The sequence below is a fragment of the Cryptomeria japonica genome, chromosome 2, assembly GCF_030272615.1.
Source record: "Cryptomeria japonica chromosome 2, Sugi_1.0, whole genome shotgun sequence".
Classification (NCBI taxonomy): Eukaryota; Viridiplantae; Streptophyta; class Pinopsida; order Cupressales; family Cupressaceae; genus Cryptomeria; species Cryptomeria japonica.
Window position 1 is genome coordinate 405,196,786 of NC_081406.1, and position 72,089 is coordinate 405,268,874.

The following is a 72,089-nucleotide window of genomic DNA, read 5'->3' on the forward strand; positions in this document are numbered from 1 at the left end:
AGAGAACGATATGCATCAAAATTGAATTTTGATGCTACTAGCACGGGAATCGGGACTTGCATCTTGAAACCTTGTTGTGCCTCCAAACATTGTTTTTGATGATCCAAAATCAGGGCTTTCAAGGCACAAGCTCCGAAATGAGGTTCTAAGAGCACGATGTACATCAAAATTGCGTTTTGAGGCTACCAACTCTAGAATCGGGACTTGTGTCTTGAAACCTTGTTGTGCCTCCAAACACTAACTTTTATGCTCCAAAAATGAGGCTTTTGAGGCACAACCTCCAAAATGAGGTTTTAAGAACACCATGTTTGTCAAAATCATGTTTTGATGCTATCAGCTTGAGAATTGGGACTTGTGTCTTGAAACCTTGTTGTGCCTTTAAACATTGATTTTGATGTTTTCAAACTAGAGTTTTTGAGCCACACGCTCTGAAATGAGGTTCTAAGAGCACGATGTGCATCAAAATCACATTTTGACACTACAGGCTGCAGAATAGGGACTTGCGTCTTGAAAGCTTGTTGTGCCTCCAAACACCAATTTTGATGCTCCAAAATCGAGGCTTTTGATGCACAAGTTCTGAAACGAGATTCTAAGAGAATGATATTTCTCTGAATCAAATTTTGACAGTACCGACTCTTGAATTGGAAGTTGCATCTTCAAAGCTTGTTGTGCCTCCAAACACCAATTTTTATGCTCCAAAACAGGTGCTTTCAATGCATAAGCTCTTAAAGGAGGTTCTAAGAGCACAATGTGCGTCAAAATTAAATTTTGATGTTGTAGGCTCCAAAATTAGGACTTGTGCCTTGAAACCTTGTTGTACCTCCAAACACTGATTTTCATTCTCTAAAATAGGGGCTTTCAAGGCACAAGCTCCAAACGAGGTTCTAAGAGCACGATGTGCGATAAAATTGCGTTTTGATGCTATCGGCTCAGGAATTGAGACTTGTGTCTTGAAACCTTCTTGTGCCTCCAAACATTTATTTTGATACTCTGAAATCGGGGCTTTCAAGGTAGAAGCTCCTAGATGAGGTTCTAAGAGTACAATGTTTTAACGCTACCGACTCTGGAATCTGGACTTGCGTCTTGAAACTGTGTTGTGCCTCCAAACAACTATTTTGATGCTCTAAAATCTGGGCTTTCAAGGCATAAGCTCCAAAATGAGGTTATAAGAGACTGATGTGTATAAAAATAAAATTTTGACGCTATTGGCTCCAAAATCGGGACTTGCATTTGGGGGTCCAATAAGCATCATAATCACATTTTCAAGCTTGTTGTACCTCCAAACACACAAGTTAATGATTAAAAACTTGCGTTTAGGAAGCGCAAGCTTCAAAATTATGATTTCAGATTCTGATAAGTTTCATAACTGAGCTTTCACGATCGTGGCTTCGGAATTAGAACTTGCATTTTTAAGCTCGTTGTGCTTCCAATCACACATTTTGATGTTTCAAAACTTATACCTAGGAAGCACAAGCTTCAAACTGATGATTTGGGAGTAGGATAAGTTTCATAATCGCGCTTTCATGCGAAGCTTGTGCTTCTTAAATGCAAGTTAACCATCAAAATGTGTGTTTGGAGATACATCAAGCTTGAAAAAGCAAGTTTTTATTTCAAAGCCACGAGCATGAAAGCACGATTATGAAAGTTATCGTACTGCCAAATCATCATTTTGAAGTTTATGCTTCCAAAAACACATGTTTTGAAGCATCAAAAAGGGTGTTTGGAGGCACAACAAGATTGAAAATGTAAGTTTTGATTCTGAAGCATCATCATTTTGAAATTTATGCTTCCTAAAAGCATGTATTGAACCATCAAAAAGGGTGTTTGGAGGCACAAGAAGCTTGAAAATGCAAGTTCTGATTCCGAAGCCACGAGCATAAAAATGTCACTGTGAAACTTATCATACTCCCAAATCATCATTTCGAAACATGTGCTTCCTAAACACAAGTTTTTAAGTATCAAAATGGGTGTTTGGAGGCACACCAAGCTTGAAAATGTAATTTCTAATTGAGGGGCAACAAGCATGAAAGCGTGATTATGAAACTTATCATACTCCCAAATCATCATTTTGAAGCTTGTGCTTCCTAAACACAATTTTTTGAAGTATGAAAATGTTTGTTTGGAGGTACAATAAGCTTCGAAATGCAAGTTATTATTTCGAAGCCATGAGCATGAAAGTGCGATTGGGAAACTTATCGTACTCCCTAGGCAGTGTTCCTGAATGCATATTTTCACATACTACTGTAGGGTATCATTTTACTGTGGGTAGGTTCCCACCATGGTTTTTCCCTTAACTAGGTTTTCCAAGTTAAACTCTTGGTGTTATGTGTGTTGTTGGTATTTATGTTATCTTTCTTCATTATTGTTGCCAATTCGAATTTGATGCTCTGAAACTAGGGTTTCTGAGGCACAAGCTCCGAAATGAGGTTCTAAGAGAACAATGACCGTCAGAATCATTTTGATGTTGTAAAACTGAGGCTTTCGAGTGACACTACCTGCTTTGAAATCAAGACTTGCATCTTGAAATCTTGTTGTGCCTCCAAACATCAATTTTGATGCTCCAAAACTAGGGCTTTTGAGGCACAATATCTAAAAAAGGTTCTAAGAGCACAATGTGCATCAAAATTGAATTTTGATGCTACTTGCTCTAGAATCAGGGCTTGCATCTTGAAACCTTGTTGTGCCTCGAAACACTGATTTTGATGCATCGAAATTGAGGCTTTCGAGGCACAAGCTTCAAAATGAGGTTCTCAGAGCACGATATGCGCCAAAATTAGATTTTGATGCTATTGACTCTAGAATCAGGACTTGCATCTTGAAACCTTGTTGTGCCTCCAAACATTGATTTTGATGCTCCAAAACAGGGTCTTTCAAGGCACAAGCTCCGAAATGAGCTTCTAAGAGAATGATGTGCGTCAAAATCAAATTTTGATGCCACAGCCTCCGGAATAGGGACTTGCCTCTTGAAATCTTGTTGTGCCTCCAAACATTGATTTTTATGTTTCAAATTCAAATTTCTAAGCGAATGATATTCGTCTGAATTAAATTTTGATAGTACCCGACTCTTGAATTGGGACTTGCATCTTTTAAGCTTGTTGTGCCTCCAAACACCAATTTTTATGCTCCGAAACTGGTGCTTTCAATGCGCAAGTTCTTAAAGGAGGTTCTAAGACCACAATGTGCGTCAAAATTCAATTTTGATGCTATCGGCTCTGAAATCAAGACTTGTGCCTTGAAACCCTTGTTGTACCTCCAAACACTGATTTTCATTCTCTAAAAAAGGGACTTTCAAGGCACAAGCTCCAAAACAAGGTTCTAAGAGCACGATGTATGTTAAATTCAAGGCTTTCGAGGTAGAAGCTCCTAGATGAGGTTCTAAGAGCACATTGTTTTAACGATACCGACTTTGGAATCTGGACTTGCGTCTTGATACTGTGTTGTGCCTACAAAAACCGGTTTTCATGCTCTAAAATCGGGGCTTTCGAGGAATAAGCTCCAAAATGAGGTTCATAAAAAAAAAAATTTGATGCTACCCCCGGCTCCCCAACCTTGTTGTGCGTCCAAACACCAATTCTGATTCTTCGAAAGTGAGGCTTTCGAGACACAATTTCAAAAATGATCTTCTAAAAGCACGATGTGCACCAAAATAGCATTTTGACACTACCAGCTTTGAAATCGGGACTTCCATCTTGAAACCTTGTTATGCCACCAAACATCAATTTTGATACTTTGAAACCGAGGCTTTCGAGGCACAAGCTCCAAAATGAGCTCCTAAGAGAATGATGTGCATCAAAATTCTACCGGCTCCAGAATCGAGACTTGCATCGTGCTCGTGGCTTTGGAATTGGAACTTGCATTTTCAGGCTTGTTGTACCTCCAAAAAAAGGGTTGTAAGAGCACAATGTGCATCAAAGTTAAATTATAATGCTACGGGCTCTAAAACCGGGACTTGCATCTTGAAACCTTGTTGTGCCTCAAAAGACCAATTTTGATGCTCTGAAACTGGGGCTTTCGATGCACAATCTTCGAAATGAAGTTCTACATGATGTGCGCCAAAATTGCATTTTGATGCTACCGGCTCTAGAATCTGGATTTGCGATTTGAAACCTTGTTGTACCTCCAAACACTGATTTTGATGCTCTGAAACTCGAGCTTTCGGGGCACAAGCCCCAAAATGAGCTCCTAAGAGAATGATGTGCATCAAAATTGAATTTTGATGCTACCAGCTCCAGAATCGAGACTTGCATCATGCTCATGGCTTTGGAATCAAAACTTGCATTTTCAAGCTTGTTGTACCTCCAAACACACATTTTGATTCTTCAAACCTTGCATTTAGTAACCAAAAACTTCAAAATAATGATTTCGGGGTCCGATAAGTTTCATAACCGTGTTTCCATGCTCGTGTGACTTTGAAATTATAACTTGCATTTTTAGGCTTGTTGTACCTCCAACACACATGTTAATGATTAAAAAACTTGCGTTTAGGAAGCACAAGCTTCAAAATGATGATTTTGGATTCCGATAAGTTTCATAACCGAGCTTTCATGCTTGTGACTTCGGAATTAGAACTTGCAATTTTAAGCTCGTTGTTCTTCCAAACACACATTTTGATGTTTCAAAATTTATGTCTAGGAAGCACAAGCTTCAAAATGATGATTTGGGAGTAGGATAAGTTTCATAATCGCGCTTTCATGTGAAGCTTGTGCTTCCTAAACGCAAGTTGTAAAACCATCAAAATGTGTGTTTGGACATACAACAACCTTGAAAATGCAAGTTTCTATTCCGTAACCACGAGCATGAAAGAGCGATTATGAAAGTTATCGTACTTTTAAATCATCATTTTGAAGTTTGTGCTTCCTAAAACACATGTTTTGAAGCATCAAAAAGGGTGTTTGGAGGTACAACAAGATTGAAAATGCAAGTTTTGATTCTGAAGCCACGACCATGACTATGAAACTTATCATACTCCCAAATCATCATTTTGAAATTTATGCTTCCTAAAAGCACGTATTGAAGCATCAAAAAGGGTGTTTGGAGGCACAAGAAGCATGAGAATGCAAGTTTTCATTCCGAAGCCACGAGCATGAAAGCGTCATTATGAAACTTATCGCAATCCCAAATCATCATTTCGAAACATGTGCTTCCATAACACAAGTTTTGAAGTATCAAAATGGGTGTTTGGAGGCACACCAAAGTTGAAAATGTAAATCCTAATTGAGGGGCGACGAGCATGAAAGCATGATTATGAAACTTATCGTACTCCCAAATCATCATTTTGAAGCTTGTGCTTCCTAAACACAATTTTTTGAAGTATGCAATTGCGTTTTTATGCTACCGACTCTGGAATTAAGACTTGCGTCTTGAAATCTTGTTGTACCTCCAAAAACTAATATTAATGCTCCATAAACGAGGCTTTTGAGGCACAACCTCCGAAATGAAGTTCTAAGAACACCATGTTTGTCAAAATCGTGTTTTGACGCTATCGGCTTGAGAATTGAGAGTTGTGTCTTGAGACCTTGTTGTGCCTTTAAACATTGATTTTGATGTTTTGAAATTAGATCTTTCGAGCCACACCCGAAATGAGGTTTTAAGAGCATGATGTGCATCAAAATCATGTTTTGACACTATAGGCTTCGGAATAGGGACTTGCATCTTGAAATCTTGTTGTGCCTCCAAACACCAATTTTATATGCTTCAAAACCGAAGATTTTTAGGCATAAGTTCCAAAACAAGGTTCTAAGAGCACGATGTGCATCAAAATCAAATTTTGATGCTACCGGCTCCAAAATCAGGACTTGTGTCTTGAAACCTTGTTGTGCCTCCAAACATCAATTTTGATGATTCGAAACTGCAGGTTTTCAGGCACAAGCTCCGAACCGAGGTTCTAAGAGCATGATGTGTGTCAAAATTTTATTTTGACGCTATCGGCTCTGGAATCTGCACTTGCATCTTGAAAGCTTGTTGTGCCTCCAAACACCGATTTTGATGCTCCAAAATCAAGGCTTTTGATGCACAAGCTCTGAAATGAGGTTCTAAGAGAATGATATTCGTCTGAATCAAATTTTGACAATAGCGACTCTTGAATTGGGACTTGTATCTTGAAAGCTTGTTGTGCCTCCAAGCACTTAAAGGAGGTTCGAAGAGCACAATGTGCTTCAAAATTCAATTTTGATGCTATCGGCTACGAAATCAGGACTTGTGCCTTGAAACCTTGTTGTACCTCCAAACACTTATTTTCATTCTCTAAAACAAGGGCTTTCAAGGCACAAGCTCCAAAACGAGGTTCTAAGAGCACGATATACGTTAAAATTGCATTTTGATGCTACCAGCTCAGGAATCCAGACTTGTGTCTTGAAACCTTCTTGTGCCTCCAAACATTGATTTTGATGCTCTAAATTCAGGGCTTTCAACGTAGAAGCTCCTAGATGAGGTTCTAAGAGCACATTGTTTTAACGCTACCGACTCTGGAATCTAGACTTGCATCTTGAAATTGTGTTGTACATCCAAACAACGATTTTGATGCTCTGAAATCGGGGCTTTGCAGGCATAAGCTCCAAAATGAGGTTATAAGAGAATGATGTGTATAAAAATATAATTTTGACGTTACCGGCTCCAATAAGTTTCATAACTGTGTTTCCATGCTCATGGCTTTGAAATTAGAACTTGCATTTTCAAGCTTGTTGTACCTCCAACACACATGTTAATGATAAAAAACTTGCGTTTAGGAAGCGCAAGCTTCAAAATGATGATTTTGGATTCCGATAGGTTTTGTAACTGAGCTTTAACGCTCGTGGCTTCAGAATTAGAACTTTCATTTTTAAGCTCGTTGTTCTTCCAAACACACATTTTGATGTTTCAAAACTTATGTCTAGGAAGCACAAGCTTCAAAAAGATGATTTCGGAGTAGGATAAGTTTCATAATAAGCTTCAAAATGATCATTATGAAATTTATCGTACTCCCAAAACATCATTTTGAAGTTTGTACTTCCTAAACACATGTTTTGAAGCATCAAAAAGGGTGTTTGGATGCACAACAAGATTGAAAATGCAAGTTTTGATTCCAAAGCCACGACCATGATTATGAAACTTATCATACTCCCAAATCATCATTTTGAAATTTATGCTTCCTAAAAGCATGTATTGAAGCAACAAAAAGGGTGTTTGGAGGCACAAGAAGCTTGAAAATGCATGTTTTGATTCCGAAGTCAAGAGCATGAAAGGATCATTGTGAAACTTATCGCACTCCCAAATCATCATTTCGAAACATGTGCTTCCTAAACACAAGTTTTGAAGTATCAAAATGGGTGTTTGGAGGCACACCAGGCTTGAAAATGTAAGTTCTAATTTAGGGGCAACGAGCATGAAAACGTGATTATGAAACTTATCATACTCCCAAATAATCATTTTGAAGCTTGTGCTTCCTAAAAGCAATTTTTTCGAGTATGAAAATGTTTCTTTGGAGGTACAATAAACTTGAAGATGCAAGTTATGATTTCAAAGTCATGAACATGAAAGTGCGTTTGGGAAACTCATCGTACTCCCTAGGCAGTGTTCCTGAATGCATTTGCCTTTTCCATTACAACATACGGGTATCATTTTATTGTGGGTAGGTTCGCATCGTGGTTTTTCCCTTAACTAGGTTTTCCATGTCAAACTCTTGCTGTTATGTGCGTTGTTGCTATTTATTTTATCTTTGTTCTTATTGCAATTGATCAGATATGAAGTTGTGATTAAATTGTTATATCCAGTGAAAACATATTCACCCCCCTCTCAGTTTTCCTTCATTATTGTTGCCGACTCGATTTTGACGCTCCGGAACTAGGGTTTTCGAGGCACAAGCTCCAAAATGAGGTTCTAAGAGAACAATGACCGTCAAAATCATGTTTTGATGCTACTGGCTCTGGAATTAGGACTTGCATCTTCTAACCTTATTTTGCCTCCAAACACTGATTTTGATGCTCTGAAATTGAGGCTTTCAAGTGACAAGCTCCAAATCAAGGTTTTAAGAGCATGATGTGTGTCAAAATTAAATTTTAACACTACCAGCTCCAGAATCAGGACTTGCATCTTGAAACCTTGTTGTGCCTCCAAACGTCTATTTTGATGCTCCAAAATTGGGACTTTTGAGGTACAATTTCTAAAACCTCTTGAATTTTGATGCTACTAGCTCTAGAATCGGCGCTTGCATCTTGAAACGTTGTTGTGCCTCAAAACACTAATTTTGATGCTCTGAAACCGAGGCTTTCAAGGCACAAGCTTCGAAATGAGGTTCTAAGAGCACCATGTGCGCCAAAATCAAATTTTTATGCTATTGACTCTAGAATAGGGACTTGCATCTTGAAACCTTGTTTTGCCTCCAACCATTGATTTTGATGCTCCAAAATAGGGTCTTTCAAGGCACAAGCTCCGAAATGTGCTTCTAAAAGAATGACGTGCATCAAAATTGAATTTTGACGCCACAAGCTCTGGATAGGGACTTGCTTGTTGAAACCTTGTTGTGCCTCCAAACACTAATTTTGATGTTTCGAAATCAGGGCTTTCGAAGCAAAAGCTCCTAAACAAGTTCTAATAGAACAATGTGCTTCAAAATCGCATTTTTACACTACCGGCTCTGGAATCAAGACTTGCTTCTTGAATCCTTGTTGTGCCTCCAAAGACCAATTTTGATGCTCCGTAACTGGGGCTTTCGAGGTGCAAGCTCCGAAACAAGATTCTAAGAGAACAATGCGCATTAAAATTGAATTTGGATGCTACCAGTATGGGAATCAGGACTTGCATCTTGAAACCTTGTTGTGCCTCCAAACATTTATTTTGATGTTCCAAAATCAAGGCTTTCAAGGCACAAGCTCCGAAATGAGGTTCTAAGAACATGATGTACATCAAAATTGCGTTTTGATGCTACGGACTCTGGAATCGGGACTTGTGTCTTGTAACCTTGTTGTGCCTCCAAACACTAATTTTAATGCTCTAGGTTTTCCGTCATTATTGTTGCCGACTCGATTTTGATGCTCCGAAACTAGGGTTTTCGAGGCACAAGCTCCAAAATGAGGTTCCAAGAGAACAATGACCGTCAGAACCATGTTTTGATGCTACTAGCTCTGGAATTAGGACTTGCATCTTCAAACCTTGTTTTTCCTCCAAAAACTGATTTTGATGCTCTGAAACTGAGGCTTTCGATTGACAAGCTCCAAAGCAAGGTTGTAAGAGCACGATGTGTGTCAAAATCAAATTTTGATTTTGATTTTGAATCAGAACTTGCATCTTGAAACATTGTTGTGCCTCCAAATATCAATTTTGATGCTCCAAAGCTGGGGCTTTTGAGGCACAATTTCTAAAACAAGGTTCTAAGAGCACAATGTGCATCAAAATTGAATTTTGATGCTACTGGCTCTAGAATTGGGGTTTGCATCTTGAAACCGTATTGTGCCTCAAAACACTGATTTTGATGCTCCGAAACCCTGGCCTTCAAGGCACAATCTTCAAAATGAGGTTCTAAGAGCACGATGTGCGCCAAAATCAGATTTTGTTGCTATTGACTCTAGAATCAAGACATGCATCTTGAAATTTTGTTGTGCCTCCAAACATCAATTTTGATGCTCCAAAACTAAGTCTTTCGAGGCACAAGCTCTGAAATGAGCTTCTAAGAGAATGATGTGCGTCAAAATTGAATTTTGACGCCACAGGCTACAGAATAGGGACACTCTTATTGAAACCTTGTTGTGCCTCCAAAAACTGATTTTGATGTTTCAAAATCAGGGCTTTCAAGCCACAAGCTCCGCAAATGAGGTTCTAAGAGCACGATGTGCGTCAAAATTACGTTTTGACGCTACCGGCTCCGAAATCGCGACTTGTGTCTTGCAACCTTGTGCCTCCAAACACCAATTTTGATGCTCCAAAACTAGGGCTTTCTAGGTACAAGCTCCTAAACAAGGTTCTAAGAGCACAATGTGCTTCAAAATTGCATTTTGACACCACAGGCTCTTGAATCGGGACTTGCGTCTTGAAACTTTGTTGTGTCTGCAAACACCAATTTTGATGCTCCGAAACTAGGGCTTTCGAGGTGCAAGCTCTGAAACAAGGTTCTAAAAGAATGATGTGCATCAAAATTCTCAAAATTGAATTTTGATGCTACCAGCAGGGGAATCGGGTCTTGATCTTCAAACCTTGTTGTGCCTCCAAACATTGATTTTGATGTTCCAAAATCAGGTCTTTCAAGGCTTTTGAGGCACAACCTCCGAAATGACGTTCTAAGAACACTATGTTTGTCAAAATCGTGTTTTGATGCTATCAGCTTGAGAATCGGGACTTGTGTCTTGAAACCTTGTTGTGCCTTTAAGCATTGATTTTGATGTTTTGAAACTAGAACCTTTCGAGCCACACGCTCCGAAATGAGGTTCTAAGAGCACGATGTGCATCAAAATCATGTTTTGACACTACAGGCTCTGGAATAGGGACTTGTGTCCTGAAACATTGTTGTGCCTCCAAACATCAATTTTGATGCTCTGAAACCGCAGATTTTTAAGCACAATCTCCAAAATGACGTTCTAAGAGCACGATGTATGTCAAAATCGCATTTTGACACTATTGGCTCTGGAATCAGCACTTGCATCTCGAAAGCTTGTTGTGCCTCCAAGCATTGATTTTTTGATGCTCCAAAATCGAGGCTTTTGATGCACAAGCTTTGAAACAAGGTTTGAGAGAATGATATCCGAAAGGAGGTTCTTGAAAGCTTGTTGTGCCTCCAGACACCAATTTTTATGCTCCGAAACTAGTGTTTTCAATGCACAAGCTCTTAAAGGAGGTTCTAAGAGCACAATGTGCGTAAATATTGAATTTTGATGCTATCGGCTTCAAAATCAGGACTTGTGCATTGAAACCTTGTTGTACCTCCAAACATTGCTTTTCATTCTCTAAAACATGGTCTTTCAAGGTTCCAAAATGAGGTTCTAAGAGCACGATGTGCGTTAAAATGACATTTTGATGCTATCGGCTCAGGAATTGAGACTTGTGTCTTGAAACCTTCTTGTGCCTCCAAACATTGATTTTGATTCTCTAAAATCAAGGCTTTCGAGGTAGAAGCTCCTAGATGAGGTTGTAAGAGCATAATGTGTGTCAAAATCATGTTTTAATGCTACCGACTATAGAATTTGGACTTGCATTTTGAAACTGTGTTGTGCCTCCAAACAATGATTTTGATGCTCTGAAATCGAGGCTTTCAAGGCATAAGCTCCAAAATGAGGTTTGAAGAGAATGATGTGCATAAAAAAAAAAATTGATGCTACCGGCTCCAAAATTGGGACTTGCATCTTGAAACCTTTTTGTGCCTCCAAACACCCATTCTGATGCTTCGAAACCAAGGCTTTCGAGACACAATTTCAAAACTGATGTTCTAAAAGCACGATGTGCACCAAAATTATGTTTTGACGCTACGAGCTTTGAAATCGGGACTTGCATCAAAGTCGAATTTTAATAGCTACGGGTTCTAAAACCGGGACTTGCATCATGAAACCGTTTTGATGCTCTAAAACTAGGGCTTTCGATGCACAAGCTTCAAAATTAAGTTCTAAGAGCATGATGTGCTCCAAAATTGCGTTTTGACGCAAACTTGAAACCTTGTTGTGCCTCCAAACACTGATTTTGATGCTCCGAAATTTGTGCTTTTGGGGCACAAGCCCGAAAATGAGCTTCTAAGAGAATGATGTGCGTCAAAATTGAATTTTGATGCTTCCGGCTCGAGAGTCAAGATTTGCATCATGCTCGTGGCTTTGGAATCAGAACTTGCATTTTCAAGCTTGTTGGACCTCCAAACAGACATTTTGATTCTTAATAACTTGCATTTAATAACCAAAAGCTTCAAAATGGTGATTTGGGAGTACGATAAGTTTCATAGCCGTGTTTCCATGCTCGTGGCTTTGAAATTAGAACTTGCATTTTCAAGCTTGTTGTACCTCCAAACACACATGTTAATGATTAAAAACTTGTATTTAGGAAGTGCAAGCTTGAAAATAATGAATTTGAATTCCGATATGTTTCATAACTAAGCTTTCACGCTCGTGGCTTCAGAATTCAAGTTCCAATTCTGAAGGCATGAGCATGAAAGCACGATTATGAAACTTATCATACTCCCAAATCATCATTTTGAAGCTTGTGGTTCCTAAACGCAAGTTTTGAAGTATGGAAATGGGTCTTTGGAGACACAACAAACTTGAAAATGCAAGTTCTGATTCAGAAGCTATGATTATGAAAGCACAATTATGAAACTTATCGTACTCCCAAATCATGATTTTGAAGTTTGTGCTTTCCTAAACGCAAGTTTTGAAGAATCAAAATGTGTGTTTGGAGGTACAACAAGCTTGAAAATGAAAGTTTTATTGATTCAAAGGCCATGAGCATGATTAAGAAACTTATCGTACTCCCAAATCATCATTTTCAAGTTTGTGCTTCCTAAATGTATGTTTTGAAGCATCAACATGGGTGTTTGGATGGACAACAAGCTTGAAAATGCAAGTTTCTATTCCGAAGCCACGAGCATGAAAGCACGATGATGAAAGTTATCGTACTCCCAAATCATCATTTTGAAGTTTGTGCTTCCTAAACACATGTTTTGAAGCGTCGAAAAGGTGTTTGGAGACATAACAAGATTGAAAATGCAAGTTTTGATTCTGAAGCGATGACCATGAAAACACGATTATGAAACTTATCGTACTCCCAAATCATCATTTTGAAATTCATGTTTCCTAAAAGCATGTTTTCAAACATCAAAAAGGGTGTTTGGAGGCACAAGATGCTTGAAAATGCAAGTTCTAATTCTGAAGCCCTAGCATGAAAGCGTCGTTGTGAAAATTTAAGTTCGAAAACTTATCGTACTCGTAAATCATCAATTTGAAGCTTGTGCTTCCTAAACGCAAGTTTTGAAGTATGAAAAAATGTGTTTAGAGGTACAATAAGCTTGAAAGTACAAGTTATGATTTCAAAGCCATGAGCATGAAAGTGTGGTTATTAAACCTATCGTACTCACAAATCATCATTTTGAAGCTTGTGCTTGCTAAACGCAAGTTTTCAAGCATCCAAATGGGTGTTTCATGCAAAAAGTTTTTAAATGCACGATTGGATTTTGAAGCCTATGAAACTGCGATTGTGAAACTTATCGTACTCCGAAATCATCATTTTGAAGCTTGTGCTTCCTAAATGCAAGTAAGTTATAAAACCATCAAAATGTGTGTTTGGAGATACAATAAGCTTGAAAATGCAAGTTCCGATTCCAAAGCCACAAGCATGAAAGCACGATTAAGAAAATTATCGTACTCCCAAATCATCATTTTGAAGCTTGTGATTCCTAAACGAAAGTTTTGAAGGGTCAAAACGGGTGTTTGGATGCACATCAAGCTTGAAAATGCAAGTTTTGATTCTGAAGCCACGAGCATGAAAGCCTGATTATGAAACTTATCGTATTACCAAATCAACATTTTGAAGCTTGTGCTTCCTAAATGCATGTTTTGAAGCATAAAAATGGGTGTTTGGAGGCACAACAAGATTGAAAATGCATGTTTTGATTTCGAAGTCAACTAGCATGTAAGCGCGATGATGAAACTTATGATACTCCCAAATCATCATTTTGAAGGTTGTGCTTCCTAAATGCAAGTTTTGAATCATCAAAATGTGTGTTGGAGATATAACAAGCTTGAAAATGCAAGTACTGATTCTGAAGCCATGAGCATGAAAGCATGATTATGAAACTTATCGTACTTACAAATCATTATTTTGAAGTTTTTCTTCCTAAACTTATGTTATGAAGCATCAAAATGGGTATGTGGAGGCACAACAAGCTTGAAAATGCAAGATCTGATTTCAGAGCAACGAGCATGAAAGCGCGATTATGAAACTTATCAGACTCCCAAATGATCATTTTGAAGCTTGTGCTTCCTAAATACAAGTTTTGAAGCATCAAAATGTGTGCTTGGATGCACGAAAAGCTTGAAAATGCAAGTTTTGATTCCAAAGCCACATCAAAATCATGTTTTGACACTACAAACTTCGGAATAGGGACTTGCATCTTGAAATCTTTTTGTGCCTCCAAACACAAATTTTGATGCTTCGAAACTGAAGATTTTGAGGCATAAGCTCCAAATGAAGATTCTAAGAGCATGATGTGCGTCAAAGTTAAATTTTGACACTATTGGCTCCAGAATCAGGACTTGTACCTTGAAACCTTGTTGTGCCTCCAAACATAAATTTTGATGCTCTGAAACCGTAGATTTTCAGGCACAAGCTCCGAAACAAGGTTCTAAGAGCACGATGTGTGTCAAAATCGCATTTTGACGCTATCGGCTCCGAAATCAGCACTTGCATCTAGAAAGCTTGTTGTGCCTCCAAACACCGCTTTTGATACTCCAAAATCGAGGCTTTTGATGCACAAGCTCCAAAACAAGGTTCTAAGAAAATGATATTCATCTGAATCAAATTTTGATAGTACCGACTCTTGAATTGGAAGTTGCATCTTGAAAGCTTGTTGTGCCCACAAACACCAATTTTTATGCTCCGAAACTGGTGCTTTCAATGCACAAGCTCTTAAAGGAGGTTCTAAGAGCAAAATGTGCGTCAAAATTAAATTTTGATGCTGTCGGCTTTGAAATCAGTAATTGCGCCTTGAAACCTTGTTGTACCTCCAAACAAGGTTTTTCAAGGCACAAGCTCCAAAATGAGGTTCTAAGAGCACGATGTGCGATAAAATTGCATTTTGATGCTACCGGCTTGGGAATCGAGACTTGTGTCTTGAAACCTTCTTGTGCCTCCAAACATTTATTTTGATGCTCTGAAATCAGGGCTTTCGAGGTAGAAGCTCCTAGATGAGGTTCTAAGAGCACAATGTGTGTTAAAATCATGTTTTAACACTATCGACTCTAGAATCTAGACTTGCATCTTGAACCTGTGTTGTGCCTCCAAACAACGATTTTGATGCTCTGAAATCGGGGCTTTCAAGGCATGAGCTCCAAAATGAGGTTATAAAAGCACAATGTGCTTCAAAATCGCATTTTGACACTATCGGCTCTGGAATCGGGACTTGCGTCTTGAACCAAACACCAATTTTGATTCTTTGAAACCGGGACTTTCGAGGTACAAGCTTCGAAACAAGGTCCCCTAAGAGAACGATGTGCATCAAAATTGAATTTTGACGCTACCAACATGGGAATCGGGACTTACATCTTGAGACCTTCTTGTGCCTTCAAACATTATTTTGATGTTCCAAAATCAGGGCTTTCAAGGCACAAGCTCCGAAATGAGGTTCTAAGAGCACGATGTACATCAAAATTGCGTTTTGACACTACCGACTCTAGAATCGGGACTTGTGTCTTGAAACCTTGTTGTGCCTCCAAACACTAACTTTAATGCTCCAAAAATGAGGCTTTAGAGGCACAACCTCCGAAATGAGGTTCTAAGAACACCATGTTTATCAAAATCGTGTTTTGATGGTATCAGCTTGAAAATTGGGACTTGTGTCTTGGAACCTTGTTGTGCCTTTAAACATTGATTTTGGTGTTTTTAAATTGGAGCTTTCGAGCCACACGAGGTTCTAAGAGCACAATGTGCATCAAAATAATGTTTTGACGCTACAGGCTCCGGAATAGGGACTTGCATCTTAAAAGATTTTTGAGCCTCCAAACACCAATTTTGATGCTTCGAAACCAAAGATTTGGAGGCATAAGCTTCAAAACAATGTTCTAAGAGCACGATGTGTGCCAAAATCAAATTTTGATGCTATCGGCTCCAGAATTAGGACTTGTGTCTTGAAACCTTGTTGTGCATCCAAACATCATTTTTGATGCTCTGAAACCGTAGAGTTTGATGCACAAGCTCCGAAACGAGGTTCTAAGAGCACGATGTGTGTGGAAATCGCATTTTGACGCTATCAGCTCTGGGATCAGCACTTGCATCTTCAAAGCTTATTGTGCCTCCAAAAACCGATTTTGTTGCTCCAAAATTGAGGCTTTTGCTACACAAGCTCCGAAACGAGGTTCTAAGAGAATCATATTCGTCTGAATCAAATTTTGATAGTACCGACTGTTGAATTGGGACTTGCATCTTGAAAGCTTGTTGTGCCTCCAAACACCAATTTTTATGCTCTGAAACTGGTGCGTTCAATGCACAATCTCTTAAAGGAGGTTCTAAGAGCATAATGTGCGTCAAAATTGAATTTTGATGCTATCCGCTCCGAAATCAGGACTTGCGCCTTGAAACGTTGTTGTACCTCCAAACACTGATTTTCATTCTCTAAAACAGGGGCTTTCAAGGCACAAACTCCAAAAAGAGGTTCTAAGAGCATGATGTGCGTTAAAATTGCGTTTTGATGCTACCAGCTCAGGAATTGAGACTTTTGTCTTGAAACCTTCTTGTGCCTCCAAACATTGATTTTGATGCTCTGAATTCAGGGCTTTCGAGGTAGAAGCTCCTACATGAGGTTTTAAGAGCACAATGTTTTAATGCTACGGACTCTGGAATCTGGACTTGCATCTTGAAAAAGTGTTGTGCCTCCAAACAACAATTTTGATGCTCTAAAATAGGTGCTTTTCAGACATAAGCTCCAAAATTAGGTTATAAGAGAATAATGTGCATAGAAATAAAATTGTGACGCTACTAGCTCCAAAATCGTGACTTGCATCTTGAAACCTTGTTGTGCCTCCAAACACCGAGTTTGATTCTTCGAAACCGAGGCTTTCGAGACATAATTTCATAAACGATCTTCTAAAAGCACGATGTGCACAAAATAGCAATTTGACGCTACCAGTTTTGAAGTCAAGACTTGCATCTTGAAACCTTGTTATGCCGCTAAACATCGATTTTGATACTTTGAAACCAGGGCTTTCGAGGCACAAGCTCCAAAAAAGGGTTCTAAGAGCACAATGTGCATCAAAGTCAAATTTTAATGCTACGGGCTCTAAAACCGGGACTTGCATCTTGAAACCTTGTTGTGCCTCAAAAGACCAATTTTGATGCTCTCAAACTGGGGCTATCAATGCACAAGCTTTGAAATAAAGTTCTAAGAGCATGATGTGCGCCAAAATTGAGTTTTGACGCTCCTGACTCTAGAATCAGGTTGATGCTCTAAAACTGGGGCTTTCGGGGCACAAGCCCCAAAATGATCTTCTAAGAGAATGATGTGTGTCAAATTTGAATTTTGATGCTACCGGCTCCCGAATCGAGACTTGCATCATGGTCGTGGCTTTGGAATCGGAACTTGCATTTTCAAGCTTGTTGTAAACACACATGTTTAGTCTTCAAACCTTGCATTTTGTAACCAAATGTTTCAAAATGATTATTTGGGGGTTCGATAAGTTTCATAACCGTGTTTCCATGCTCGTGGCTTTGAAATTAGAAGTTTCATTTTCAAGCGTTTTGTACCTCCAAAGACACATGTAAATGATTAAAAACTTGGGTTTAGGAAGCTCAAGCTTGAAAATGATGATTTCGGATTCCGATAAGTTTCATAACTGAGCTTTCACACTCATGGCTACGGAATTAGAACTTGCATTTTTAAGCTCGTTGTGCTTCCAAACACACATTTTGATATTTCAAAACTTATGTCTAGGAAGCACAAGCTTCAAAATGATGATTTGGGAGTAGGATAAGTTTCATAATCGTGCTTTCATGCGAAGCTTGCGATTTGTAAACAGAAGTTGTAAAACTATCAAAATGTGTGTTTGGAGATACAAGCTTGAAAATGCAAGTTTCTATTCTGAAGCCACGAGCATGAAAGCGCGATTATGAAAGTTATCGTACTCCCAAATCATCATTTTGAAGTTTCTGCTTCCTAAAACACATGTTTTGAAGCATCAAAAATGTTGTTTGGAGGCACAACAAGATTGAAAATGAAAGTTTTGATTCTGAAGCCATGGCCATGATTATGAAAATTATCATACTCCCAAATCATCATTTTGAAATTTATGCTTCCTAAACGCATGTATTGAAGCATCAAAAAGGGTGTTTGGAGGCACAAGAAGCTTGAAAATGCAAGTTTTGATTCCGAAGCCACGAGCATGAAAGCGTCGTTGTGAAACTTATCGCACTCCCAAATCATCATTTTGAAACATGTGCTTCATAAACACAAGCTTTGAAGTATCAAAATGGGTGTTTGGAGGCACACAAAGCTTGAAAATGTAAGTTCTAATTGAGGGGCGACGAGCATGAAAGCGTGATTATGAAACTTATCGTACTCCCAAATCATCATTATGATTTTGAAGCCATGAGCATGAAAGTGCGATTGACAAATTTAACGTACTCCCTAGGCAGTGTTCCTGAATGCATGTGCATTCCACATTATAATATTTCCACATACTACTATAGGGTATCATTTTATTGTGGGTAGGTTCCGACCTTGGTTTTTCTGTTAACTATGTTTTCCACGTCAAACTCTTAGTGTTATGTGTGTTGTTGTTATTTATTTTATCTTTGTTCTTATTGCAATTGATCAGATATGAAGTTGTGATTAAATTTTTATATCCAGTGAAAACTGATTCACCCCCCTCTTAGTTTTCCTTCATTATTGTTGCCGACTCGATTTTGATGCTCCAAAACTAGGGTTTTCGAGGCACAAGCTCCAAAATGAGGTTCTAAGAGAGCAATGACCGTCAAAATCTTTTTTTGATGCTACTGGCTCTAGAATTAGGACTTGCATCTTCAAACCTTGTTTTGCCTCCAAACACTGATTTTGATGCTCTGAAACTGAGGCTTTCGAGTGACAAGCTCCAAAGCAAGGTTCTAAGAGCACCATGTGTGTCAAAATCAAATTTTGACACTACTAGCTCCAGAATCAGGACTTGTATCTTGAAACCTTGTTGTGCCTCCAAACACTAATTTTGATGCTTAGTAACTGGGGCTTTTGGGGCACAAGACCCAAAATGAGCATCTAAGAGAATGATGTGTGTCAAAATTCAATTTTGATGCTACCGGCTCCAGAATTGAGACTTACATCATGCTTGTGGATTTGGAATCGGAACTTGCATTTTCAAGCTTGTTGTACCTCCAAACACACATTTTGATTCTTCAAACCTTGCATTTTAGTAACCAAAAGCTTCAAAATGATTATTTGGGAGTAGGATAAGTTTCATAATCTCGCTTTCATGTGAAGCTTGTGCTTCCTAAACGCAAGTTGTAAATCCATCAAAATGTGTGTTTGGAGATACAACAAACTTGAAAATGCAAGTTTCTATTTCAAAGCCACGAGCATGAAAGCGCGATTATGAAACTTATCATACTACCAAATCATCATTTTGAAGCTTGTGGTTCCTAAATGCATGTTTTGAAGTATGGAAATGGGTCTTTGGAGACATAACAAACTTGAAAATGCAAGTTCTGATTTAGAAGCCATGAGTATGAAAGCGCGATTATGAAACTTATCGTACTCCCAATTCATGATTTTGAAGTTTGTGCTTTCCTAAATGCAAGTTTTGAAGCATCAAAATGTGTATTTGGAGGTATAACAAGCTTGAAAATGCAAGTTTTGATTCAAAAGCCATGAGCATGAGTAGGAAATTTATTGTACTCTCAAATCATCATTTTCAAGGTTGTTCTTCCTAAATGTATGTTTTGAAGCATCAACATGGGTTTTTGGATGGACAACAAGTTTGAAAATTGAAGTTTGTGGGTTCGGAATCAGAACTTGCATTTTCAAGCTTGTTGTGCCTCCAAACAACCATTTTGATGCTTGAAAATTTGCGTTTAGGAAGCATAAGCTTCAAAATAATGATTTGGGAGTACGATAAGTTTCATAAATCGCACTTTCATGCTCGTGTGGCTTTGGAATCAGAACTTGCTGTATGTCCAAACACCCATTTTGATACTTCAAAACTTTAGTTTAGGAAGCACAAGCTTCAAAATGATGATTTTGTAGTACGATTAGTTCGTGCTTACATGTTTGTGCCTTTGTAATCGTTACATGCATTTTCAAGCTTTTCGTGCCTCTAAACACCCATTTGGATGCTTCAAAACTTACGTTTAGGAAGCACAAGCTTCAAAATGATGACTCAGGAGTACGATAAGTTTCGTAATTGCGCTTTCATGCTCGTGGCTTTGGAATCAGAACTTGCATTTTCAAGCTTGTTGTACCTCCAAACACACATTTTGATTCTTCAAACCTTGGGTTTAGTAAGAAAAAGCTTCAAAATGATGATTTGGGAGTATGATAAGTTTCATCATCGTGCTTACTTGCTATGGCTTTGGAATCTAAACATGCATTTTCAAGCTTGTTGTGCCTCTAAACACCCATTTTTATGCTTCAAAACGTGCATTTAGGAAGCACAAGGTTCAAAATGTTGATTTGGTAGTATGACAGGTTTCATAATAAGGCTTTCATGCTTGTGGGTTCAGAATCATCGTTTTCATTTTTAAGTTTGTTGTGTCTCCAAACACCCATTTTGACTCTTCAAAAATTTCGTTTAGGAAAGCACAAGCTTAAAAATGATGATTTGGGAGTATGATAAGTTTCATGATCATGGGTTTGGAATCAAAACTTGCATTTTCAACCTTGTTGTATCTCCAAACACACATTTTGATACTTTTACAACTTGCGTTTAGAAAGCACAAGCTTCAAGATGATGATTTGGGAGTACGATAAGTTTCACAATCGTAGTTTCATGGTCGTGGCTTCAAAATCCAAATATGCATTTCCAAACTTGTTGTTCCATGAAACACCCATTTTGGTGCTTCAGAACTTGCGTTTAGGAAGCACAAGCTTCAAAATGATGATTTGCAAGTACGATAAGTTTAATAACTGCACTTTCATGCTCATGGATTTGAAATCATAACTTGAATTTCCAAGCTTATTGTACCTCCAAACACACATTTTCATACTTCAAAATTTGTGTTTAGGAAGCACAAGCTTCAAATTGATGATTTGGGAGTGCGATAAGTTTCATAATCAAGCTATCATGCTCGTGGCCCCTCAATTAGAACTTACATTTCAATCTTGTTGTGCCTCTAAACACCCATTTTGATACTTGAAAACTTGTGTTTAGGAAGCAAGTGTTTCGAAATGATGATTTGGGAGTAGGATAAGTTTCACAACAATGCTTTCATGCTCGTGGCTTCGGAATTGAAACTTGCATTTTCAAGCTTCTTGTGTTTCCAAACACCCTTTTTGATGCTTCAAAACATGCTTTTAGGAAGCATAAATTTCAAAATGATGATTTGGGAGTATGATAAGTTTCGTAATCGCGCTTTCAATCTTGTTGTGCCTCCAAACACCCTTTTTGATGCTTCAAAACATGTGTTTAGGAAGCACAAACTTCAAAATGATGATTTGTGAGTATGATAACTTTCATAATCGTGTTTTCATGCTCGTGGCTTCGGAATAGAAACTTGCATTTTCAAGCTTGTTGTCCCTCCAAACACCCATTTTGATGCTTCAAAACATACATTTAGGAAGCACAACCTTGAAATGATGATTTGGAAGTACGATAAGTTTCTTAATCATGCTTTCATGCTCATGGCTTCTGAATCAAAACTTGCATTTTCAATCTTGTTGTACCTCCAAACACACATTTTGATGCTTCAAAACTTGTGTTTAGGAAAGCACAAACTTCAAAATCATGATTTGGGAGTAAGATAACTTTTATAATCGCGCTTTTATGGCTCCTGAATTAGAACTTGCATTTTCAAGTTTGTTGTGCCTCCAAAGACCCATTTTCATAATTCAAAACTTGAGTTTAGGAAGCACAAGCTTCAAAATGATGATTTGGGAATACGATAAGTTTCATAATTGTGCTTTCATGCTTGTGGCTTCAGAATCAGAACTTCCATTTTCAAGCTTCTTGTATCTCCAAACACGCATTATGATGCTTTTACAACTTGCGTTTAGGAAGCACAAGCTTCAAAATGGTGATTTGGGTGTAGAATAAGTTTCATAATCGCGCTTTCATGTTCATGGCTTCAGAATTGAAACTTACATTTTCACTTTTTGTGCCTCCACACACCCTTTTTGATGCGTCAAAACATGTGTTTAGCAAGCACAAACTTCAAAATTATGATTTGGGAGTATAATAAATTTCATAATTGGACTTTCATGCTCGTGGCTTCAGAACAAAAACTTGCATTTTCAAGCTTCTTGTCCCTCCAAACACCCATTTTGGTGCTTCAAAACATGCGTTTAGGAAGGGCAAGCTTAAAAATGATGATTTAGGCACAACAAGGTTTCAAGACACAAATCCCAATTCACGAGTCGGTAGCATCAAAACACAATTTTGATGTACATCGTGCTCTTAGAACCTCATTTTGGAGCTTGTGCTTTGAAAGCCCTGATTTTTTTTACGAATTTCTCAAAATTCGTGCCAAAAAAAGGCAAAACAAAAGAAAAGCCCCAATTCGGAGCATCAAAATCAGTGTTTTGAGGCATAACAAGGTTTCAAGATGCAACCCCTGATTCTAGAGCCAGTAGCTTAAAAATTCAATTTTGATGCACATTGTTCTCTTAGAACCCTGTTTTAGAAATTCTACCTCAACATCCACAGTTTTGGAGCATCAAAATTGATGTTTGGAGGAAAAACAAGGTGTCAAGTTGCAAGTCCTGATTTTGGAGGCAGTTGCGTCAAAATTTGATTTTGACGCAGATTGTGCTCTTAGAACCTTGTTTTGGAGCTTATGCCTCAAAATCTTTGGTTTCAAAGCATCAAAATTGGTGTTTGGAGGCACAACAAGCTTTCAAGACGCAAGTCCCTATTCCAGAGCCTGTAGTGTCAAAACGTGATTTTGATGCACATCGTGCTCTTAGAATCTCATTTCAGAGCATGTGGCTTGAAAGCTCCAATTTCAAACCATCAAAATCAATGTTTGAAGGCACAACAAGGTTTCAAGACACAAATCCCAATTCCAGAGTCGATAGCGTCAAAACGCAATTTTGATGTACATCGTGCTCTTAGAACCTCATTTCGGAGCTTGTAGTTTGAAAGCCTTGATTTTTTTTTACGAATTTCTCAAAATTCGTGCCAAAAAAAGGCAAAACCAAAGAAAAATTTTAGAACCCAAATTTGTCAAAAGTTGACAAATTTTATATTGAAATGGGGGTTTTGGGGCATTCTGAGCTCAACGATGGGGAAATGGAAATTAGATACTCCAAATCTAATAAAAAACTCTGAAAAAAAAACTTGAAACTGTCCTCCAAAAAATCAGGAACAAGTGGCAGCAGATGTAGGCTCTGATACCATGAAGAAGTTGAGGAAATACAACTTCAGAGATCCGAAGAACACCTGCATGCAAATACCTATCACAAGAGAAGAATGAAGGCACATAAAGCAAAAAAAACATAAATGCTCTAAAGAAGAAGATTATCATTCAGAGAGGGAATCAATTTATGAAAAAGTACAAAACAATCCTTATAAAAGGATAATAGCTACCCTAAAGGTGTGCAACCCTAAAGAAACCCTAAACGGATAATGTGTAATTATTAAATACCTACAATATTTATTAAATGCCTAAGTTTAGCTTAAGCGTAGAGTTTAATAGAGTAATAATTAAATAAATAACTATTAGCTAATACAAGATAACTCTAACACCCCCCCTTAAGATGAACTTAGGGAGTAGCCAAAAACTAAATGCACGAAGCAAAAAATGCAACTACATGATGAAGGCAAATTTGGGTCCCGGCAACAAGGCCTGATGAGGTACCCAATCACAACCAACTCTCTATGAACCGGAGAAATAAAGGAAACCACTGAAGCAGGAAATAGCTGCAAACACTGTCGAAGAGCTGCTGATATGAAGAACCTCCAGTGAAATAGAACATGACCACGTAGAGAAGACTGTAATCTACATGAGTGCCCTCAAATGACACTACTCAAATCAGATGGCAAACAAAGGCAAACATCTAAACTCAAAGATATAGATGATATGAGAAACCAAAGCCTGAAGAGTTGATCAATCGAACCATTGAAGCATTAGAACCAACAGGACAAACCTCCACATAATGCTGAAAAGGGAGAGGGACAAGTACACTGAAAAACACAACCAACAGGAATTTCATGACGAAGAACCAGGAACATTGAAGGTACAGAGAAAGTACATAGTGTCGTGGAAGGAACACTCACTTGACACACATCATGAGGCAAATGTCATGGAAGGAACACTCACTGGACAAAGGTAAATGGCAAACAAAAGGCAAACATCAACCCCCTCATGGCACTTTATAAGTAGTGCATGTACAATAAGGCACAAGATGTGCAAGATCCCAAGTAAACAATGCATGATGACGCATAAATCTCAATGCGTTTGCATAAATGAAATGCTACGATGATAAGAAAACTAGAAATAGAAAGAAGAATCAAAACTGAGACATCCTACTCAGAGAAGAGATCCCAGGACCTGAAACAACCAAGATATCCACTAGATTGCTGAAAGGTAAAAAAAAGAATAAAATATTCCTGGTGCATAATCTAAAAATAAAACTCATATGACTGGAAAGTACACAGGACAAGCTTTCCAATGATATAAATTTTTTGAAAAATAGAGTTCGGATGCTCATTTTATGGCTCCTCGAGTGCAAAAATAAACCTCTGGCTTTGACAGAAAAATACACTATCAAAAATGCAAAATCAAAAGTTCAAACCTCTAGATCTGGATACAGCTCTGAAAGAGCTTTCCGATGATATAAGGTTTTTGAAAAAGCGCCTCCGTATGACCAAGTTATGGCCAAACGAAAAAACCCCTCTTTCAGGGCATAAAAAGGGTTAACAAAGATTAATTTATTTTTCTTTTAAATTTTTTTGATGAAAATTTTATGACGCATTTGCAGGTACAACCATACAGATTTTTGTGCCTCGTAAAGTGTGCAAATGAAAAAATCATCGCTTAGATGCACTTGTCACTGAAATAGGTCAAATTATATATCAAAATGACTAGAAATGTCCTTCAAAAGCCAACGGTGAAGTCTTTTTTTGGCCCAAACTGCTCTAAATATTGTTTTTTTAATGATGTTTTTTTTATGAATTTCTCGAAATTCGTGCCTTAAAAAGACAACCAAAGAAAAAAATTTCAGAACCCAACGGCGAGGTCTGTTTGAGCCCAAAAATATCAGAAACAAAACAGCTACTCCAGGTCCAATAAAAAACTCTGAAAAAAACTTGAAACCCTCCTCGAAAAAATCTTCTTAAAAATCAGGAACAAGTGGCAGCAGATTTTGGTGCATATTGTGCTCTTCGAACCTCATTTTGAAGCTTGTGCCTCGAAAGCCCGGATTTTGGAAAATCAAAATTAGTGTTTTGAGGCACAACAAGGTTTCAAGATGAAAGCCCTGATTCTAGAGCCACTAGCATCAAAATTCAATTTTGATGCACATTGTGCTCTTAGAACCCTGTTTTAGAAACTGTGCTTCAAAAGCCCCAATTTTGGAGCATCAAAATTGATGTTTGGAGGCACAACAAGGATTCAAGATGCAAGTTTGGATTCTCAAGCTGATTGGGTCAAAACACGATTTTGACAAACATGGTGTTCTTAGAACCTCATTTTGGAGGTTGTGCCTCAAAAGCCTCGTTTTTGGAGCATAAAAATTAGTGTTTAGAGGCACAACAAGGTTTCAAGACACAAGTCCCAATTCCAGAGTCGGTAGCATCAAAACGCAATTTTGATGTGCATCGTACTCTTAGAACCTCGTTTCGGAGCTTGTGCCTTGAAAGCCCTGATTTTTTAACATCAAAATCAATGTCTGGAGGCACAACAAGGTTTCAAGATGCAAGTCCCGATTATAGAGTCAATAGCGTCAAAATCTGATTTTGGCGCACATTGTGCTCTTAGAACCTCATTTCGAAGCTTGTGCCTCGAAAGCCCCGGTTTCGAAGCTTCAAAATCAATGTTTTGAGGATAAACAAGATTTCAAGATGCAAGCCCCGATTCTAGAGCCAGTAGCATCAAAATACAATTTTGATGCACATTGTACTCTTAGAACCTTGTTTTAGAAATTGTGCCTCAAAAGCCCCAGTTTTGGAGCATCAAAATTGATGTTTGGAGGCACAACAAGGTTTCAAGATGCAAGTCTTGATTCTTGAGCCAGTAGAGTCAATATCTGATTTTGACGCACACTGTACTCTTAGAACCTTGTTTTGGAGCTTATGCCTCAAAATCTTTGGTTTTGAAGCATCGAAATTCATGTTTGGAGGAACAACAAGCTTTCAAGATGCAAGTCCCTATTCCGGAGCCTGTAGTGTCAAAACGTGATTTTCATGCACATCGTGCTCTTAGAACCTCGTTTCGGAGCATGTGGCTCGAAAGCTCCAGGTTCAAAACATCAAAATCAATGTTTAAAGGCACAACAAGGTTTCAAAACACAAGTCCCTATTCTCAAGCTGATAGCATCAAAACACGATTTTGACAAACATGGTGTTCTTAGAACCTCATTTCGGAGGTTGTGCCTTAAAAGCCTTGTTTATTGAGCATAAAAATTAGTGTTTGGAGGCACAATAAGGTTTCAAGACATAAGTCCCAATTCTAGAGTCGATAGTGTCAAAACACAATTTTGATGTACATCATGCTCTTCGAACCTCATTTCAAAGCTTGTGCCTTGAAAGCCCTGATTTTGGAACATCAAAATCAATGTTTTGAGGCACAACAAGGTTTTAAGAAGCAAGTCCCTATTCGAGAGCCTGTAGCGTAAAAATTCCATTTTGACGCACATCATTCTCTTAGAAGCTCATTTCGGAGCTTGTGCCTCGAAAGACCTAGTTTTGGAGCATCAAAATCAATGTTTGGAGGCACAACAAGATTTCAAGATGCAAGTCCGGATTCTCAAGCTGATTGGGTCAAAACACGATTTTCACAAACATGGTGTTCTTAGAACCTCATTTTGGAGGTTGTGCATAAAGCCTCGTTTTTGGAGCATAAAAATTAGTGTTTAGAGGCACAACAAGGTTTCAAGACACAAGTCCCAATTCCAAAGTCGGTAGCGTCAAAACGCAATTTTGATGTACATCGTACTCTTAGAACCTCGTTTCGGAGCTTGTGCCTTGAAAGCCCTGCTTTTTAACATCAAAATCAATGTCTTGAGGCACAACAAGGTTTCAAGATGCAAGTCCCGATTCTAGAGTCAATAGCGTCAAAATCTGATTTTGGCACACATTGTGCTCTTAGAACCTCATTTCGAAGCTTGTGCCTCGAAAGCCCCAGTTTCGGAGCTTCAAAATCAATGTTTTGAGGATAAACAAGATTTCAGGATGTAAGTCCCGATTCTAGAGCCAGTAGCATCAAAATACAATCGATGTTTGGAGGCACAAACAAGGTTTCAAGATGCAAATCCTAATTTCTGGAGCGGGTAGCATCAAAATTTGATTTTCACGGACATCGTGCTCCTAGAACCTTATTTTGGAGCTTATGCCTCAAAATCTTCGATTTCGAAGCATCAAAATTGGTGTTTGGAGGCACAAGAAGCTTTCAAGACACAAATCCCTATTCAGGAGCCTATAGTGTCAAAACGTGATTTTGATGCACATCGTGCTCTTAGAACCTCGTTTCAGAGCGTGTGGCTTGAAAGCTCTAGTTTCGAAATATCAAAATCAATGTTCAAAGACACAACAAGGTTTGAAGATATAAGTCTCGATTCTCAAGCTCAAAGCATCAAAACATGATTTTGACAAACATGGTGTTCTTATAACCTCATTACAGAGGTTTTGCCTTAAAAGCCTCATTTTTGGAACATAAAAATTAGTGTTTGGAGGCACAACAAGTAGACACAAGTCCCAATTCCAGAGTTGATAGCGTCAAAACACAATTTTGATGTACATCATGCTCTTCGAACCTTATTTCAAAGCTTTTGCCTTGAAAGCCCTGATTTTGGAACATCAAAATCAATGTTTTGAGGCACAACAAGGTTTCAAGAACCAAGTCCCTATTCGAGAGACTGCAGCATCAAAATGCGTCAAAATTCGATTTTGACGCACATAATTCTCTTAGAAGCTCATTTCGGAGCTTGTGCCTCGAAAGACCCAATTTTGGAGCATCAAAATCAATGTTTGGAGGCACAACAAGGTTTCAAGCTGCAAGTCCCGATTGTAGAGTCAATAGCGTCAAAATCTGATTTTGGCACACATCGTGCTCTTAGAACTTTATTTCGAAGCTTGTGCTTCGAAAGACCTAGTTTCAGAGCATCAAAATCAGTGTTTTGAGGCACAACAAGATTTCAATATGCAAGCCCCGATTCTAGAGCCAGTAGCATCAAAATTCAATTTTGATGCACATTGTGCTCTTAGAACCCTATTTTAGAAATTGTGTCTCAAAAGCCCCAATTTTGGAGCATCAAAATCGATGTTTGGAGGCACAACAAAGTTTCAAGATGCAAGTCCTAATTTCTGGAGCCGGTAGCATCAAAATTTGATTTCACGGACATCGTGCTCCTAGAACCTTGTTTTGGAGCTTATGCCTCAAAATATTCGGTTTCGAAGCATCAAAATTGGTGTTTGGAGGCACAACAAGCTTTCAAGACGCAAGTCCCTATTCCTAAGCCTGTAGTGTCAAAACGTGATTTTGATGCACATCGTGCTCTTAGAACGTCATTTTTGAGCGTGTGGCTTGAAAGCTCCACTTTCAAAACATCAAAATCAATGTTCAAAGGCATAACAAGGTTTGAAGACACAAGTCCCGATCATCAATCTGAAAGCGTCAAAACATGATTTTGACAAACATGGTTTTCTTACAACCTCATTTTGGAGGTTTTGCCTTAAAAGCCTCATTTTTGGATCATAAAAATTAGTGTTTGGAGGCACAACAAGATTTCAAGACACAAGTCCCAATTTCAGAGTTGGTAGCGTCAAAACACAATTTTGATGTACATCGAGCTCTTAGAACCTCATTTCGGAGCTTGTACCTTGAAAGCCTTGATTTTTGAACATCAAAATCAATGTTTGGGGACAACAAGGTTTCAAGATGCAAGTCACGATTCTAGAGTCAATAGCGTCAAAATTTGATTTTGGCTCACATCGTGCTCTTAGAACCTCATTTCGAAGCTTGTGCTTCGAAAGCCCTAGTTTCGGAGCATCAAAAACATCGTTTTGAGGCACAACAAGGTTTCAAGATGCAAGCCCCGATTCTAGAGCTAGTAGCATCAAAATTAAATTTTCATGAACATCGTGCTCTTAGAACCCTGCTTTAGAAATTGTGCCTCAAAAGCCGCAATTTTGAAGCATCAAAATTGATGTTTGGAGGCACAACAAGGTTTCAAGATGCAAGTCCTAATTCTAGAGTAGGTAGCATCAAAATTTGATTTTGACGCACATCGTGGTCTTAGAACCTTGTTTTGGAGCTAATGCCTCAAAATCTTTAGTTTGTAAGCATCAAAATTGGTGTTTGCAGGAATAAAAAGTCGGTAGCGTCAAAACCCAATTTTGATGTACATCATGTGCTTCGAACCTCATTTCGGAGCTTCTGCCTTGAAATCCCTGATTTGGGAACATCAAAATCAATTTTTTGAGGCACAACAAGGTTTCAAGAAGAAAGTCCGTATTCCAGAGCCTGTAGCGTCAAAATTCCATTTTGACGCACATCATTCTCTTAGAAGCTCATTTTGGAGCTTGTGCCTCAAAAGACCCAGTTTTGGAGTATCAAAATCAATGTTTGGAGGCACAACAAGGTTTCAAGATGCAAGTCCCGATTCTAGAGTCAATAGCGTCAAAATCTAATTTTGGCGTACATCGTGTTCTTAGAACCTAATTTCAAAGCTTGTGCCTCAAAAGCCCCGATTTCAGAGCATCAAAATTAGTGTTTTGGAGCACAACAAGGTTTCAAGATGCAAGCCCTGATTCTAGAGCCACATTGTTCTCTTAGAACCCTGTTTTAGAAATTGTGCCTCAACAGCCCCAGTTTTCGAGAATCAAAATCGATGTTTGGAGGCACAACAAGGTTTCAAGATGCAAGTCCTTATTCTGGAGCCGGCATTGTCAAAATTTGCTTTTGACGCACATCGTGCTCTTAGAACCTTATTTTGGTTTCAAAGCATCAAAATTGGTCTCTGGAAGCACAACAAGCTTTCAAAACGCAAGACCCTATTTCGGAGCATGTAGTGTCAAAACATGATTTTGATGCACATAGTGCTCTTAGAACTTCCTTTCAGAGCGTGTGGCTTGAAAGCTCCAGGCTGCAAACATCAAAAGCTATGTTTAAAGGCACAACAAGGTTTCAAGACACAAGTCCCGATTATCAAGCTGATAGCGTGAAAACATGATTTTGACAAACATGGTGTTCTTAGAACTTTGTTTTGGAGGTTATTCCTGAAAAGGCCCGTTTTTGGAGCATAAAAATTAGTGCTTGTGTGAAAGCCCCGATTTCGGAGCATCAAAATCAGTGTTTTGAGGCACAACAAGGTTTCAAGATGCAAGCCCCAATTCCAAAGCCAGTAGCATCAAAATTCAATTTTGATGCGTATTGTTCTCTTAGAACCCTATTTTAGAAATTGTGCCTCAATAGCCCCAGTTTCAAAACATCAAAATCAACGTTTAAAGGCACAACAAGGTTTCAAGACACAAGTCCCGATTCTCAAGCTAATAGTGTTAAAACATGATTTTGACAAACATGGTGTTCTTAGAACCTCATTTTTTGAACATAAAAATTAGTGTTTGGAAGCACAACAAGGTTAAAACATGATTTTGACAAACATGGTGTTCTTAGAACCTCATTTCGGAGGTTGTGCCTCAAAAGCCTTGTTTTTGGAGCATAAAAATTAGTGTTTGTTGGCACAACAAGGTTTCGAGACACAAGTCCCAATTCCAGAGTTGGTAGCCTCAAAATGCAGTTTTGATGTACATCGTGCTCTTAGAACTTCATTTCGGAGCTTGTGCCTTGAAAGCCCTGATTTGGGAACATCAAAATCAATGTTTTGAGGCACAACAAGGTTTCAAGAAGCAAGTCCCTATTATGGAGCTTGTAGCATCAAAATTTCATTTTGATGCACATCATTCTCTTAGAAGCTCATTTCAGAGTTTGTGCCTCGAAAGCCCCAGTTTCGGAGGATCAAAATCAGTGTTTTGAGGCACAACAAGGTTTCACGATACACGCCCCGATTTTAGAGCCAGTAGAATTTTGATGCACATTGTGATCTTAGAACCATGTTTTAGAAGTTGTGCATCAAGAGCCCCAGTTTTGGAGGATCAAAATTGATGTTTGGAGGAACAACAAGGTTTCTCGACACAAGTCCCAATTCCAGAGTCGGTAGCATCAAATCGCCATTTTGATGTACATCGTGCTCTTAGAATCTCATTTCGGAGGTTGTGCCTTTTGAGGCATAACAAGGTTTCGAGAAGCAGGTGCCTATTCCAAAGCCTGTAGCATCAAAATTCCATTTTGACACACATCATTTTCTTAGAAGCACATTTTGGAGTTTGTGAGTCGAAAGACCCAGTTTTGGAGCATCAAAATCAATGTTTGGAGGCACAACAAGGTTTCAAGATGCAAGTCCCGATTCTAGAGGCAATATCATCAAAATCTGATTTTGACGCCAGTAGCATCAAAATTCAATTTTGATGCACATTGTGCTATTAGAACCCTATGTTAGAAATTGTGCCTCAAAAGCCCCTGTTTTGGAGCATCAAAATTGATGTTTGGAGGCACAACAAGGTTTCAAGATGCAAGTCCTGAATCATGAGCCGGTAGAGTCAAAATTTGATATTGACGCACATCGTGCTCTTAGAACCTTGTTTTGGAACTTATGCCTCAAAATCTTTGGTTTCAAAGCATCGAAATTTGTGTTTGGAGGCACACAACAAGCTTTCAAGATGCAACTCCCTATTCTGGACCCTGTCATGTGAAAACGTGATTTTTATGCACATCGTGCTCTAAGAACCTCGTTTCGGAGCGTGTGGCTCGAAAGCTCCGGTTTGACAACATCAAAATCAATGTTTTAAGGCACAAAAAGGTTTCAAGACACAAGTCTTGATTCTCAAGCTGATAGTGTCAAAACACGATTTTGACAAACATGGTGGTCTTAGAACCTCATTTTAGAGGTTGTGCCTCAAAAGGCTCATTTTTGGAGCATAAAAATTATCGTTTGGAGGCACAGGAAGGTTTCAAGACATAAGTCCTGATTCCAAAGTCGGTAGCGTCAAAACGCAATTCCGATGTACATCCTGCTCTTAAAACGTCATTTTAGAGCTTGTGCCTGGAAAGACCCTGTTTTGCAACATCAAAATCAATGTTTGGAGGCACAACAAGGTTTCAAGATAAATGTAATGATTCTAGAGTCAATAGCGTCAAAATATGATTTTGGCGCACATCGTGCTCTTAGAACCTCATTTTGAAGCTTGTGCCTTGGAAGCCCCGGTTTTAAAGTATCAAAATCAGTGTTTTGAGGCACAACAAGATTTCAAGATGCAAACTCCGTTTCTAGAGCTAGTAGCATCAAAATTCAATTTTGATGCACATTGTGCTCTTAGAACGCTGGTTTAGAAATTGTGCCTCAAAACCCCAGGTTTTGGAGCATCAAAACCAATATTTGGAGGCACAACAATGCTTCAAGATGCAAGTCCTGATTCTGGAGCCAGTAGCGTCAAAATTTGATTTTGATGCACATCTTGCTCTTAGAACCTTGTTCTGGAGCTTATGCCTCAAAATCTTCAGTTTTGAAGCATAAAAATTGGTGTTTGGAGGCACAACAAGCTTTCAAAATGAAGGTCCCTATTCTGGAGCCTGTACTGTCAAAACGTGATTTTGATGCACATCGTGCTCTTAGAACCTCGTTTCGAGGTGTGGCTCGGAAGCTCCAGTTTCAAAACATCAAAATCAATGTTTAAAGGCACAACAAGGTTTCAAGACACAAGTCCCGATTCTCAAGCTGATTGCATCAAAACATGATTTTGACAAACATGGTGTTCTTAAAACCTAATTTTGGAGGTCGTGCCTCAAAATCCTCATTTTTAGAGCATAAAAATTAGTGTTTGGATGCACAACAAAGTTTCAAGACACAAGTCCCAATTCCAGAGTTGGTAGCGTCAAAATGCAATTTTGATGTACATTGTGCTCCTAGAACCTCATTTCAGAGCTTGTCCCTTGAAAGCCCTGATTTTGGAACATCAAAATCAATTTTTTGAGGCACAACAAGGTTTCAAGAAGCAATTCCCTATTTTGGAGCCTGTAGCGTCAAAATTCGCACATCATTCTCTTAAAAGTATCAAAATCAATGTTATGAGGCACAACAAGGTTTTAAGATACAATGTTCTAGAGTCAATACTGTTAAAATATGATTTTGGTGCACATCATGCTCTTAGAACCTCAATTTCAAGATGCAAGCTCTAGAATCCGATTCTAGAGCCATTAGAAGCAAAATTCAATTTTGATGCACATTTTGCTCTTAGAACATTGTTTTATAAATTGTGCCTTAGAAGCCCCAGTTTTGGAGCATCAAAATTGATGTTTGGAGGCACAACAAGGTTTCAAGATGCTAGTCCTAATTCTGGAGCCGGTAGAGTCAAAATTTGATTTTGACGCACATCGTGCTCTTAGAACATTGTTTTGGAGCTTATGCCTCAAAATTTTTGGTTTTGAAGCATCAAAATTGGTGTCTCAAGGCACAACAAGCTTTCAAGACGCAAGTCCCTATTCCAGAGCCTGTAGTGTCAAAACATGATTTTGATGCACATCGTGCTCTTAGAACCTCGTTTCGGATCGTGTGGCTCGAAAGCTCCAATTTCCAGATATCAAAAGCTATGTTTAAAGGCACAATAAGCTTTCAAGACACGAGTCCCGATTCTCAAGCTAATAGCTTCAAAACACGATTTTCACAAACATGGTGTTCCTAGAACTTCTTTTCGGAGATTGTGCCTCAAAAGGCGAGTTTTTGGAGCATACAAATTAATGTTTGGAGGCACAACAAGGTTTCAAGACACAAGTTCCAATTCCATATTCGTTAGTGTCAAAACGCAATTTTGATGTACATCATGTTCTTAGAACATCATGTTTTAGAAATTGTGCCTCAGCAGCCTCAGTTTTGGAGCATCAAAATCGATGTTTGGAGGCACAACAAGGTTTCAAGATGCAAGTCCTGATTCTAGAGCCGGTAGAGTCAAAATTTGATTTTGACGCACATCATGCTCTTATAACCTTGTTTTGTACCTTATGCCTCAAAATATTTTGTTTTGAAGCAACAAAATTGGTGTCTGGAGGAACAACAAGCTTTCAAGACGCAAGTCCCTATTCTGGAGCATGTAGTGTCAAAACATGATTTTGATGCACATCATGCTCTTAGAACCTCGTTTTGGAGCGTCTGGCTCGAAAGCCCCAGTTTCCAAACATCAAAAGCTATGTGTAAAGGCACAACAAGGTTTCAAGACATGAGTCCCGATTCTCAAGCTGATAGCGTGCAAACACGATTTTGATAAGCATGGTGTTCTTAGAACTTCATTTCAAAGGTTGTGCATCAAAAGGCGCATTTTTGGAGCATAAATATTAGTGCTTGTGTCTCGAAAGCCCCAATTTTGGAGCATCAAAATCAGTGTTTTGAGGCACAACAAGGTTTCAAGATGCAAGCCCCGATCCTAGAGCCAGTAGTATCAAAATTCAATTTTGATGCACATTGTTCTCTTAGAACCCTATTTTAGAAATTGTGCCTCAACAGCCCCAATTTTGGAGCATCAAAATCAATGTTTGGAGGAAAAACAAGGTTTCAAGATGCAAGTCCTGATTCTGGAGGCGGTTACGTCAAAATTTGATTTTGATGCACATTGTGCTCTTAGAACCTTGTTTTGGAGCTTATGCCTCAAAATCTTCAGTTTCAAAGCATCAAAATTGGTGTTTGGAGGCACAACAAGTTTTCAAGACGCAAGTCCCTATTCCGGAGCCTGTAGTGTCAAAACGTCATTTTGATGCACATTGTGCTCTTAGAACCTCATTTCGGAGCATGTGGCTCGAAAGCTCCAGTTTCAAAACATCAAAATCAATGTTTAAAGGCACAACAAGGTTTCAAGACACAAGTCCTGATTCTCAATTTGATAGCATCAAAATATGATTTTGACAAACATGGTGTTCTTATAACCTCATTACGGAGGTTGTGCCTCAAAAACGTCATTTTTGGAGCATAAAAAATTAGTGTTTGGAGGCACAGCAAGGTTTTAACACACAAGTCCCAATTCCAGAGTCGGTAGCGTCAAAACGCAATTTTGATGTACATCGTGCTCTTAGAACCTCATTTCGTAGCTTGTGCCTTGAAAGGCCCAGTTTCAGAGCATCAAAATCAGTGTTTTGACGCATAGCAAGGTTTCAAAATGCAAGCCCTGATTCTGGAGGCGATTGCGTCAAAATTTGATTTTGACGCACATCATGCTCATAGAACCTCGTGCTCTATGATTTTGGAGCCTGTAGTGTCAAAATGTGATTTTGATGCACCTCGTGCTCTTAGAACCTCCTTTCGGAGTGTGTGGCTCGAAAGGTCCAGTTTCCAACAATCAAAATCAATGTTTAAAGGCACAACAAGGTTTCAAGACACAAGTCCCAATTCCAAAGTCAATAGCATCAAAACGCAATTTTGATGTACATTGTGCTCTTAGAACCTCATTTCGGAGCTTGTGCCTTGAAAGCCCTAATTTTGGAACATCAAAATCAACATTTTGAGGCACAACAAGGTTTCAAGAATCAAGTCCATCAAAAGCCCTGGTTTCGGAGCATCAAAATCAATGTTTTGAGGCACAACAAGGTTTCAAGATGCAAGCCCCGATTCTAGAGCCAGTAGCATCAAAATTCAATTTTGATGCACATTGTGCTCTTAGAACCCTGTTTTAGAAATTGTCAATCAAAAGCCCCAGTTTTGGAGCATCAAAATCGATGTTTGGAGGCACAACAAGGTTTCAAGATTGAAGTCCTGATTCTGCAGTCAGTAGCATCAAAATTTGATTTTGACGGACATCGTGCCCCTAAAACCTTGTTTTGGAGCTTATGCCTCAATATCTTCGGTTTCGGAGCATCAAAATTGGTGTTTGGAGGCACAACAAGCTTTCAAGACGCAAGTCCCTATTCCGGAGCCTGTAGTGTCAAAATGTGATTTTGATGCACATTGTGCTCTTAGAACCTCGTTTCGAAGCGTGTGGCTTGACAACTGCAGTTTCGAAACATCAAAATCAATGCATAAAGGTACAAGTCTCGATTCTCAAGCTGATAGCGACGAAACACGATTTTGACAAACTTGGTGTTCTTAGAACCTCATTTCAGAGGTTGTGCCTTAAAAGTCTCATTTTTGGAGCATAAAAATTAGTGTTTGGAGGCTCAACAAGGTTTCAAGATGCAAGTCCCGATTCTAGAGTCAATAGCGTCAAAATCTGATTTTGGCACACATCGTGCTCTTAGAACCTCATTTCGAAGCTTGTGCCTCAAAAGCCCCGATTTCAGAGCATCAAAATTAGTGTTCTTAGAACCTCATTTCGGAGGTCGTGCCTGAAAAGCCTCATTTTTGGAGCATAAAAATTAGTGTTTGGAGGCACAACAAGGTTTCCAGACACAAGTCCTAATTCCATAGTCGGTAGCATCAAAACGCAATTTTGATCTACATTGTGCTTGTAGAACCTCATTTCGGAGCTTGTGCCTTGAAAGCCCTTATTTTGGAACATCAAAATCAATGTTTCGAGGCACAACAAGGTTTCAAGATGCAAGTCTTGATTCTAGAGTCAATAGCGTCAAAACCTAATTTTGGCGCACATCGTGCTCTTAGAACCTTATTTCGAAACTTGTGCCTCGAAAGCCCCGATTTCAGAGCATCAAAATCAGTGTTTTGAGGCAAAACAAGGTTTCAAGAAGCAAGCCCTGATTCTAGAGCTAGTAGCATAAAAATTCAATTTTGATGCACATTGTGCTCTTAGAACCCTATTTTAGATATTGTGCCTCAAAAACCCAGTTTTGGAGCATAAAAATCGATGTTTGGAGGCACAACAACGTATCAGGATGCAAGTCCTGATTCTGGAGCCGGTAGCGTCAGGATTTGATTTTGACGTACATCGTCCTCTTAGAACGTTGTTTTGGAGCATATGCCTCAAAATTTTCGGTTCCGAAGCATCCAAATTGGTGTTTGGAGGCACAACAAGCTTCCAAGACGCAAGTCTCTATTCAGAGCCTATAAAGTCAAAACATGATTTTGATGCACTCCATGTTCTTAGAACCTCGTTTCAAAGCGTGTGGCTCGAGAGCTCCAGTTTCGAAACATTGAAATCAATGTTTGGAGGCACAAAAAGGTTTCAAGATGCAAGTCCTGATTCTAGAGCCGGTAACATTAAAATTTCATTTTGATTCACATCGTGCTCTTAGAACCTTGTTTTGGAGCTTATGCCTCAAAATCTTCGGCTTCAAAGCATCAAAATTGATGTTTGGAGACACAACAAGCTTTCAAGACTTAAGTAACTCTTCCACTGTCAGTAGCATCAAAATGCAATTTTGATGTACATCATGCTCTTAGACCCTCATCAAAACTCAAAACTCAATTTTGATGAACATCCAAATCAGTATTTTCAGGCACAACAAGGTTTCAAGATGCAAACCCTAATTGTAGAGCCGGTACCATCAAAATTAAATTTTGATGCTCGGTCGGGGCCCCCCCAACTTTCTATAGTTTGGGGAGGTCTCTCGATTGTAGGGCCTTAGAATAGTAGGGCCCCCCCCTCCATGCACACCCTTAGTTATTCTAAAACGACGTGCTGCATAGGGAACTGGTGTTATCGAGGATCATGTGATAACCACTTTTGCTGTGGCACCATGGTTCTTCCCGTGACATACGGCTATATACACAGCTCTCCTCTCTGGTGCGGAGCTGTGGATTGGGGGAGATCCCCTGGTTCTCTTAGAACCCTGTTTTAGAAATTGTGCCTCAAAAGGCCCAGATTTGGAGCATCAAAATCAATGTTTGGAGGCACAACAAGGTTTCAAGATGCAAGTCCTGATCTAGAGACGGTAGCGTCAAAATTTGATTTTGACGCACATCGTTCTCTTAGAACCTTGTTTTGGAGCTTATGCCTCAAAATCTTTGGTTTAGAAGCATCAAAATTGGTGTTTCGAGGCACAACAAGTTTTCAAGACGCAAGTCCCTATTTCGGAGCGTGTAGTGTCAAAATGTGATTTTGATGCATATCGTGCTCTTAGAACCTCGTTTCAGAGCGTGTGGCTTGAAAACTCCATTTTCAAAACATCAAAATAAATGTTTAAAGGCACAACAAGGTTTCAAGACACAAGTCCGGATTCCAAAGTCGGTAGTGTCAAAATGAAATTTTGATGTACATCGTGCTCCTAGAACCTCATTTCGGAGCTTGTGCCTTGAAAGTCCCTATTCCGAAGCCTGTAGCATCAAAATTCTATTTTGACGCACATCGTCCTCTTAGAAGCTTATTTCGGAGCTTGTGCCTCGAAAGACCCAGTTTTCGAGCATCAAAATCAATGTTTGGAGGCACAACAAGGTTTCAAGATGCATGTCCCGATTCTAGAGTCAATAGCGTCAAAATCTAATTCTGGCGCACATCGTGCTCTTAGAACCTCATTTCAAAGCTTGTGCCTCGAAATCCCCAGTTTCGTAACATCAAAATCAGTTTTTTGAGGCAGAACAAGGTTTCAATATTCAAGCCCCGAATCTAGAGCTTGCATCAAAATTAAATTTTGATGCACATGCTTTAAGAACCCTGTTTTAGAAATTGTGCCTCGAAAGACCCAGTTTTGGAGTATCAAAATCGACGTTTGAAGGCACAACAAGGTTTCAAGATGCAAGTCCTGGTTTGGGAGCCAGTAGCATCAAAATTTGATTTTGATGCACATTGTGTTCTTAGAACCTTGTTTTGGAGCTTATGCCTCAAAATCTTCGGTTGCGAAGCATCAAAATTGATTCTTGGAGGCACAACAAGCTTTTAAGATGCAAGTCCCTATTCCGGAGCCTCTAGTGTTAAAACGTGATTTTGATGCACATTGTGCTCTTAGAACCTTGTTTCGAAGCGTGTGGCTCGGAAACTCCAATTTCAAAACATCAAAATCAATGTTTAAAGACACAACAAGGTTTCAAGACACGAGTCCTGATTCTCAAGCTGATAGTGTAAAAAAATGATTTTTATAAACATGGTGTTCTTAGAACCTCATTTCGATTAGTGTATGGACGCACAACAAGGTTTCTAGACACAAGTCCCAATTCTAGAATCGGTAGCGTCAAAACGCAATTTTGATGTACATCGTGCTCTTAGAACCTCATTTATGAGCTCATGCCTTGAACCCTAATTTTGGAACATCAAAATCAATGTTTTGAGGCACAACAAGGTTTCAGGCAGCAAGTCCCTTTTCCGGAGCTTGTAGCGTCAAAATTCCATTGTAGATGCAAGTCCCCATTCTAGAGTCAATAGCATCAAAATCTGATTTTGGCGCACATCGTGCTATTAGAATCTTATTTCGAAGCTTGTGCCTCAAAAGCCTCGGTTTCAAAGCATCAAAATCATTGTTTTAAGGCACAACAAGGTTTCAAGATGCAAGCCCCAACTCTAGAGCCAATAGCATCAAAATTCAATTTTGATGCACATTGTGCTCTTAGAACCCTGTTTTAGAAATTGTGCCTCAAAAGCCCTAGTTTTGGAGCATCAAAATCGATGTTTGGAGGCACAACAAGGTTTCAAGATGCAAGTCCAGATTATGGAGCCAGTAGCGTCAAAATTTAATTTTGACGTACATCGTGCTCTTAGATCCTTGTTTTGGAGCTTATGTCTCAAAATCATCGGTTTCAAAGCATCAAAATTGGTGTTTGGAGGCACAACAAGCTTTCAAGACATAGTCCCAATTACGGAGCCTCTAGGGTCAAAACGTGATTTTGATGCACATCATGCTCTTAGAACCTCATTTCGGAGCATGTGGCTCGAAAGATCCAGTTTCAAAACATCAAAATCAATGTTTAAAGGCACAACAAGGTTTCAAGACACAAGTCTCAATTCTCAAGCTGATAGCGTCAAAACATAATTTTGACAAACATTGTGTTCTTAGAACCCCATTTCGTAGGTTGTGACTCAAAAGCCTCAGTTTTGTAGCATAAAAATTAGTGTTTGGAGGCACAACAAGGTATCAAGACACAAGTCCCAATTCCAGAGTCGGTAGTGTCAAAACACAATTTTAAGGTACATCCTTCTCTTAGAACCTCATTTCAGAGCTTGTGCCTTGAAAGCCTTGATTTTGGAATAACAAAATCAATGTTTTGAGGAAAAACAAGGTTTCAAGAAAGAAGTCCCTATTTCGGAGCCTGTAGCATCAAAATTCGATTTTGATGCAGATCATTCTCTTAAAAGCTCATTTCGGAGCTTGTGCCTCGAAAGACCCAATTTTGGTGCATTAAAATCAATGTTTGGAGGCACAACAAGGTTTCAAGATGCAAGTCCCGATTCTAGAGTCAATAGCGTGGAAAATCTGATTTTGGCGCATATTGTGCTCTTAGAACCTCATTTCAAAGCTTGTTTCTCGAAAGCCCCATTTTCGGAGCAACGAAATCAATGTTTTGAGGCACAACAAGGTTTCAAGATGCAAGCCCCGATTCTAGAGCCAGTAGCATCAAAATTCAATTTTGATGCACATTGTGCTCTTAAAACCCTGTTTTAGAAATTGTGCCTCAAAAGCCCCAGTTTTGGAGCATCAAAATAGACGTTTGGAGGCACAACAAGGTTTCAAGATGCATGTCTTGATTGTGGAGCCGGTAGCGTCAAAATTTCATGCACATCGTGCTCTTGGAATTTTTTTTGGAGCTTATGCCTCAAAATCTTCGATTTCGAAGCATCAAAATTGGTGTGTGGAGGTACAACAAGCTTCCAAGACGCCATTCCCTATTCCGGAGCCTGTAGTGTCAAAACATGATTTTGATGCACATCGTGCTCTTAGAAACTCATTTTGGAGCTTGTGGCTTGAAAGCTCCAATTTCAAAACATCAAAATCAATGTTTAAAGGCACAATAAAGTTTCAAGAGGCAAGCCCCGATTCTACAGCCAGTAGCATCAAAATTCAATTTTGATGCACATTTTGCTCTTAGAACCTTGTTTTAGAAATTGTGCCTAAAAAGCCCCAGTTTTGGAGCATCAAAATTGATGTTTGGAGGCACAACAAGGTTTCAAGATGCAAGTCCTGATTCTGGAGGCGGTAGTGTCAAAATTTGATTTTGACGCACATTATGCTCTTAGTCCCTATTTTGGAGTTGTAGTGTCAAAATGTGATTTTGATGCACATTGTGCTCTTAGAACCTCATTTTGGAGTGTGTGGCTCGAAAGCTCCAGTATAAAAACATCAAAATCAATGTTTAAAGGCACAACAAGGTTTCAAGATGCAAGCCCCGATTTTAGAGCTAGTAGCATCAAAATTGAATTTTGATGCATATTGTGTTCGTATAACCCTGTTTTTGAAATTGTGCCTCAAGTCGGTAGCATCAAAACACAATTTTGATGTACACCGTGCTATTAGAACCTCATTTCTATTTTGACGTACATCATTCTCTTAGAAGCTCATTTCGGAGCTTGTGCCTCGAAAGACCCAATTTTGGAGGATCAAAATCAATGTTTGGAGGCACAACAACATTTCAAGATGCAAGCCCCGATTCTATAGTCAACAACGTCAAAATCTTGTACCTTGAAAGCCCCGGTTTCGGAGCATCAAAATCTGTGTTTTGAGGCACAACAAGGTTTCAAGATGCAAGCCCCGATTCTAGAGCCAGTAGCATCAAAATGCAATTTTGATGCACATTGTGCTCTTAGAACCCTGTTTTAGAAATTGTGCCTCAAAAGCCCTAGTTTTGGAGCATCAAAATCGATGTTTGGAGGCACAACAAGGTTTCAAGATGCATGTCCTTATTCTGGAGCCGGTAGTGTTAAAATTTGATTTTGACACACATCGCGGTGTTAGGACCTTGTTTTGGAACTTATCCCTCAAAATCTTCGGTTTCGACGCAGCAAAATTGGTGTTTGGAGGCACAACAATCTTTCAAGATGCAAGTCCCTATTCCGAACCCTGTAGTGTCAAAACGTGCTCATTTCAGAGGTCGTGCCTCAAAAGCCTCATTTTTGGAGCATAAAAATTAGTGTTGGAGGCACAACAAGGTTTAAAGACACAAGTCCTTATTCCAGAGTCGGTAACGTCAAAACACAATTTTGATGTACATCATGCTTAGAACCTCATTTCGGAGCTTGTGGCTTGAAAGCCCTGATTTTGGAATGTCAAAATCAATGTTTTGAGGCACAACAAGGTTTCAAGAAGCAAGTCGCTATTCCAGAGCCTGTAGTAGCATCAAAATTCTATTTTGGCCCACATCACTCTCTTAGAAGCTCATTTCAAAGCTTGTGCCTCAAAAGAGCTAGTTTTGGAGCATCTAAATCAATGTTTGGAGGCACAACAAGGTTTCAAGATTCAAGTCCCAATTCTATAGTCAATAGCGTAAAAATCTGATTTTGGCGTACATCGTGCTCTTAGAACCTCATTTCAAAGTTTGTGCCTCAAAAGTCCCGGTTTCAGAGCATCAAAATCAGTGTTTTGAGGCACAACAAGGTTTTAAGATGAAAGCCTCGATTCTAGAGCTGGAAGCATCAAAATTCAGTTTTGATGCATATTTGTGCTCTTAGAACCCTATTTCAGAATTTGTGCGTCAAAAGCCCCTGTTTTGGAGCATCAAAATCGATGTTTGGAGGCACAACAAGGTTTCAAGATGCAAGTCCTGATTCTGGAGCCAGTAGCGTCAAAATTTGATTTTGACGCACATCGTGCTCTTAGAACCCCTTTTGGAGCTTATGCATCAAAATAGTGTCAAAACGTGATTTTGATGCACATCATGCTCTTAGAACCTCTCTTCAGAGCATGTGGCTCGAAAGCTCCAGTTTCGAAACATCAAAATCAATGTTTAAAGGCACAACAAAGTTTCAAGACACAAGCGATTCTCAAGCTGATAGCGTCAAAACACAATTTTTACAAACATGGTGTTCTTAGAACCTTATTTTGGAGGTTGTGTCTCAAAAGCCTCGTTTTTGGAGCATAAAAATTAGTGTTTGGACACAGAACAAGGTTTAAAGAGACATGTCCCAATTCCAGAGTCGATAGCATCAAAACGCAAATTTGATAAACATCGTGCTCTTAGAACCTCATTTCGGAGCTTGTGCCTTGAAACCCCTAATTTGGGAACATCAAAATTATTGTTTTGAGGCACAACAAGGTTTCAAGAAGCAAGTCTCTATTCTCGAGCCTGTAGACGCACATCATTCTCTTAGAAGCTCTTTTCAGAGCTTCTGCCTCGAAAGACCCATTTTTGGAGTATCAAAATTAATGTTTGGAGGCACAACATTGGTTTCAAGATGCGTGTCCCGATTCTAGAGTCAATAGCGTCAAAATCTAATTTTGGCGCACATCGTGCTCTTAGAACCTCATTTTGAAGGTTGTGCCTCAAAAGCTGGTTTCGGAACATCAAAATCAATGTTTTAAGGCATAATAAGGTTTTGAGGCACAACAAGCTTTCAAGACGCAAGTCCCTATTCCAGAACCTGTAGTGTCAAAACATGATTCTGATGCATAGCGTGCTCTTAGAACCTCATTTCGGAGCGTGTGGCTCGAAAGCTCCAATTTCGAAACATCAAGATCAATGTTTAAAGGCACAACAAGGTTTCAAGACACAAGTCTTGATTCTTAAACATAAAAATTAGTGTTTGGAGGCACAACAAGGTTTGTAGACACAAGTCCCAATTTCAAAGTCGGTAGCGTCAAAACAAAATTTTGATGTACATCGTGCTCTTAGAACCTCATTTCAGAGCTTGTGCCTTGAAAGCCCTTATTTTGGAACATCAAAATCAATGTTTTAAGGCACAACAAGGTTTCAAGAAGCAAGTCCCTATTCCGAAGCCTGTAGTGTCAAAATTCCATTTTGACGCATATCATTCTCTTAGAAGCTCATTTCGGAGATTGTGCCTCAAAAGAACCAGTTTTGGAGCATCAAAATCAATGTTTGGAGGAACAACAAGGTTTCAAGATGCAACTCTTGATTCTAGAGTCAATATCATCAAAATTTTATTTTGGCGCACATCGTGCCCTTAGAACCTCATTTCGAAGCTTGTGCCTCGAAAGCCTCGGGTTTCAGAGCATCAAAATCACTGTTTTGAGGCACAACAAGGTTTCAAGATGCAAGCCCGGATTATAGAGCCAGTAGCATCAAAATTCAATTTTGATGCACATTGTGCTCTTAGAACCCTGTTTTAGAAATTGTGTCTCAAAAGCCCCAGTTTTGATGCATCAAAATTGATGTTTGGAGACACAATAAGGTTTCAAGATGCAAATCTTGATTCTGGAGCTGGTAACAATGAAATTTGATTTTGATGCACGTCGTGCTCTCAGAACCTTATTTTGGAGCTTATCTCTCAAAATCTTTGGTTTCGAATCATCAAAATTGGTGTTTGAAGGCACAACCAGCTTTCAAGATGCAAGTCCCTATTCTGGAGCCTGTAGTGTCAAAACGTGATTTTGATGCACATCGTGCTCTCAGAACTTGATTTCGGAGCGTGTGGCTCGAAAGCTCCAATTTCCAAACATCGGAAGCAATGTTTAAAGGCACAAGAAGGCTTCAAGACACAAGTCTGGATTCTCAAGCTGATAGCATCAAAACACGATTTTTACAAACATGGTGTTCTTAGAACCTCATTTCGGAGGTTGTGGCTCAAAAGCCTCATTTTTGGACCATAAAAATTAGTGTTTGGAGGCACAACAATGTTTTCAAGACACAAGTCCCAATTCCAAAAATCGGCAGTGTCAAAACGCAATTTTGATGTACACCGTGCTCTTAGAACCTCATTTCAGAGCTTGTGCTTTGAAATCCTTGATTTTGGAACATCAAAATCAATGTTTTGAGGCACAAGAAGGTTTCAAGATGCAAGCCTCGATTCTAGAGCCACTAGCATCGAAATTCAATTTTGATGCACATTGTGCTCTTAGAACCCTATTTTAGAAATTGTGCCTCAAAAGCCCTTGTTTTGGAGCATCAAAATTGATGTTTGGAGGCACAACAAAGTTTCAAAATGAAAGTCCTGATGTTGGAGCTAGTAGCGTCAGAATTTGATTCTGACGCACATCGTGCTCTTAGAATCGTGTTTTGGAGCTTCTCTCATAAAATCTTTGGTTTCAGAGCATCAAAATTGGTGTTAGGAAGAACAACAAGCTTTCAAGATGCAAGTTAGCTATTCTGGAGCTTGTAGTGTCAAAACGTGACTTTGATACACATCGTGCTCTTAGAACCTCGTCTCAGAGCATGTGGCTCGAAAGCCCCAGTTTTGGAGCATCAAAATCAATGTTTGGAGGCACAACAAGGTTTCAAGATGCAAGTCCTGATTCTAGAGCCGGTAGCATCAGAATTTGATTCTGACGCACATAATGCTCTTAGAACCTTGTTTTAGAGCACATGCCTCAAAATATTTGGTTTCGAATCATCAAAATTGGTGTTTGGAGGCACAACAAGCTTTCAAGACGCAAGTCCCTATTCTGGAGCCTGTAGTGTCAAAACGTGATTTTGATGCATGTCGTGCTCTTAGAACCTCATTTCAGAGCGTGATTTTGATGCACAAGTCCCAATTCTCAAGCTGATAGCGTCAAAACATGATTTTTACAAACATGGTGTTCTTAGAACCTCATTTCGGAGGTTGTGCCTCAAAAGCCTCGATTTTGGAGCATAAAAATTAGTGTTTGGAGGCACAACAACGTTTGAAGACCCAAGTCCCAATTCCAGAGTCTGTATCGTCAAAACGCAATTTTGATATACATCGTGCTCTTAGAACGTCATTTCAGAGCTTGTGCCTTGAAAGCCCTGATTTTGGAACATGAAAATCAATGTTTTGAGGCACAACAAAGTTTCAAGAAGCAAGTCCCTATTCCGGAGCTTGTAGCATCAAAATTCCATTTTGACACACATCATTCTCTTAGAAGCTCATTTCGGAGCTTGTGCCTCGAAAGACCCAATTTTGGAGCATCAAAATCAATGTTTGGAAGCACAACAAGGTTTCAAGAGGCAAATCCCGATTCTAGAGTCAATAGCATCAAAATCTAATTTTGGCGCACATCGTGCTCTTAGAACCTCATTTCGAAGCTTGTGCCTGGAAAACCATGGTTTTAGAGCATCAAAATCAGTGTTTTGAGGCACAACAAGGTTTCAAGATGCAAGCCCCGATTCTAGAGCTAGTAGCATCAAAATTCAATTTTGATGCACATTGTTCTCTTAGAACACTTTTTCCGAAATTGTACCTCAAAAGCCCCAGTTTTGGAGCATCAAAATCGATGTTTGGAGGAACAACAAGGTTTCAAGAAGCTTGTGCCTTGAAAGACCCAGTTTTGGAGCATCAAAATCAATGTTTGGAAGCACAACAAGGTTTCAAGATGCAAATCCTGATTCTAGAGTCAATAGCATCAAAATCTAATTTTGGCGCACATCGTGCTCTTAGAACCTCATTTGGAAGCTTGTGCCTCGAAAACCAAGGTTTCAGAGCATCAAAATCAATGTTTTGAGGCACAACAAGGTCCCAAGATGCAAGCCCCGATTCTAGAGCCAGTAGCATGCAAATTCAATTTTGATGCACATTGTACTCTTAGAACATTTTTTAAGAAATTGTGCCTCAAAAGCCCCAGTTTTGGAGCATCAAAATCGATGTTTGGATGAACAACAAGTTTTCAAGATGCAAGTCCTGATTCTAGAGCCGGTAGATTCTGACGCACATCGTGCTCTTAGAACCTTGTTTTGGAGCTTATGCCTCAAAATGTTCGGTTTCGAATCATCAAAATTGGTGTTTGCAGGGACAACAATCTTTCAAGACGCAAGTCCCTATTCTGGAGCCTGTACTGTCAAAATGTGATTTTGTTGCACATCGTGCTATTAGAACCTCGTTTCGGAGTGTGTGGCTCGAATGCTCCAGTTTCCAAACATCAAAAGCAATGTTTAAAGGCACAACAAGGTTTCAAGACACAAGTCTCGATTCTCAAGCTGATAGCGTCAAAACATGATTTTTACAAACATCGTGTTCTTAGAACCTCATTTCGAAGCTTGTGCCTCGAAAGCCCTAGTTTCGGAGCATCAAAATCAGTATTTTGAGGCACAACAAGGTTTCAAGATGCAAGCCCCGATTCTATAGCCAGTAGCATCAAAATTCAATTTTGATGCACATTGTACTCTTAGAGCCCTGTTTTAGAAATTGTGCCTAAAAAACCCCAGTTTTGGAGCATCAAAATCAATGTTTGGAGGCACAACAAGGTTTCAAGATGCAAGTCTTGATTCTAGAGTGAATAGCGTCAAAATTTGATTTTGGTGCACATCATGCTCTTAGAACCTAATTTCGAAGCTTACGCCTTGAAAGCCCCGATTTCAGAGCATGAAAATCAGTGTGCCTCAAAAGCCCCAATTTTGGAGCATCAAAATCGATGTTTGGAGGCACAACAAGGTTTCAAGATGCAAGTCCTGATTCTGGAGTCGGTAGCGTCAAAGTTTGATTTTGACGGACATTGTGCTCTTAGAACCTTTTTTTGGAGCTTATGCCTCAAAATCTTCGGTTTTGAAGCATCGAAATTGGTGTTTGGAGGCACAATAAGCTTTCAAGATGCAAGTCCCTATTCCAGAGTTTGTAACTTCAAAACACAATTTTGATGTACATCATTCTCTTAGAACCTCATTTCAGAGATTGTGCCTTGAAAAGACCTAGTTTTGGAGCATCAAAATTAATGTTTAGAGGCACAACAAAATTTCAAGATGCAAGTCCTGATTCTGGAGCCGATAGCGTTAGAATTTGAATTTGAAGCATCCAAATTGGTGTTTGGAGGCACAACAAGCTTCCAGGACGCAAGTCTCTATTCAGGAGCCTGTATTGTCAAAACATGATTTTGATGCACTTCGTGCTCTTAGAACCTCGTTACGGAGCGTGTGCCTCGAAAGCTCCAATTTCGAAACATCAAAATCAATTTTTAAAGGCACAACAAGGTTTCAAGACACACGTCTTGATTCTCAAGCTGATAGAGTCAAAACACGATTTTGACAAACATGGTGTTCTTGGATCCTCATTTCGGAGGTTGTGCCTCAAAAACCTCATTTTTGGAGCATAACAATTAGTATTTGAAGGCACAACAAGGTTTCAAGACACAAATCCCAATTCCAGAGTTGGTAGCATCAAAACACAATTTTTATGTACATCGTGCTCTTAGAACCTCATTTCGGAGCTTGTGCCTTGAAAGACCTGATTTTGCAACACCAAAATCAATGTTTTGAGGCACAAGAATGTTTCAAGAAGCCAGTCCCTATTCCGGAGCATGTAGCATGAAAATTCCATTTTGATGCACATCATTCTCTTACAAGTTTATTTTGGAGCTTGTGCCTCCAAAGATCCAGTTTTGGAGCATCAAAATCAATCTTTGGAGGCACAATAAGGTTTGAAGATGCAAATCCCGATTCTAGAGTCAATAGTGCCAAAATATGATATTGGCGCACATAGTGCTCTTAGAACCTCATTTTGAAGCTTGAGACTCGAAAGCCCCAGTTTCAGAGCATCAAAATCAGTGTTTTGAGGCACAACAATGTTTCAAGATGCATCATTGATTCTAGAGCCAGTACCATCAAAATTCAATTTTGATGCACATTGTGCTCTTAGAACCCTGTTTTAGAATTTGTCCCTCAAAAGCCCTAGTTTTGGAGCATCAAAATCGAAGTTTGAAAGCACAACAAGCTTTCAAGACGCAAGTCCCTAGTCCGGAGCCTCTAGTGTCAAAACGTGATTTTGATGCACATCGTACTCTTAGAACCTTGTTTCGGAGCGTGTTGCTCAAAAGCTCCAATTTCAAAACATCAAAATCAATGTTTAAAGGCACAATAAGGTTTCAAGACACAAGTCCGGATTCTCAAGCTGATAGCATCAAAATTAGTGTTTGGAGGCATAACAAGGTTTCAAGAAGCAAGTCCCTATTTTGACGCACATCATTCTCTTAGAAGCTCATTTCGGAGCTTGTGCCTTCAAAGACCCAGTTTTGGATTATCAAAATCAATGTTTGGAGGCACAACAAGGTTTCAATGTGCAAGTCTCGATTCTAGAGTGAATAGCGTCAAAATTTGATTTTGGCGCACATCATGCTCTTATAAACCTATTATAGAAATTGTGCCTCAATTGATGTTTGGATTATTGAAAGACCCAATTTTGGAGCATCAAAATATATGTTTGGAGGCACAACAAGGTTTCAAAAAGAAAGTCCCAATTCTAGAGTCAATAGCGTCAAAATCTACTTTTGGTGCACATCGTGCTCTTAGAACCTCATTTCAAAGCTTGTGCCTCGAAAGCCCTGGTTTCCGAGCATCAAAATCAGTGTTTTGAGGCACAACAAGGTTTCAAGATGCAAGCCCCAATCCTAGAGCGAGTAGCATCAAAATTGCACAATGTTTTCTTAGAACCCTGTTTTAGAAATTGTGCGTCAACAACCCCAGTTTTGGAGCATCAAAAATGATGTTTGGAGGCACAACAAGGTTTGAAGATGCAAGTCCTGATTCTGGAGCCAGTAGAGTCAAATTTTGATTTTGATGCACATCGTGCTCTTAGAACCTTGTTTTGGAGCTTATCGCTCAAAATCGGTGTTTGGAGGCACAACAAGGTTTCAAGATGCAAGTCCCTCTTCTGGAACCTATAGTGTCAATACATGATTTTGATGCATATCGTGCTCTTAGAACCTCGTTTCGAAGCGTATGGCTCGAAAGCTCTAGTTTCAAAACATCAAAATCAATGTTTAAAGGCACAACAAGGTTTGAAGAAAAACACAATTCTCAAGCTGATTGCGTCAAAACACAATTTTGAGAAACATGGTGTTCTTAGAACCTCATTTGGGAGGTTGTGCCCCAAAAGCCTCATTTTTGGAGCATAAAAATTAGTGTTTGGAGACACAACAAGGTTTCAAGATACAAATCCCAATTCCCGATTTTAGAACATCAAAATCAATGTTTTGAGACACAACAATGTTTCAAGAAGCAAGTCCCTATTCTGGAGCCTGTAGCGTCAAAATTACATTTTCACGCACATCTTTCTCTTAGAAGCTCATTTCAGAGCTTATGCCTCGAAAGACCCAATTTTGGAGCATTAAAATCAATGTTTTGAGGCACAACAAGGTTTCAAGATGCAAGTCTCGATTCTAGAGTCAATAGCATCAAAATTTGATTTTGGTGCACATCATGCTCTTAGAACCTCATTTCAAAGCTTAAGCCTCAAAAGCCCTGATTTTGGAGCATCAAAATCAGTGTTTTGAGGCACAACAAGGTTTCAAGATGCAAGCCCCGATTGTAGAGCCAATAGCATCAAAATTCAATTTTCTTTCACATTGTGCTCTTAGAACCCTGTTATAGAAATTGTGCCTCAAAAGTCCTAGTTTTGGAGCATCAAAATCAATATTTGGAGGCACAAAAAGGTTTGAAGATGAAAGTCCTGATTCTGGAGCCGGTAGAGTTAAAATTAGTGTTTGTAGGCAAAACAAGCTTTGAAGATGCAAGTCCCTATTTGGGACCCTCTAGTGTCAAAACGTGATTTTGATGCACATCGTGCTCTTAGAACCTCGTTTTGGAGCATGTGGCTCGAAAGCTCTAGTTTCCAAACATCAAAATCAATGTTTAAAGGCACAACAAGGTTTCAAGAGACAAGTCCCGATTCTCAAGCTGATAGCGTCAAAACACGATTTTGACAAACATGGTATTCTTAGAACCTCATTTCGGAGGTCGTCCTTGAAAAGCCTCATTTTTGGAGCATAAAAATTAGTGTTTGGAGGTACAACAAAGTTTCAAGACACAAGTCCCAATTCCAGAGTCAGTAGCATCAAAACGCAATTTTGATGTACATCGTGCTCTTAGAACCTCATTTCGGAGCTTGTCCCTTGAAAGTCCTGATTTTGGAACATCAAATTCAATGTTTTGAGGCACAACAAAGTTTCAAGAAGCAAGTCCCTATTCCGGACCCTGTAGCATCAAAATTCCATTTTGACGCACATCATTCTCTTAGGAGCTCATTTCAGAGCTTGTGGCTCGAAAGACCTAGTTTTGGAGCATCAAAATCAATGTTTGGAGGCACAACAAGGTTTCAAGATACAAGTTCCAATTCTAGAGTCAATAGCGTCAAAATCTGATTTTGGCGCACATCGTGCTCTAAGAACCTCATTTCAAAGCTTGTGCCTCGAAAGCCCCGGTTTCAGATCATCAAAAACAATGTTTCAAGATGCAAGCCCCGATTCTAGAGCCAGTAGCATCAAAATTCAATTTTGATGCACATTGTTCTCTTAGAGCCCTGTTTTAGAAATTGTGCCTCGAAAGCCCCAATTTTGGAGCATCGAAATTGATTATTGGAGGCACAACAAGTTTTTAGGATGCAAGTCCTGATTCTCACATCACGTTCTTAGAACCTTCTTTTGGAACTTATGCCTCAAAATCTTCGATTTCAAATCATCAAAATTGGTGTTTGGAGGCACAACAAGCTTTCAAGATGCAAGTCCCTATTTCGGAGGCTGTAGTGTCAAAACGCGATTTTGATGCACATCATGCTCTTAGAACCTTGTTTTTGAAATTGTGCCTCAAGTCGGTAGCATCAAAACACAATTTTGATGTACATCGTGCTCATAGAACCTCGTTTTGGACCGTGTGGCTTGAAAGCTCCAGTATCAAAACATCAAAATCAATGTTTAAAGGTACAACAAGGTTTCAAGATGGGAGCCCCGATTCTAGAGCCAGTAGCATCAAAATTCAATTTTGATGCACATTGTGCTCTTAGAACCCTGTTTTCGAAATTGTGCCTCAAGTCGCTAGTGTCAAAACACAATTTTGATGTACATCGTGCTCTTAGAACCTCGTTTCGAAGCTTGTGTCTTTAAAGCCCTATTTTTGGAACATCAAAATCAATGTTTTGAGGCACAACAAGGTTTCAAGAAGCAAGTCCCTATTCCAGAGCTTGTAGCATCAAAATTCTATTTTAACGCACATCATTCTCTCAGAAGCTCATTTTAGAGCTTGTGCCTTTAAAGACCTAGTTTTGAAGTGTCAAAATCTGATTTTGGCGTACATCGTGCTCTTAGAACCTAATTTCAAATCTTGTGCCTTGAAAGCCCAGGTTTCGGAGTATCAAAATTAGTGTTTTGAGGCACAACAAGATTTCAAGATGCAAGCCCCGATTTTAGAGCCAGTAGCATCAAAATTCAATTTTGATGCACATTGTGCTCTTAGAACCCTGTTTTAGAAATTGTGCCTCAAAAGCCCCAGGTTTGGAGCATCAAAATTGATGTTTGGAGGCACAACAAGGTATCAAGATGCAAGTCTTGATTTTGGAGCCGATAGCATCAAAATTTGATTTTGATGGACATCGTGCTCTTAAAACCTTGTTTTGGAGCTTATGCCTCAAAATCTTCAATTTCGAAGCATTGAAATTGGTGTTTGGAGGCACAACAAGCTTTCAAGATGCAAGTCCCTATTTTTGAGCTTGTAGTGTCAAAATGTTATTTTGATGCATATGTTGTTCTTAGAACCTCATTTTGGAGCGTGTGGCTCGAAAGCTCCATTGTCAAAACATCAAAATCAATGTTTAAAGGCACAACAAGGTTTCAAGACACAAGTCCCGATTCTCAAGCTGATAGTGTCAACACATGATTTTGACAAACATGGCGTTCTTAGAACTTTATTTCAGAGGTTGTGCATCAAAAGCCTCATTTTTGGAACATAAAAATTAGTGTTTGGAGGTACAACAATCTTTCAAGACACAAGTCCCAATTCCAGAGTCAGTAGCATCAAAATGCAATTTTGATGTACATCGTGCTCTTAGAACCTCATTTTGGAGCTTGTGCCTTGAAAGCCCTGATTTTGGAACATAAAAATTCAATGTTTTGAGGCACAACAAGGTTTGAAGAATCAAGTCCCTATTCCAGAGCCTGTAGCGTCAAAATTCCATTTTGACGCACATCATTCTCTTAGAACCTTATTTCGAAGCTTGTGCCTCGAAAGACCCAGTTTTGGAGAATCAAAATCAATGGTTGGAGGGACAACAAGGTTTCAAGATGTAATTCCCACTTCTAGAGTCAATAGCGTCAAAATTCAATTTTGATGCACATTGTGCACTTCGAACCCTGTTTTAGAAATTGTGCCTCAAAAGCCCAAGTTTTGGAGGATCAAAATCGATGTTTGGAAGCACAACAAATTTTCAAAATCGGTGTTTGGAGGCACAACAAGCTTTGAAGACGCAAGTCCCTATTCCGGAGCCTGTATTGTAAAAACGTGATTTTGATGCACATCATGCTCTTAGAACCTTGTTTCGGAGCGTGTGGCTCGAAAGCTCCAATTTCAAAACATCAAAATCAATGTTTAAAGGCACAACAAGGTTTCAAGACACAAGTCCCGATTCTCAAGTTGATAGCTTCAAAGCATGATTTTGGCAAACATGGTGTTCATAGAACCTCATTTCGAAAGTCATGCCTCAAAAGGCTCATTGTTGGAGCATAAAAATTAGTGTTTGGAGGCACAACAACGTTTCAAGACACAAGTTCCAATTCTAGAGTCGGTAGCGTCAAAACGCAATTTGATGTTCATCGTGCTCTTAGAACCTCATTGCGGAGCTTGTGTCTTGAAAGCCCTGATTTTGGAACATCAAAATCAATTTTTTGAGGCACAACAAGGTTTCAGGAAGCAAGTTTCTATTCCGAAGCCTGTAGTGTGAAAATTCTATTTTGATGCACATCATTCTCAAGGAAGCTCATTTCGGAACTTATGCCTCGGAAGCCCTGATTCTAGAGTCAATAACGTAAACATCTAATTTTGGCGCAAATAATGCTCTTAGAACCTCATTTCAAAGCTTGTGCCTTGAAAGCCTCGGTTTTGGAGCATCAAAATCAGCGTTTTTAGGCACAACAAGGTTTGAAGAAGCAAGCCCCGATTCTAGAGCCAGTAGCATCAAAATTTAATCTTGATGCATATTGTGCTCTTAGAACCCTTTTTTAGAAATCATGCTTCAAAAGCCCCAGTTTTGGAGCATTCCCGATTCAAGAGCCGCTCGTGTGAAAATTTGATTTTGATGCACATCGTCCTCTTAGAACCTTGTTTAGGAGCTTATGCCTCAAAATCTTCGGTTTCAAATCATCAAAATTGGTGTTTGGAGGCACAACAAGCTTTCAAGATGCAAGTCCCTATTCCGGACCCTGTAGTGTCAAAACATGATTTTGATGCACATCGTGCTCTTAGAACCTCGTTTTGGAGCGTGTGGCTCGAAAGCTCCAGTTTGAAAACATGAAAATCAATGTTTCAAGACACAAGTCCTGATTCTCAAGCTGATAGCGTCAAAACATGATTTTGACAAACATGGTATTCTTAGAACCTCATTTCGGAGGTCGTGCTTGAAAAGCCCTATTTTTGGAGCATAAAAATTAGTGTTCGGAGGTACAACAAGGTTTCAAGACACAAGTCCCAACTCTAAAATCGGTAGCGTCAAAACGCAATTTTGATGTACATCGTGCTCTTAGAACCTTATTTCATTGCTTGTGCCTTGAAAGTCCTTATTTTGGAACATCAAAATCATTGTTTTGAAGGACAACAAGGTTTCAAGAAGCAAGTCCCTATTCCGGAGGCTGTAGGTCAAAATTTCATTTTGACGCTCTTAGAATCATTTCGGAGCTTGTGCCTCTCGAAAGACCCAGTTTTGGAGCATCAAAATCAATGTTTGGAGGCACAACAAGGTTTGATGCAAGTACAAATTCTAGAGTCAATAGCGTTAAAATCTGATTTTGGTGCACATCGTGCTCCTAGAACCTCATTTCGAAGCTTGTGCCTTGAAAGCCCCGGTTTTGGAGCATCAAAATCAGCATTTTTAGGCACAACATGGTTTCATGTTGCAAGCCTCTATTCTAAAGCCAATAGCATCAAAATTTAATTTGGATGTACATTGTGCTCTTAGAACCCTTTTTTAGAAATTGTGCCTCAAAAGCCCCAGTTTTGGAGCATCAAAATCATTGTTTGGAGGCACAAAAAGGTTTCAACATGCAAGTCCTAATTCGGGAGCCGGTAGCGTCAAATTTGATTTTGACGAACATCGTGCTCTTAGAACCTTGTTTTGGAACTTATGCCTCAAAATCTTCGGTTTTGAAGCATCAAAATTGGTGTTTGGAGGCACAACAAGCTTTCAACATGCAAGTCCCTATTTCGGAGCCTGTAGTGTCAAAACATGATTTTGATGCACATCGTGCTCTTAGAACCTCGTTTCGGAGCGTGTGGCTTGAAAGCTCCAGTTTCAAAACATCAAAATCAATGTTTTGAGGCACAACAAGTTTTCAGGAAGCAAGTAGCGTCAAAATTTCATTTTGATGCACATCATTGTCTTATAAGCTCATTTCGGAGCTTGTCCATCGAAAGACCTATCTTTGGAGTATCAAAATCAATTTTTGGAGGCACAACAAAGTTTCAAGATGTAAGTCTCGATTCTAGAGTCAATAGCATCAAAATCTGATTTTGGCGCATATTGTGCCCTTAGAACCTCATTTCGAAGCTTGTGCCTCGAAAGCCCCAGTTTCGGAGCATCAAAATCAGTGTTTTGAGGCACAACAAGATTTCAAGATGCAAGCCCCGATTCTAGAGCCAGTAGCATCAAAATTCAATTTTGATGCACATTTCGCTCTTAGAACCCTGTTTTAGAAATTGTGCCTCAAAAGCCCCAGATTTGGAGCATCAAAATCAATGTTTGGAGGCAAAACAAGCTTTCAAGATGCAAGTCCTGATTCTGGAGCCGGCAGAGTAAAAATTTGATTTTGATGCACATCGCGCTCTTAGAACATTGTTTTGGACGCTTGTGCCTTCGAAAGCCCCGGTTTCGGAGCATCAAAATTGGTGGTTGGAGGCATAACAAGGTTTCAAGATGCAAGTCCCTATTCCAGAGCCAGTAGCATCAAAATTCAATTTTGATGTACATTGTGCTCTTAGAACCCTTTTTTATAAATTGTACCTCAAAAGCACGAGTTTTGGATCATCAAAATCGATGTTTGGAGGCACAAAAAGGTTTCAAGATGCAAGTCCTGATTCTGGAGCCGGTAGCGTCAAAATTTGATTTTGACGCAAAATCTTCAGTTTCGAAGCATCAAAATTGGTGTTTGGAGGCACAGCAAGCTTTCAAGACACGAGTTCCTATTCCGGAGCCTGTAGTGTCAAAACGTGATTTTGATGCACATCGTGTTCTTAAAACCTTGTTTCGGAATGTGTGGCTCGAAAGCTCTAGTTTCAAAACATCGAAATCAATGTTTCATGCACAAGTCCCGATTCTCAAGTTGATAGCATCAAAAAATGATTTTGACAAACATGGTGTTCTTAGAACCCCATTTCGGAGATTGTGCCTCAAAAGCCTCCTTTTTGGAGAATTAAATTTAGTGTTTGAGGGCACAACAAGGTTTCAAGACACAAATCCCAATTCCTGAGTTGGTAGCATCAAAACACAATTTTTATGTACATAATGCTCTTAGAACCTCATTTTGGAGCTTGTGCCTTGAAAGCCCTGATTTTGCAACATCAAAATCAATGTTTTGAGGCACAAGAATGTTTCAAGAAGCAAGTACCTATTCCGGAGCATGTAGCGTGAAAATTCCATTTTGACGCACATCATTCTCTTAGAAGTTTATTTCAGAGCTTGTGCCTCCAAAGACCTAGTTTTGGAGCATCAAAATCAATCTTTGGAGGCACAATAAGGTTTCAAGATGTAAGTCCCGATTCTAGAGTCAATAGCACCAAAATATGATTTTGGGGCACATAGTGCTCTTAGAACCTCATTTTGAAGATTGAAACTTGAAAGTCCCAGTTTCGGAGAATCAAAATCAGTGTTTTGAGGCACAACAATGTTTCAAGATGCATCATTGATTTTTAAGCCAGTACCATCAATGCACATTGTGCTCTTAGAAGTTTTAGAATTTGTGCCTCAAAAGCCCTAGTTTTTTAGCATCAAAATCGAAGTTTGAAAGCATAACAAGCTTTCAAGACGCGAGTCCCTATTCCGAAGCCTCTAGTGTCAAAACGTGATTTTGATGCACATTGTGCTCTTAGAACCTCGTTTCAGAACGTGTTGCTCAAAAGCTCCAATTTCGAAACATCAAAATCAATGTTTAAAGGCACAACAAGGTTTCAAGACACAAGTCCGGATTCTCAAGCTAATAGCGTCAAAATTAGTGTTTGGAGGCAGAACAAGGTTTCAAGAAGCAAGTTCATATTTTGACACACATCATTCTCTTAGAAGCTCATTTCGGAGCTTGTGCCTCGAAAGACCCAGTTTTGGAGCATCAACATCAATGTTTGGAGGCACAACAAGGTTTCAATATGCAAGTCCCGATTCTAGAGTAAATAAGGTTTCAAGAAGCAAGTTCATATTTTGACGCACATCATTCTCTTAGAAGCTCATTTCGGAGCATAAAAATCAGTGTTTTGAGGCACAACAAGGTTTCAAGATACAGGCCCTGATTCTAGAGCCAATAGCATCAAAATTCAATTTTAGTGCACATTGTGCTCTTAGAAACTTGTTATAGAAATTGTGCCTCAAAAGCCACAGTTTTGGAGCATCAAAATCGATGTTTGGAAGCACAACAAGGTTTCAAGATGCAAGTCCTGATTGTGGAGTTGGTAGCGTCAAAATTTGATTTTGTTTTGGAGCTTATGCCTCAAAATCTTCGGTTTTGAAGCATCGAAATTGGTGTTTGGAGGCACAACAAGCTTTCAAGATGAAAGTCCCTATTCTAGAGCTTCTAGTGTCAAAATCTAATTTTGATGCACATCGTGCTCTTAGAACCTCGTTTAAGAGCCGTGTGGCTGAAAAGATCCAGTTTCAGAACATCAAAATCATTGTTTAAAGGCACAACAAGATTTCAAGACACAAGTCCCTATTATCAAGTTGATAGCGTCAAAACATGATTTTTGAAAAACATGGTGTTCTTAGAACCCAATTTCGGAGGTTCTGCCCCAAAAGCCTCATTTTTGGAGCATAAAATTTAGTGTTTGGAGGCACAACAATGTTTCAAGACACAAATCCCAATTCCAGAGTCGCTAGCATCAAAACGCAATTTTGATGTACATCGTGCTTTTAGAACCTCATTTCGGAGCTTGTGCCTTGAAAGCCCTTATTTTGGAACATCAAAATAAATCTTTTGAGGCACAACAAGGTTTCAAGACGCAAGTCCGTATTCCGGAGCCTGTAGCATTAATATTCCATTTTGACGCACATCATTCTCTTAGAAGCTCATTTAGGAGCTTGTGCCTCGAAAGACGCAGTTTTGGAGCATCAAAATCAATGTTTGGAGGCACAACAAGGTTTCAAAAAGAAAATCCCGATTCTAGAGTCAATAGCGTCAAACTATGCTTTTGGTGCACATTGGGCTCTTAGAACCTCATTTCAAAGGTTGTGCCTCGAAAGCCCCAGTTTCCGAGCATCAAAATCATTGTTTTGAGGCACAACAAGGTTTCAAGATGCAAGCCCCGATTCTAGAGCCAGTAGCATCAAAATTCAATTTTGATGCACATTTTTCTCTTAGAACCCTGTTTTAGAAATCATGCCTCAACAGCCCCATTTTTGGAGCATCAAAAATCATCTTTGGAGGCACAACAAGGTTTCAAGATGCAAGTCCTGATTCTGGAGCCGGTAGAATCAAAATTTGATTTTGACACACATCGTGCTCTTGCAAGTCCCTATTCCGGAGCCTCTAGTGTCAAAACGTGATTCTGATGCACATCGTGCTCTTAGAACCTCGTTTCAGAGTGTGTTGCTGAAAAGCTCTAGTTTCAAAACATCAAAATCAATGTTTAAAGACACAACAAGGTTTCAAGACACAAGTCCGGATTCTCAAGCTGATAGCGTCAAAATTAGTGTTTGGAGGCAGAACAAGGTTTCAAGAAGCAAGTCCCTATTTTGACACAGATTATTTTCTTAGAAGCTCATTTCCGAGCTTGTGCCTCGAAAGACCCAGTTTTGGAGCATCAAAATCAATGTTTGGAGGCACAACAAGGTTTCAATATGCAAGTCCCGATTCTAGAGTGAATAGCATCAAAATTTGATTTTGGCGCACATCATGCTCTTATAACCTCATTTCGAAGCTTAAGCCTCAAAAGCCCCGATTTTGGAGCATAAAAATTAGTGTTTTGAGGCACAACAAGGTTTCAAGATACAGGCCCTGATTCTAGAGCCAGTAGCATCAAAATTCAATTTTAATGCACATTGTGCTCTTAAAAACCTGTTATAGAAATTGTGCCTCAAAAGCCTCAGTTTTGGAGCATCAAAATCGATGTTTGGAGGCACAACAAGGTTTCAAGATGCAAGTCCTGATTCTTGAGTTGATAGCGTCAATATTTGGTTTCGAAGCACAACAAACTTTCAAGACGCAAGTCCCTATTCCGGAGCTTGTAGTGTCAAAATGTAATTTTGATGCACATCGTGTTCTTAGAACCTCATTTCGGAGCCGTGTGGCTGAAAAGCTCCAGTTTTAGAACATCAAAATCAATGTTTAAAGGCACAACAAGGTTTCAAGACACAACTCCCTATTATCAAGCTGATATCGTCAAAGCATGATTTTTGAAAAACATGGTGTTCTTATAACCCAATTTCGGAGATTCTGCCCCAAAAGCCTCATTTTTGGAGCATAAAATTTAGTGTTTGGAGGCATAACAATGTTTCAAGACACAAATCCCAATTCTAGAGTCGCTAGCATCAAAACACAATTTTGATGTACATCGTGCTTTTAGAACCTCATTTCGGAGCTTGTGCCTTGAAAGCCCTTATTTTGGAACATCAAAATAAATGTTTTGAGGCACAACAAGGTTTCAAGAAGCAAGTCCGTATTACGGAACCTGTAGCGTTAATATTCCATTTTGACGCACATTTAGGAGCTTGTGCCTCGAAAGACCCAGTTTTGGAGCATCAAAATCAATGTTTGGAGGCACAACAAGGTTTTAAAAAGCAAGTCCCGATTTTAGAGTCAATAGCATCAAAATCTGCTTTTGGTGCACATCGTGCTCTTAGAACCTCATTTCAAAGCTTGTCCCTCGAAAGCCCCAGTTTCCGAGCATCAAAATCAGTGTTTTGAGGCACAACAAGGATTCAAGATGCAAGCCCCGATTCTAGAGCGAGTAGCATCAAAATTCAATTTTAATGCACATTGTTCTCTTAGAACCCTGTTTTAGAAATTGTGCCTCAACAGCCCCAGTTTTGGAGCATCAAAAATGATGTTTGGAGGCACAACAAGGTAGAGTCCTGATTATGGAGCCGGTAGAGTCAAAATTTGATTTTGACGCACATCGTGCTCTTAGAACCTTGTTTTGAAGCATGTGGCTCGAAAGCTCCAGTTTCAAAATATCAAAATCAATGTTTAAAGGCACAACAAGGTTTCAAGAGACAAGTCCCTATTCTCAAGCTGATTGCGTCAAAACACAATTTTGAGAAACATGGTGTTCTTAGAACCTCATTTGGGAGGTTGTGCCTCAAAAGCCTCATTTTTGGAGCATAAAAATTAGTGTTTGGAGAGACAACAAGGTTTCAAGCCACAAGTCTCAATTCCAGAGTCGGTAGTGTCAAAACGCATTTTTGATGTACATCATGCTCTTAGAACCTCGTTTCCGAGATTGTGCCTTGAAAGCCCTGATTTTAGAACATCAAAATCAATGTTTTGAGGCACAACAAGGTTTCAAGAAGCAAGTCCCTATTCCAGAGCCTGTAGCGTCAAAATTACATTTTCACGCACATCATTCTCTTAGAAGCTCATTTCAGAGCTTGTGCCTTGAAAGACCTAATTTTGGAGCATCAAAATCAATGTTTTGAGGCACAACAAGGTTTCAAGATGCAAGTCCCGATTCTAGAGTCAATAGCATCAAAATTTGATTTTGGCACACATCATGCTGTTAGAACCTCATTTCGAAGCTTAAGCCTCGAAAGCCCCGATTTTGGAGCATCAAAATCACTGTTTTGAGGCACAACAAGGTTTCAAGATCCAGGCCCTAATTCTAGAGCCAGTAGCATCAAAATTCAATTCTCTTTCACATTGTGCTCTTAGAACCCTGTTATAGAAATTGTACCTCAAAAGTCCTTGTTTTGGAGCATCAAAATCGATGTTTGGAGGGACAAAAAGGTTTGAAGCTGCAAGTCCTGATTCTGGAGCCGATAGAGTTAAAATTTGATTTTCACACACATCGTGCTTTTAGATACTTGTTTTAGAGCTTATGCCTCAAAATCTTTGGTTTTGAATCATCAAAATTGGTGTTTGGAGGCACAACAAACTTTCAAGATGCAAGTCCCTATTCAAGAGCGTGTAGTGTCAAAACGTGATTTTGATGCACATCGTGCTCTTAAAATCTCATTTCGGAGCACGAAAGGTCTAGTTTCAAAATATCAAAATCAATATTTAAAGGCACAACAAGGTTTCAAGACACAAGTCCCGATTCTCAAGCTGATAGTGTCAAAACATGATTTTGACAAACATGGTGTTCTTATAACCTCATTTCGGAGGTTGTCCCTCAAAAACCTCCTTTCTGGAGCATAAAAATTAGTGTTTGGAGGCACAACAACGTTTCAAGACACAAGTCCCAATTCCAGAGTCGGTAACGTCAAAACACAATTTTGATGTACATCATGCTCTTAGTACCTCATTTTAGAGCTTGTGCCTTGAAAGAACCAGTTTTGGAGTATCAAAATCAATGTTTGGAGGCACAACTCTAGAGTGAATAGTGTCAAAATCTAATTTTGGCGCACATCGTGCTCTTAGAACCTCATTTCGAAGCTTGTGCCTCGAAAGCCCCACTTTCAGAGAATCAAAATTAGTGTTTTGAGGAACAACAAGGTTTCAAGATGCAAGCCCTGATTCTGGAGCCGGTAGCGTTAGAATTTGATTTTGACGCACATCCTGCTCTTAGAAACTTGTTTTGAAGCTTATGCCTCAAAAGCCCCAGTTTTGGAGAATCAAAATCGATGTTTGGAGGAACAACAAGGTTTCAAGATGCGAGTCCTCATTCTCAAGCCGGTAGTGTCAGAATTTGATTTTGACGCACATCGTGCTCGTAGAACCTTGTTTTGGAGCTTATGAATAAAAATCTTCAGTTTTGAAGCAACCAAATTGGTGTTTGGAGGCACAACAAGCTTCCAAGACGCAAGTCTCTATTCCAGAGGCTGTAGTGTCAGAATGTGAATTTGATGCACTTCATGTTCTTAGAACCTCATTTCGGAGCATGTGGCTCGAAAGCTCCAGTTGCGAAACATCAAAATCAATGTTTAAAGGCACAACAAGGTTTCAAGTCACAAGTCCTGATTCTCAAGCTAATAGCGTCAAAACATGATTTTGACAAACATGGTGTTCTTAGAAGCTCATTTCAGAGGTTGTGCCTCAAAAGCCTCGTTATGGAGTATAAAAATTAGTGTTTGGTGTTTGGAGGCACACCAATGTTTCAAGACACAAATCCCAATTCTAGAGTTGGTAGCATCAAAACAAAATTTTTGTGTACATCGTGCTCTTAGAACCTCATTTCGGAGCTTGTGCCTTGAAAGCCCTAATTTTGCAACATCAAAATCAATGTTTTGAGGCACAAGAATGTTTCAAGAAGCAAGTCCCTATTCCGGAGCATGTAGCATGAAAATTCCATTTTGACGCACATCATTCTCTTAGAAGTTTATTTCGGAGCTTGTGCCTCCAAAGACCCAGTTTTGGAGCATCAAAATCAATATTTGGAGGCACAATAAGGTTTGAAGATGCAAATCCTGATTCTAGAGTCAATAGCGCCAAAATATGATTTTGGGGCACATAGTGCTCTTAGAATCTCATTTTGAAGCTTGAGACTCGAAAACCCCCGTTTCGGAGCATCAAAATTAGTGTTTTGAGGCACAACAATGTTTCAAGATGCATCATTGATTCTAGAGACAGTACCATCAAAATTCAATTTTGATGCACATTGTACTCTTAGAACCCTGTTTTAGAATTTGTCCCTCAAAAGCCCTAGTTTTGGAGCATCCAAATCGAAGTTTGAAAGCACAACAAGCTTTCAAGACGCAAGTCCTAGTCTGGAGCCTCTAGTGTCAAAACGTGATTTTGATGCACATCGTGCTCTTAGAACCTTGTTTTGGAGCGTGTTGCTCAAAAGCTCTAGTTTCAAAACATCAAAATCAATGTTTAAAGGCACAATAAGGTTTCAAGACACAAGTCCGGATTCTCAAGCTGATAGCATCAAAATTAGTGTTTGGAGGCATAACAAGGTTTCAAGAAGCAAGTCCCTATTTTGACGCACATCATTCTCTTAGAAGCTCATTTCGGAGCTTGTGCCTCGAAAGACCCAGTTTTGGATTATCAAAATAAATGTTTGGAGGAACAACAAGGTTTCAATTTCATTTTGACGCACATCATTGTCTTAGAAGCTCATTTTGGAGCTTGTCCCTCGAAAGACCTATCTTTGGAGTATCAAAATCAATTTTTGGAGGCACAATAAAGTTTCAAGATGCAAGTCTCGATTCTAGAGTCAATAGAATCAAAATCTGATTTTGGCGCATATCGTGCTCTTCGAACCTCATTTCGAAGCTTGTGCCTCGAAAGCCCCAGTTTCGGAGCATCAAAATCAGTGTTTTGAGGCACAACAAGATTTCAAGATGCAAGCCCCGATTCTAGAGCCAGTAGCATCAAAATTCAATTTTGATGCACATTTCGCTCTTAGAACCCTGTTTTAGAAATTGTGCCTCAAAAGCCCCAGATTTGGAGCATCAAAATCAATGTTTTGAGGCAAAAGAAGCTTTCAAGATGCAAGTCCTGATTCTGGAGCCGATAGAGTTAAAATTTGATTTTGATGCACATCGCGCTCTTAGAACCTTGTTTTGGATGCTTGTGCCTTCGAAAGCCCCAGTTTCGGAGCATCAAAATTGGTGGTTGGAGGCATAACAAGGTTTCAAGATGCAAGTCCCTATTCCAGAGCCAGTAGCATCAAAATTCAATTTTGATGTACATTGTGCTCTTAGAACCCTTTTTTATAAATTGTACCTCAAAAGCATGAGTTTTGGATCATCAAAATCGATGTTTGGAGGCACAAAAAGGTTTCAACATGCAAGTCCTAATTCGGGAGCCGGTAGCATCAAATTTGATTTTGACGAACATCATGCTCTTAGAACCTTGTTTTGTAGCTAAGGCCTCAAAATCTTCGATTTCGAAGCATCAAAATTGGTGTTTGGAGGCACAACAAGCTTTCAAGACGCGAGTTCCTATTCCGGAGCCTGTAGTGTCAAAACGTGATTTTGATGCGCATCGTGCTCTTAAAACCTTGTTTCGGAATGTGTGGCTCGAAAGCTCTAGTTTCAAAACATCGATATCAATGTTTAAAGGCACAACAATGTTTCACGCACAAGTCCCGATTCTCAAGTTGATAGCGTCAAAAAATGATTTTGACAAACATGGTGTTCTTAGAACCCCATTTCGGAGATTGTGCCTCAAAAGTCTCCTTTTTGGAGCATTAAATTTAGTGTTTGAAGGCACAACAAGGTTTCAAGACACAAATCCCAATACCAGAGTTGGTAGCATCAAAACACAATTTTTATGTACATAATGCTCTTAGAACCTCATTTTGGAGCTTGTGCCTTGAAAGCCCTGATTTTGCAACATCAAAATCAATGTTTTGAGGCACAAGAATGTTTCAAGAAGCAAGTACCTATTCCGGAGCATGTAGCGTGAAAATTCCATTTTGACGCACATCATTCTCTTAGAAGTTTATTTTAGAGCTTGTGCCTCCAAAGACCCAGTTTCGGAATGTGTGGCTCGAAAGCTCTAGTTTCAAAACATCGATATCAATGTTTAAAGGCACAACAATGTTTCACGCACAAGTCCCGATTCTCAAGTTGATAGCGTCAAAAAATGATTTTGACAAACATGGTGTTCTTAGAACCCCATTTCGGAGATTGTGCCTCAAAAGCCTCCTTTTTGGAGCATTAAATTTAGTGTTTGAAGGCACAACAAGGTTTCAAGACACAAATCCCAATACCAGAGTTGGTAGCATCAAAACACAATTTTTATGTACATAATTCTCTTAGAACCTCATTTTGGAGCTTGTGCCTTGAAAGCCCTGATTTTGCAACATCAAAATCAATGTTTTGAGGCACAAGAATGTTTCAAGAAGCAAGTACCTATTCCGGAGCATGTAGCGTGAAAATTCCATTTTGACGCACATCATTCTCTTAGAAGTTTATTTTAGAGCTTGTGCCTCCAAAGACCCAGTTTTGGAGCATCAAAATCAATCTTTGGAGGCACAATAAGGTTTCAAGATGTAAGTCCCGATTGTAGAGTCAATAGCACCAAAATATAATTTTGGGGCACATAGTGCTCTTAGAACCTCATTTTGAAGCTTGAAACTTGAAAGCCCCGGTTTCAGAGCATCAACATCAGTGTTTTGAGGCACAACAATGTTTCAAGATGCATCATTGATTTTTAAGCTAGTACCATCAATGCATATTGTGCTCTTAGAAGTTTTAGAATTTGTGCCTCAAAAGCCCTAGTTTTTTAGCATCAAAATCGAAGTTTGAAAGCATAACGCAATTTTGATGCACATTGTGCTCTTAGAACCTCGTTTCAGAACGTGTTGCTCAAAAGCTCCAGTTTCGAAACATCAAAATCAATGTTTAAAGGCACAACAAGGTTTCAAGACACAAGTCCGGATTCTCAAGCTAATAGCGTCAAAATTAGTGTTTGGAGGCAGAACAAGGTTTCAAGAAGCAAGTTCATATTTTGAGGCACATCATTCTCTTAGAAGCTCATTTCGGAGCTTGTGCCTCGAAAGACCCAGTTTTGGAGCATCAAAATCAATGTTTGGAGGCACAACAAGGTTTCAATATGCAAGTCCCGATTCTACAGTGAATAAGGTTTCAAGAAGCAAGTTCATATTTTGACGCACATCATTCTCTTAGAAGCTCATTTCGGAGCTTGTGCCTCAAAAGCCCCAATTTCGGAGCATAAAAATCAGTGTTTTGAGGCACAACAAGGTTTCAAGATACAGGCCCTGATTCTAGAGCCAATAGCATCAAAATTCAATTTTAGTGCACATTGTGCTCTTAGAAACCTGTTATAGAAATTGTGCCTCAAAAGCCACAGTTTTGGAGCATCAAAATCGATGTTTGGAGGCACAACAAGGTTTCAAGATGCAAGTCCTGATTTTGGAGTTGGTAGCGTCAAAATTTGATTTTGACGAACATCATGCTCTTAGAACATTGTTTTGGAGCTTATGCCTCAAAATCTTCGGTTTTGAAGCATCGAAATTGGTGTTTGGAGGCACAACAAGCTTTCAAGACGCAAGTCCCTATTCTAGAGCTTCTAGTGTCAAAATCTAATTTTGATGCACATCGTGCTCTTAGAACCTTGTTTCGGAGCCATGTGGCTGAAAAGATCCAGTTTCAGAACATCAAAATCAATGTTTAAAGGCACAACAAGATTTCAAGACACAAGTCCCTATTATCAAGCTGATAGCGTCAAAACATGATTTTTGAAAAACATGATGTTCTTAGAACCCAATTTCGGAGGTTCTGCCTCAAAAGCCTCATTTTTTTGGAGCATAAAATTTAGTGTTTGGAGGCACAACAATGTTTGAAGACACAAATCCCAATTCCACAGTCGCTAGCATCAAAACGCAATTTTGATGTACATCGTGCTTTTAGAACCTCATTTTGGAGCTTGTGCCTTGAAAACCCTTATTGCGTCAAAACACAATTTTGACAAACATGGTGTTCTTAGAACCTCATTTGGGAGGTTGTACCTCAAAAGCCTCTCTGCCTCTAAATCTTCGGTTTTGAATCATCAAAATTGGTGTTTGGAGGCACAACAAGCTTCCAAAGCCCGTAGTGTCAAAACGTGATTTTGATGCACATCGTGCTCTTAGAACCTTGTTTCAGACCGTGTGGCGCGAAAGCTCCAGTTTTAAAATATCAAAATGAATGTTTAAAGGCACAACAAGGTTTTTAGATTCAAATCTCGATTATCAAGTTGATAGCGTCAAAACACGATTTTGACAAACATGATGTTCTTAGAACCCCATTTTGGAGGTTGTGTCTCAAAAGCCTCATTTTTTGGAGCCTAAAAATTTGTGTTTTGAGGCACAACAAGATTTCAAGATGCAAGCCAGTAGCATCAAAATTTAATTTTGATGCATATTGTGCTCTTAGAACCCTATTTTAGAAATTGTGCCTCAAAAGCCCCAGTTTTGGAGCATCAAAATCGATGTTTGGAGGCACAACAAGGTTTCAAGATGCCAATCCTGATTTCTAGAGCGCGTAGCATCAAAATTTGATTTTCACGGACATCGTGCTCCTAGAACCTTATTTTGTAGCTTATGCCTCAAAATCTTCGGTTTCGAAGCATCAAAATTGGTGTTTGGAGGCACAACAAGCTTTCAAGACACAAATCCCTATTCAGGAGCCTATAGTGTCAAAATGTTATTTTGATGTACATCGTGCTCTTAGAACCTCGTTTCAGAGCATGTGGCTTGAAAACTCCAGTTTTGGAATATCAAAATCAATGTTCAAAGACACAACAAGGTTTGAAGATACAAGTCCCGATTCTCAAGTTGAAAGCATCAAAACATGATTTTGAAAAACATGGTGTTCTTATAACCTCATTACAGAGTTTTTGCCTTAAAAGCCTCATTTTTGGAGCATAAAAATTAGTGTTTGGAGGCACAACAAGTAGACACAAGTCCCAATTCCAGAGTCGATAGCGTCAAAACACAATTTTCATGTACATCATGCTCTTCGAACCTTATTTCAAAGCTTTTGCCTTGAAAGCCCTAATTTTGGAACATCAAAATCAATGTTTTGAGGCACACAACAAGGTTTCAAGAACCAAGTCCCTATTCGAGAGCCTACAGCGTCAAAATTCCATTTTGACGCACATCATTCTCTTAGAAGCTCATTTCGGAGCATCAAAATAAATGTTTGGAGGCACAACAAGGTTTCAAGCTGCAAGTCCCGATTGTAGAGTCAATAGCGTCAAAATCTGATTTTGGCGCACATCGTGCTCTTAGAACTTTATTTCAAAGCTTGTGCTTCGAAAGACCTAGTTTCAGAGCATCAAAATCAATGTTTTGAGGCCCAACAAGATTTCAATATGCAAGCCCCGATTCTAGAGCCAGTAGCATCAAAATTCAATTTTGATGCACATTGTGCTCTTAGAACCCTATTTTAGAAATTGTGCCTCAAAAGCCCCAATTTTGGAGCATCAAAATAGATGTTTGGAGACACAACAAAGTTTCAAGATGCAAGTCCTGATTTCTAGAGCCGGTAGCATCAAAATTTGATTTTCACAGACATCGTGCTCCTAAAACCTTGTTTTGGAGCTTATGCCTCAAAATATTTGGTTTCGAAGTATCAAAATTGGTGTTTGGAGGCACAACAAGCTTTCAAGACGCAAGTCCCTATTCCTAAGCCTGTAGTGTCAAAACGTGATTTTGATGCACATCGTGCTCTTAGAACCTCGTTTTCGAGTGTGTGGCTTGAAAGCTCCAGTTTCGAAACATCAAAATCAATGTTCAAAGGCGTAACAAGGTTTGAAGACACAAGTCCCTATTATCAATTTGAAAGCATCAAAACATGATTTTGACAAAAATGGTTTTTTTACAACCTCATTTCAGAGGTTTTGCCTTAAAAGCCTCATTTTTGGAGCATAAAAATTAGTGTTTGGAGGCACAACAAGGTTTCAAGACACAAGTCCCAATTTCAGAGTCGGTAGCGTCAAAACGCAATTTTGATGTACATCGAGCTCTTAGAACCTCATTTCAGAGCTTGTGCCTTGAAAGCCTTGATTTTTGAACATCAAAATCAATGTTTTGAGGCACAAAAAGGTTTCAAGAAGTAAGTCCCTATTCTGGAGTCTGTAGCATTACAATTCGATTTTTACGCACATCATTCTCAACGTTTGGGGACAACAAGGTTTCAAGATGCAAGTCACGATTCTAGAGTCAATAGCGTCAAAATTGATGTTTGGAGGCACAATAAGGTTTCAAGATGCAAGTCCTGATTCTGGAGCAGGTAGCATCAAAATTTGATTTTGATGCACATCGTGCTTTTAGAACCTTGTTTTGGAGCTAATGCCTCAAAATCTTTTGTTTCTAAGCATCAAAATTGGTGTTTGCAGGAACAAAAAGTCGGTAGCGTCAAAACCCAATTTTGATGTACATCGTGCTCTTCGAACCTCATTTCGGAGCTTCTGCCTTGAAATCCCTGATTTGGGAACATCAAAATCAATTTTTTAAGGCACACCAAGGTTTCAAGAAGCAAGTCCGTATTCCGGAGCCTGTAGCATCAAAATTCCATTTTGACGCACATCATTGTCTTAGAAGCTCATTTTGGAGCATCAAAATCAATGTTTGGAGGCACAACAAGGTTTCAAGATGCAAGTCCCGATTCTAGAGTCAATAGCGTCAAAATCTGATTTTGGCGTACATCGTGCTCTTAGAACCTCATTTCGAAGCTTGTGCCTCAAAAGCCCCGATTTCAGAGCATCAAAATTAGTGTTTTGAGGTACAACAAGGTTTCAAGATGCAAGCCCTGATTCTAGAGCGACATTGTTGTTCTCTTAGAACCCTGTTTTAGAAATTGTGCCTCAACAACCCCAGTTTTCAAGCATCAAAATCGATGTTTGGAGGCACAACAAGGTTTCAAGATGCAAGTTCTTATTCTGGAGCCGGTATTGTCAAAATTTGCTTTTGACGCACATCGTGCTCTTAGAACCTTATTTTGGAGCTTATGCCTCAAAATCTTTGGTTTCGAAGCATCAAAATTGGTGTCTGGAAGCACAACAAGCTCTCAAAATGCAAGACCCTATTCCGGAGCATGTAGTGTCAAAACATGATTTTGATGCACATCGTGCTCTTAGAACTTCCTTTCAGAGCATGTGGCTTGAAAGCTCCAGGCTCCAAACATCAAGACACAAGTCCCGATTATCAAGCTGATAGCGTGAAAACACGATTTTGACAAACATGGTGTTCTTAGAACTTTGTTTTGGAGGTTGTTCCTCAAAAGGCCCGTTTTTGGAGCATAAAAATTAGTGCTTGTGTGAAAGCCCCGATTTCGGAGCATCAAAATCAGTGTTTTGAGGCACAACAAGGTTTCAAGATGCAAGCCCCAATTCCAGAGGTAGTAGCATCAAAATTCAATTTTGATGCATATTGTTCTCTTAGAACCCTATTTTAGAAATTTTCCCTCAACAGCCCTAGTTTCAAAACATCAAAATCAATGTTTAAAGGCACAAACATGATTTTGACAAACAAGGTGTTCTTAGAACCTCATTTCGCAGGTTGTGCCTCAAAAGCCTCATTTTTGGAGCATAAAAATTAGTGTTTGTAAGCACAACAAAGTTAAAACATGATTTTGACAAACATGGTGTTCTTAGAACCTCATTTCGGAGGTTGTGCCTCAAAAGCCTCGTTTTTGAAGCATAAAAATTAGTGTTTGTTGGCACAACAACGTTTCGAGACACAAGTCCCAATTCCAGAGTTGGTAGCCTCAAAATGCAGTTTTGATGTACAGCGTGCTCTTAGAACCTCATTTCGGAGCTTGTGCCTTGAAAGCTCTGATTTGGGAACATCAAAATCAATGTTTTGAGGCACAACAAGGTTTCAAGAAGCAAGTCCCTATTATGGAGCTTGTAGCGTCAAAATTTCATTTTGACACACATCATTCTCTTAGAAGCTCATTTCAGAGTTTGTGCCTCGAAAGCCCCAGCTTCGGAGGATCAAAATCAGTGTTTTGAGGCACAACAAGGTTTCACGATACAAGCCCCAATTTTAGAGCCAGTAGCATCAAAATTCAATTTTGATGCACATTGTGATCTTAGAACCATGTTTTAGAAGTTGTGCATCAAGAGCCCCAGTTTTGGAGCATCAAAATTGATGTTTGGAGGAACAACAAGGTTTCTCGACACAAGTCCCAATTCCAGAGTCGATAGCATCAAATCACCATTTTGTTGTACATCGTGCTCTTAGAATCTCATTTCGGAGCTTCTACCTTGAAAGCCCTGATTTTGGAACCTCAAAATCAAAGTTTTGAGGCATAACAAGGTTTCGAGAAGCAAGTGCCTATTCTAGAGCCTGTAGCATCAAAATTCCATTTTGACGCATATCATTTTCTTAGAAGCACATTTTGGAGTTTGTGCATCGAAAAACCCAGTTTTGGAGCATCAAAATCAATGTCTGGAGGCACAATAAGGTTTCAAGATGCAAGTCTCGATTCTAGAGGCAATATCATGAAAATCTGATTTTGACGCCAGTAGCATCAAAATTCAATTTTGATGCACATTGTGCTCTTAGAACCCTACGTTAGAAATTGTGCATCAAAAGCCCCTGTATTGGAGCATCAAAATCGATGTTTGGAGTCACAACAAGGTTTCAAGATGCAAGTCCTGAATCATCAGCCGGTAGAGTCAAAATTTGATATTGACGCACATCGTGCTCTTAGAAACTTGTTTTGGAACTTATGCCTCAAAATCTTTGGTTTCGAAGCATCGAAATTTGTGTTTGGAGGCACAACAAGCTTTCAAGATGCAACTCCCTATTCTGGAGCCTGTCGTGTGAAAACGTGATTTTTATGCACATCGTGCTCTAAGAACTTCATTTCGGAGCGTGTGGCTCGAAAGCTCCCGTTTCAAAACATCAAAATCAATGTTTAAAGGCACAACAAGTCTTGATTCTCAAGCTGATAGCGTCAAAACACGATTTTGGCAAACATGGTGTCCTTAGAACCTCATTACGGAGGTCGTGCCTCAAAAGCCTCATTTTTGGAGCATAAAAATTTGTGTTTGGAGGGACAAAAAGGTTTCAAGACACAAGTGCCAATTCCAGAATCGGTAGCGTCAAAACCCAATTTTGATATACATCGTGCTCTTACAACCTCATTTCGGAGCTTGTGCCTGAAAAGACCCAGTTTTCGAACATCAAAATCAATGTTTGGAGGCACAACAAGGTTTCAAGATAAAAGTAATGATTTTAGAGTCAATAGCATCAAAATATGATTTTGGCGCACATCGTGCTCTTAGAACCTCATTTTGAAGCTTGTGCCTTGGAAGCCCCGGTTTCAAAGTAACAAAATCAGTGTTTTGAGGCACAACAAGATTTCAAGATGCAAGCTCCGTTTCTAGAGCCAGTAGCATCAAAATTCAATTTTGATGCACATTGT